The sequence below is a fragment of the Triplophysa rosa genome, linkage group LG11 (genome assembly GCF_024868665.1).
Source record: "Triplophysa rosa linkage group LG11, Trosa_1v2, whole genome shotgun sequence".
NCBI lineage: Eukaryota > Metazoa > Chordata > Actinopteri > Cypriniformes > Nemacheilidae > Triplophysa > Triplophysa rosa.
The window spans coordinates 26,389,164-26,461,252 of record NC_079900.1 but is presented as its reverse complement, the minus strand read 5'-3'; the positions used below and the strand labels follow the sequence as shown (position 1 = coordinate 26,461,252).

At 40.7% G+C, this 72,089-nt stretch overlaps 1 protein-coding gene and 2 long non-coding RNA genes across 4 annotated transcripts in view; 2 read left to right on the top strand and 1 right to left on the bottom strand.

Moving 5' to 3' along the window:
- The window catches only part of LOC130561843 (uncharacterized), a 3,433-nt gene extending 2,840 nt beyond the window's left edge, over window positions 1-593 (top strand). The window contains exon 4 of the long non-coding RNA XR_008963864.1: window positions 1-593. This exon is cut by the window's left edge and continues 78 nt beyond it. This is a non-coding gene — a long non-coding RNA (uncharacterized LOC130561843).
- A 35,657-nt stretch (window positions 594-36,250) lies between these two features.
- LOC130561521 (uncharacterized) lies at window positions 36,251-44,068 on the bottom strand. 2 transcript variants are annotated; one of them, XM_057345919.1, is made up of 5 exons: window positions 43,910-44,068; window positions 38,636-38,976; window positions 38,357-38,421; window positions 37,061-37,415; window positions 36,251-36,657 (listed from the first exon to the last, which is right to left on the bottom strand). In XM_057345919.1, the coding sequence occupies exons 2-5, from the start codon at window positions 38,709-38,711 to the stop codon at window positions 36,398-36,400; spliced, it is 756 nt and encodes a 251-aa protein (XP_057201902.1). In that variant the 5' UTR covers window positions 38,712-38,976; window positions 43,910-44,068; the 3' UTR covers window positions 36,251-36,397. The 2 variants fall into 2 exon arrangements, with proteins under 2 accessions (XP_057201902.1, XP_057201901.1); XM_057345918.1 differs by lacking the exon at window positions 43,910-44,068 and having other exon boundaries at window positions 38,636-41,112.
- A 22,393-nt stretch (window positions 44,069-66,461) lies between these two features.
- Window positions 66,462-68,896, top strand: LOC130561524 (uncharacterized). Its single transcript, XR_008963846.1, has 3 exons — window positions 66,462-66,701; window positions 66,806-66,905; window positions 67,396-68,896. It is a non-coding gene; the product is annotated as an uncharacterized LOC130561524 (long non-coding RNA).
- The last annotated feature ends 3,193 nt before the right edge of the window (window positions 68,897-72,089 follow it).

Below are 72,089 nucleotides of genomic sequence, written 5' to 3'. Positions count from 1 at the left end.
TCCTTGCATTTGACTTCTTCTATTCTTCGAAGACAATGTTCAGTGACAATGTGCAATGTTTGCACAAAGCTTAAATGGTGAAATGTAGTTTTTATTATGTTTAGCCTACATGTTCAGTACATTAACAATTGTGAGGCGTAAAAAGTGTAATTGGTGCAGAGTTGTACAATTGATGTAAGTCCACCAGTTAATGTTGGACATTTTTACTGTTGTTATACCACCTTATTATATTAATATTTCACCTTAATATTTCCACAGTATATTTGTACTGTAACACTGTGTAATTTTGGTGAAAGACTAATGTAATAAAGTAATTATAAAGTAATTATTATATGTATTTATATATGTAATTATTTTAGTTTGCAATGTTTGCACAGCTTAAACGGTCAAATGTAATAGTTATGTTTACATTAACATAATTGTGATACTTGAGTGAAGTATACTGTAAATGTGCATAGAGTTGTACAATTGATGTACTGCAGTTAATTTGGTTGTTACCACCTTTACAGTGTGGCGGTGACCCATTCCCATTACAGTATAGTGTTTTACTGTATTTTCATTAACATTGTGACATTTCGTCAATAAAAATTCAAAGATTAAATATGCTGTTCATTGTTTTTGTATTTCAGTTATGTATGCACAAAGCTTCAAAAATAATAACACCATTATGATAACAAATAAGTGAACAAATATTTAAGTACACTTGAAATTAATACCAAGTTAAGTGAACAAAATAATTTAAGTACATTAAATAAGCGCCAAGTTTGGTGAACTGAAAGATTAAAGTATAGTCTACAAAACCGCCAAGTTAAATAAACTTAAATATGCAAGTTTCGGGAGACTCCATTACTCAATTAAATTGAGGCAACGAGTTTACTCAATCAATTTAGTTCAGTCAACTTATTAGGGTTTTCAGTGTTGATTATACATCACAAAACACCCCTCTTTATTAAAGGTGAAAGTCCACCCAAAAATAAAAATTCTGTCATGAATAACTCATCATCTCGTTGTTCTAAACCTGTATCAATTTCTTTGTTCTGTTGAACGCAAAGAAAGATATTTGGATGAAACTGAAATTTCTGGGGCACCATTAACTACCATATAGAAAAAGTTATTGTATTTTTTTGTTCTGTTAAACACAAAAGAAGATATTTTGAAGAATTTAGGAAAACAAACAGTTCTGGGGCACATTTGACTACCATTGTTTGACTAGAAATCTCTAATATTATATATAGTTGCTAATATTCTTCTGAATATCTTTATTTGTGTTCAACAGCCACGTCAGAATCTGGGCAGAGATACGCATTTTCGCTTGTCCGAGTGCTGCAGGTTTTTGGAAATATATTTCAGCCATTCTTGCCGCTAGTAAAGGATTTGGATGTTAACAGGTTCTCTTTTATATATCAATGTCATTAATTCCACATCCTTTACAAGGCGGAGATCTGAAAGTGTTCAGCTGCGCACAATTTAAAGGTCATTTGAAATGTATATATTTCACATCTGAAAAAGAGGCTTATACACATTTTCTGTGCAATGGATTTAATGGTTATAATGGGAACTGTACTGGCTTTAATGGAAACTATGTCTACTGGTATATATATATATATATATATGGTGATAGATTCTATTGGGGGGATGTTATCTGGCAGATTAATCCTATTGGAAAATAACCAAAACACAACTAAAATAAATTTTGTAATGGTTTCAAATAAAAAAGTTAATGAAACTGTAGAGACCAGTCTCGTATTGCTCGTTCTGGGTTCTAACTTTGATTAAAGTAAATAAAGGTAAACTCAAATTGAAAGCAGACTACAAGTGAGAATAATTTAACACTTAATTTTACACTGTAAGTTGAAATGCAAAAGTTGAAATATAATTAAAGAAAACTCCAGCAACGGTGTTTGTACAACTGATAATGACCTTTATTTAAAGGAAAACTTCAGTTTTTTTCCAGTATTTAATCTGTTAAAGAACAGGAAAATGTACATTTGGTGTTAAAGGGGCTTCTCTTCCACTTCTCTAGCCCCGCCCACTGGTTCGCGAATGACTTTAGCCACACATAGTACACACTCCCGCATTTGTGATGATTGACAAACTGGTAACCATAGCGAAATATTTTTCGGCTAAAGATTCGTTTGTCCGTCAGTTTAAACTAAACTGCAGATATGCGTTGTGTTTATGCTCGGAAGGCTACATAACACAGCGCTCTTTTGCTGTATTGCCACTTTGTTATTAATAAGCGCTTTTATGCTTGTTGTTTGGTCTTAGATCAAAAAGCCTCTGCAATTAGGTCTTAATAAATGGTCTGTTGCAGATTTTAAGAATTTTTAGTCTTATAAAATATATAAACAATTAGCATTTTAAGGTTTGTTTTTGTCTTGTCCTTATTTGCTTATTTTTTTGTGAAGATCTGGCAACCCTGTCACTTAAGCGAAGGGTTCTCGAGAGCGGCTAGCCCCGTGTCATATGTGCAAAAGTGAGGACTTGTTTCACTGTTATTTATATTTAGAGCGACCAAGCAATAAACATGCAACATTGTGCAGCGCCTGGTTGTGGAAGAACACAGTCGCTTCCTTCGGATTCTGATATTAGGAATGTGTGGTTTAAGTACGTTCCTGCTCACGTGGGTGAAACATTGAGCATTTGTTCGCTTCATTTCACTATGGATTCCTTTGTGAACAAGGCGCTGGGTTTGCGGAGAGACTTAAATTAAAAAGCAGTGCTGTGCAGTCAATATTGGATCCGACAGGAATGGCGCAGCAATCTTATGTAAAACATATTTGTACTATGCGTCACTATTGCTTTGTTAGAGATCGCTTGATATGTCCTGATAAATGATAATGTGTAACCTAACGTTACGTGTCTAACCAAATTCACAGAAGGCTCCAACTAAGTTTACTACGCAAACTGCTGTCCAATCATAGCAGTGGGCGTTTACTTCCAAGTCGTCGATGGGGCACGCCCATTAAAACTGAGCGTTTCTCCAGCCGGCCTCAAAACCAGGGTAGAAAATAGCCTATTACTTATTGATTTTGATGTTTTAGAATGTAAAAACCACGCGAACATCATAAGTAGACCTCAGACAACAGTATAAAATAATAAAAATGCCCATTTCAGCACACCTTTGACGTATGCCATTTTATGGAATTTCAGTATTTTAATAAAAATGGGAAATTACTGTCTGCATTATCTCCATAAAAATATTTTTCTTTAATGAAAATTTAAGGACATTTCATTATATAAAAATAAGTGAGAATACTGTTACATTATAATGCTTTATTACGATGTAACAATAGGGGTGTCACATTATAGAGTGTATTGTCACTAAGGATGATGTTTATAATTATCGACATTGTGATATACTGTAAATATTTCAGCACCATCTGGTTGACACTTCAGCGTTGCTGGTGATTTTGCACCCATTTACCATTTTGCCATAAGAGCCACAGTGGTTACAAAAGTATGTTTTCTTCCTTCATTCTGATGAAAATGTCTCCCAGCCACATGGTCTGAGTGTAACGTTTACCTGTCATACATACTTTTCACCTGTTGCCCTCTCTAGATATGCACGTGTCATCTGTATCTCTGTGTTCTCATTCATTTTTTCTTTTAGACAGATTTATGTTGAACATGTGGCAGTGCTCATCACTGCCTGTGCTCTGCCTGTGCCTCTCTTACACCTGTTTCAAACAGCTGCCCTGCGAAGAGTTTATAATCCCTCCAGATTTGTTCTTCAGTGGATACTGGGACGATATCAGTTCTTCAATATCATGTTGACAAAAAAAAAACATGTTGAATAATAAAAATGTACACTAGACTGCTTCCATAGTTTAATATTGTAATGATAAATAGTAATATGACTTTTTAGAACAGAATATGTTCGTTTATGACAACTGTTGTAAGGTGTTAATGTTTTTGTGACTGAGCCAGTGTTTCAGCATTATTATTATTATTATAAAATGTACAGTATATGTTAAATTCACAGATGTTTACTTTAACCAAATTACAAACCACATAGACAGTATATATGGGTAATATTTACTATGTACCTCTGTTAAGCCATTTACTTAATAGGAGCTATCATAAATATCTAGATATGGGATGAAAAATAATAACACGTTTACCTTGGATAAATATAAATATAAAAAAATACATTTTTAATTTTAGTAGACATTTTAGTACAGACTCAAACACCATTCAAGGGTTAAAGGAGTAGTTCACCTCAAAATGAAAATGTAGAAAAATAAAATAAAAAAGAAGATATTTTGAAGACTGTTAGTAACCAAAAATCATTGGTCTCCGTTCACTTGTATTGTATTGACACAAAACCAGTGCAAGTCAATGGGGTGACTTTAACCAGGGGTCTCCAGGTTCGGTCCTGGAGGGCCGGTGTCCTGCAGAGTTTAGCTCCAACCCAAATTAAAACTCTAACAAGAAGCAGCCAATCAAGATCTCACTAGGCACAGCAGAAACTTGCAGGCAGGTTTGTTGAGGTAGGATGGACCTCTGCAGGACACCGGCCCTCCAGGAATAGGTTTGGGGATCCCTGCCTAAGTAAGAATTTTAACATAATTGACACAATGTTATATTTTCAGTGTTGGTCAAATATATAGTTTGTTTCTGTCCTCCAATGTCCTGAGTTACTTTAAAATCACACCGATGCCCAGGCAACTATTGGCATCTGAGCGTGTCAGCTCACATATTGTGCTCAGAGGAAGAGAAAGACCACGGGGGTGTTAAACAAAACTCTAAACAAAACAACCCTTGCTTACACCCACCCACCCACACACACACACACACACAGAGAGAGAGAGAGCATCTGGAATCAGTGTGTTCAATGCTCAGCCATGTGTGACAGTAAGAGATGCTATGAATTCACAGGCACTAAACCCACATGAACAACCCCTGTGCAGAAGCTCCTGTGCAGTCTTTGGAAAGCTTATTTGAAATTGTAGCTTGCCAAATTATTTATACTATGAAGACTTCATAAACAGTCAACTTACTTGATACATGTTAGAAGCAAACAACTGAGCACTGACTACATTAACCTCTTATATAAGCTCCCCTATTTTTACATTTTTTTATTGCAAAAACAAGTTCAGAACATAAATCTTGAGTTTTTTTAGACACAATAAAACACACACATTCCATGGGCCATGTGCATGTTAAGGGGTTAAAGGACAGTTCACCCAAAAATGAAAATTCTGTCATTATTTACTCCCCCTCTTGTCGTTTCAAACCTGTATGGCTTTCTTATTTAGCAAAACAAAAAAGATATTTTAAAGAATGTTGTTAACCGAATAACGGCGGTACCCATTCACTTGCATTGGTTTTGTGTCCATACGATAAAAGTGAATGGGTTCTTGAAATGTTCACATACCAACATTCTTCAAAACGTCTTCTTTTGTGTTCTGCAGAAGAAGAAAAGTCCCACAGGTTTGAAATGACAAGAGGGGGAGTAAATGACAGAATTTTCATTTTCAGAACTATCACATTAAAGTTTATGCTAATCAGCTAAAAAAGCACAACATGTGATATTGAAGTCCCCATGAAATCAATATTTCAACACTATTTATTTTGTTGTGAGCAATTCATCCAAACAAGTCAATCCACAGGAAAATACTACAATACTGAAGTTAGTCACACGGTCCAGTTCATAGAGACGTTTTAGGTGTTTTTAAACCTGTTAAAAACCAATCAGAATGTAATATACAAATAAAGTAGCTCTTTTATTCAAAATGCTAAAAAAAGATTGGTCAATATAATTGAAGTCTATATGTGAAAGTTTAGTGCTTTAGAATAAAAATAGGTGAGGAATTTAATTTGAAGTCCACTCTTTGTAATTTACTTTGTTTACTGTACGTTTTGTTTTTCAGGCTATAGATTTACAATGACAAAATAGCCTAGTTAGACCCCTGGGAAATATGTTGAAGTGAAAAAAAATGCTGGCTTATTATGGCCTTTAAATACATTGAACACATCTCTGTGGAAGCACACGTGAATCCCATTCTCAGTCCTCTTCATAGCATGTTTCATGTCATCATTTGCCTTCACATGTTTGTCCTATAATTGCGTTTTGTTGTTGTTGTTGTTTAAACAGATCTTAAGCAGAATGATTGTTTCTTGCTCTTCAAGAAAAAAAGAAAGAAAGAAAGAAAGAAAGAAAGAAAGAATAGTATGCCTTCCTACTTGATTGTATTTAACTACTGTATATTTACATCACAAGCCCTCCAATGTCTGTATTCTTGTTGATATGTCAAACCACACTTTAAAAATACTGGGTTGTTTTAACCCATGGTTGGGTTAAATATGGAGAACCCCAACCATTGCTTTAACCATAAAAAGGTTAATTTAAGTGTATATAGGGGTTTTGTTTTTTTAAGGCTGTGGTGGTTTGACAAATGCCGAGCCCACCTCCTTAATACTTCAAAATAGTTTTTACATAACATGCATAATCATTCATAGTATTAGGCAATTACTAGGGGCCAGTTGCATAAACTCAACTCAACTCAACTTTATTTATATAGCGCTTTTTACAATTTTTATTGATACAAAGCAGCTGTATATAAGACATATTGACTATAAGCAAAACAATTAAAGTTGTACCTGCAAAAACAAGAAAAAGTTGAAAACACAGAAGACAGACATACCCAAATACAAAACACTCCACACACACAATATGCACACGTACTAACACACATAGACATAGACACACACACACACACACACACACACACGGACGCGCACGCACACACACACACACGTACACAGACAAGTACGCACACACGCTTTGGTTGACTATCCCCGTGGGGACAGTCCATAGGCGTAATGTTTTTATACTGTACAAACTGTATATTCTATCCCCTATCCCTAACCCTATCCCTAAACCTAAAGATCATAGAACACTTTTTGCATTTTTAGATTTGTAAAAAATATTGTTCTGTACAATTTATTAGCTTTTTTGCCCCTGGGGACCTCAATTTTGGTCCCCACGGTGACACGAGTCCCCATGTGTTGTTGTGTATTCAGGTTTAGGTCCCCACCGGGATATACAAACATGAACGCACACACACACACACACACGCACAGTGAGAGCACACATGTAAGATAAAGGAGAGAGAAGCACAGGTCAAATATAACAGACTATAAATTCCTATATGCAATGTTAATTAAGTAAAACTTTAAAATTCTAAAGCAGCCCCCCCGGCCAGGCAGATAGTGCAAAAACAGTATGCAAACGGTGGCGAGGAACCCAAAACTCTAATCGAGAAAAAAAACTTCAGGAGAACCCAGGCCCAACCAGGGGATTCCAGTTCCCCTCTGGCAAAAGCTGCTGCCTCTGCACAAGCTCCAGAGAGCTTGCACAACAAGGCTAAATAAAATAAATAAACTTACTAATAAGGTAAATTATAGTTTAAGATTATCATTAATAATCTAATAGCATTTGAAATTTTGTGATGAAGACGTGTCAGGTGACTGCGTCCTTATTTATCCAGCTCTATCATCTCAGCTCTTGTCAGGTCGCCGCTTCCCATTCTCTGCTCTACCATCAGGTCAGGCCATGAACTGCATCTTGCTCGCTGTGGTAACCTTGGAACAATGAGACAAGACTGGCTGAGAGTAGAGTACTGTTCTGCACTCTTTGATGCAACAAGTACATCAGTTGTGTTTTTGGTTCCGGTTGATCTAACTAATGCAGCCTAAACCCTCACAGGATTTATATTATGGAAGAGTAGTGTATGCAAGATTTAAAAGATGCGTCTTTAGTCTAGATTTAAACTGACAGAGTGTGTCTGCCTCCCGGACAGTGCAAGGAAGACTATTCCAAAGTTTAGGCGCTAGATAGGAAAAGGATCTACCACCTGCACTTGATTTTGAAATTCTAGGTATTACCAACTGACAGGACGCCTGAGAGCGTAATGCACGTGAAGGACTGTAATACAAAAAGAGTTCATTCAAGTATTGAGGAGCTAAACCATGTAGGGCTTTATAGGTAATAAGCAAGATTTTAAAATTAACGCGATGCTTTAGAGGTAACCAGTGCAAGGTTGACAGAACCGGGCTAATATGTTCATACTTTTTTGTACGTGTAAGAACTCAAGCTGCCGCGTATTGCACCAGTTGGAGTTTTTGTAATAAGCCTGCAGGGCAACCACCTAACAGTGCATTACAGTAGTCTAGTCTTGATGTCATGACTGCATGAATTAACTTCTCTGCATCTGACATTGACTGCATATGACGTAGTTTAGATATATTCTTAAGAATGAAAAATGCAATTTTACAGGTGTTGGCGACGTGGCTCTCAAATGACAGATTACTATCGAATAGAACGCCAAGATTCTTTGCTGAAGACGAGGGTTTTATGGAACATCCGTCAATAGTTAAACAGTACTCTTGGTTGTTACTTATAGCAGTTTTCGGTCCAATAAGTAACACTTCTGTTTTGTCCGAGTTCAGTAATAAAAAGTTGTTACTCATCCAGTTTTTTATATCGACTATGCATTCCATTATTCGATGGAACTGCTGTGTTTCATGAGGCTTCGAGGAAATATAAAGTTGAGTATCATCAGCATAACAGTGAAAGCTAACTCACTCATCCAGTTTTTTATATCGACTATGCATTCCATTATTCGATGGAACTGCTGTGTTTCATGAGGCTTCGAGGAAATATAAAGTTGAGTATCATCAGCATAACAGTGAAAGCTAACTCCGTGTCGCTTTATTATATCTCCTAGAGGTAGCATGTATAATGCGAAGAGCAGAGGCCCTAAGACTGAGCCCTGTGGTACCCTGTACTGGACTTGTGATTTGCGTGACACCTCATTGTTTATTGCTACAAATTGAAAACGGTCGGATAAATAAGATTTAAACCATTTCAAAGATATTCCTTTAATGCCGACGTAATTTTCAAGTCTATGTAGGAGTGTGCTGTTGTCAATAATAATAAACATAGCCATGGTTTTAAGACAGCGTCTAAGAAGTAGTCTGACTACACAAAATCTGTTGCACAAAATAAGCTCATAGTAATTTTTAAAACAGTGTAAATTCTGGAAAAAGTAAGACACTGAACAACTTAAAACAAAATGGCCGACAGTAGGTACTAAAGCCAGCTTTTCTTTGCTGAAAATATTTGCATATTAGAGGAATACAATGTGGCCAAATTAACTTAAAATGAACAAATTCAGTGATTACAGTGGAAATAATCATGAAAACAAGGCTTGGACTACAGTACCTGAGAACATTAATAGTGTAAATCGGTCTGTTTCGCAAACCATCTAAGATGTACCCTTATACAGTATATGACCAGCATTTTCATAAAAGACTTCCAGCGAATTTTTTTGGTCTTTGAAAGCTCTTCCTCGTCTTATCGTCCATTTATTAAAATATTCGCTACTTTATAGCACAATACAAAGTCAGGCCATTTCTGAATCTAGAGCAGTTGACAGTTTATTGCAGGGGTAGGGAACCTTGATCCTGGAGGGCCACTGTCCTGCAGTATTTATCTCCAACCTATTCAAACACACCTGAACCAGCTCATTAAAGTCTTCAGGATTACTAGAAACTTCACGACAGGCGTGTGTTTGAGCTGGTTGGAGCTAAACTCTGCAGGAAAGTGGCCCTCCAGGATCAAGGTTCCCCACCTCTGGTTTATTGGTTTCCATGACAACATAGTACATAACGAAATGCTAGCCAGGTGGATAACTTGGTCTTAAATTAGACCAATCTGAGATTTTATGCAACTGACTTAAAAAGTAAACACTAATCTTAACAGAAACAAATTAGACAACTAATTTTTAAGACAAGTCTAAAACAGTTTTATGCAACTGGCCCTAGGTGTTATGAACAGCTATACTTAAGACCGGGATGTTTTGTATTTTTTTAGAATGATCATTGAAAACAGATGCGAAGTCTATAAATCGCAAATTGCGCACAGCTGAAAAGTTTCAGATCTCCGCCTTTTAATGATGTCTAATTAATGTCATTGATATATGAAAGAGCACCTGTCAACGTCCAAATCCTTTACGAGTGGCAAGAATGACTGTAACGATGTTCGGTAGTAAAAGGAAGGAAGAGGACGAGGTTGGCTGGACTGACACAGGCTTTTTATTGTCACTTTAACAAGAGAGGTACACAGTCCAATAAAACACAAAATACGAGCGGCTATTCCTTCAGCACGCTGCAAGCAGATAAGAATCCAGTATAGTCCTCCGAGTGATCTCCACTGGATAAGAAATACTTGTTAGCAGCCCGTGGTCAGTCCATCTCTCTCTCGTCATGTATGTGGCGTTTTGGTCCTTATATGCTGCCTCTCCGCGCCCTTACTGGAACGAGACACAGGTGTTGGTTGTTTGCATTTGCTCCACTTACTCACCGCTCGTCTCCCGGCTCTCTCTCCTGCCGCAGACCTTGCTAAACCACTCCCCCCTCGCCACATACCCCCACCACCCGCCTCATGGCCGGGGAGCCATCCAGCCTGCAGCCCCCTCATTCCTGGAGAGGAAGTCGGCCACAACCATCTGTGCACCCGGCCTGTGGACCACCTGGAACTTAAAAGGCTGCAATGCCAGATACCAACGGGTGATCCTGGCGTTGGTATCTTTCATGCGGTGAAGCCACTGCAGGGGGGCGTGGTCCGAACAGAGGGTGAATTCCCGGCCCAGGAGGTAGTACCTAAGGGTGAGGATGGCCCATCTGATGGCCAAACATTCTTACAGCACCGGCCGCTCCTCACCCCCCCACCTCCTGTGCCAGGACGGCACCCAGCCCCCTGTCCGACGCCTCAGTCTGCAACAAGAAAGGGAGAGAAAAGTCAGGAAGAGCGGTCCGCCACACAGGGCAGCTGTCACTTGGGTAAATGCCTGCTGGCACTGCCCCGTCCACTGGACCGGATCTGATGCTTCCTTTTTAGTAAGATCAGTCAGCGGGCTGGTGAGGTCCGAATAGTTGGGCACAAAGCGCCTGTAATATCCCGCCAGCCCCAGGAACTGTCTTACCTCCTTTTTGGTCTTAGGACTCGGACACGTCGCAACGGCTGTGGTCTTATTAATTTGGGGCCGCACCTGTACGTGTCCCAAGTGGAAGCCCAGATACCTGACCTCCACCCGCCCAACCACACACTTCTTCAGGTTAGGCCGTGAGACCGGCCGCCCTCAGCACTCCCAGGACCGCCCTTAGATGTTGGAGATGCCGCTGACAGTCGTTGCTGTAAATTATAATATCATCTAGATAAGCAGAGGCATATGCCGTCGGAGGTCCATGAGCTGCTGAAAGGTGGCCGGCGCTCCGAACAAGCCAAACGGAAGTGTCACAAATTGGTGTAATCCGAACGGCATGGTGAAGGCTGTTTTTTCCTTAGATACCGGTGATAAGGGGATCTGCCAGTATCCTTTCGTTAAGTCTAGTGTCGAATAAAAACGAGCCGTGCCTAGCCGATCAAGTAATTCGTCGACCCGTGGCATTGGATAGGCATCAAACTTCGATACCGCGTTCACCTTGCGGTAATCCACACAGAACCTGACCGAGCCATCTGTTTTGGGAACCAAAACTATCTGGCTCGCCCAGTCACTGTTGGATTCTTCTATTACCCCCATTTCCAGCATTGCCGCTAATTCCATCTGAACCACATTTTTCTTGTGCTCAGGTAAACGATAGGGCCGGCTGCGAACTACTACGCCGGGCGCCATCTCGATATGGTGCTGAATGAGGTTTGTTCGGCCAGGTAGGGGCGAGAACACATCTGCAAACTCTGCCTGCAACTTGGCCACATCAGTGAGCTGGGAGGGTGAGAGGTGATCTTCCCCTGGAGCCAGAGCGAGGGATCGTGACTGTTGTATCCTCTCCACTGATCACGGTCTTGAGGTGATGATTGAGGTGGTAAATTTGACGCGTCCCGCTCCTATCTGATTGTACTACCTCATAATCGAGATCTCCAACTTGCCATGTGACCATAAACGGCCCTTACCACTTCACTAGTAATCTGGAACTCGATGTTGGGAGTAATACAAGCACTTTTTCTCCCGGTGAAAATTTCCGTAAATTGGTTCCCCTGTTATACAGCCGGCTCTGTTTGTCCCGCCCCAGTGTATGGACTTTTGTTCTCAGGTCCAGGACATGTTGAATTTCGTTTTTGCTGCTGGAGGGTCCGTCCTACGAAGACTCTCTCAGGACGTCCAAAACCCCTCGGGGCTGGCGTCCAAAGAGAAGCTCAAAGGGGGAAAACCCCGTGGAGGCTTGTGGGACCTCTCGCACAGTGAATAAGAGGGGTTCCAGCCATTTATCCCAATTTTTGGCGTCCTCGTGAACAACCTTACGAATCATGGTTTTTAACGTGCGATTAAACCGCTCTACCAGGCTGTCTGTTTGGGGGTGGAACACGCTGTTACGAACCGATTTAATGCCCAATAATTCGTAAAGTTCGCGTATCGTACGTGACATGAACGCCGTGCCTTGGCACCCCAGGCCAATTAGTTCACAGAATCAGCGGGTGTCGGAGGTGCGGATTAACCGCTACCTCTATTCTATTCTTTTCTCCCCTGAATTCGATGACGGCGGGGATTAAAGGATACTTCACCACATCCCCATGTACACACCGTACCTGAACCATGTGGCTATTATCCAATGCCCCAGGCCAAACCAGGCTTTAATGGATAGAGGTTTGGTTACAACCCTGAATCCACCAGAGCCGGGTATGTACCCCCCCTTATACTCACAGGAATTTGGTACCAGCCATTCTGACCGGGTGAAACCTGCGGGGCGTCAGGGACCCGGATCATTGTCCCCACCTCCATCACTGGACACCAATCGACAAAATGGTCTGGATCCCCGCACCGCCAGCAGGCCGGCCCAGGCGTCCCTGCCATCCTGGTGGCGGGAAGTGGAGCACGTGGAGGGAGCGGAGAGATCACAAAGGGGCTTTCGCCCAGCCCCAGCGATCGGAACCGCTGGCGATGTTCCTCCGTGCTTCGGCCGACCCTCTGTAGGATGGCCCTCTTCAGGTCGTTGAAGACCAGGAGGTTCTGGCCGGGCAGCCAATTGCGCTTCCCCCGACAGCAATGGCAGTAGGCGCATCGCCCAGTCCTCCGGGGGCCAGCCGCTGGTCTCCGCAGTCTTCTCGAATAGTTCGAGGAACGCCTCAGGGTCATCCTGCGGCCCCATCTTTGACAACGGCAGGAGCGTGGCATGCGTCGCTGGTACGGACCCGAACCCCCTGGTCCACCCAGCTCCGGAGCCTCTTGCGGTCCTCTTGCTGGGCCTGGAGGATCACCTGGAAGTGGCGCTCCTGGTCAATCCGGAGATCCAGCAATGCCTGGTGTTGCTCACGGTGGAGGACCGCGAGGGACAAGATGATTTCCGCAAATGGCGTGCCCGGTGTTGACTGCATGATGGCGGTGGCCCTCCTGCTTCCTTCCCGGGTTTCGGCACCAGTGTAATGATGTTCGGTAGTAAAAGGAAGGAAGAGGACGAGGTTGGCTGGGCTGACACAGGCTTTTCATTGTCACTTTAACAAGAGAGGTCCACAGTCCAATAAAACACAAAATACGAGCGGCTAGTCCTTCAGCATGCTGCGAGCAGGTAAGAATCCAGTATAGTCCTCCGAGTGATCTCCACCGGGTAAGAAATACTTGTGAGCAGCCCGTGGTCAGTCCCTCTCTCTCGTCATGTATGTTGCGTTTTGGTCCTTATATGCTGCCTCACCGCGCCCTTACTGGAACGAGACACAGGTGTTGGTTGTTTGCATTTGCTCCACTTACTCACCGCTCGTCTCCCGGCTCTCTCTCCTGCCGCAGACCTCACCAAACCACGCCCCCCTCGCCACAATGACTTATGGCACTTTTCCACATCAAAGATATGATTGTTGCCGTAGATTTTTGCGTACGCACACTTTACGATCAAATCTGTGCATACGCATGTTTTATTAAATAGGCCCCAGGTGTGTAGCATGTTAACCTAAAGCAAATGTGCTTTACCAGCAGTCATTTTTGGGGGGAATTAGAAAGTAATATAGATAAGTAAAATACATCTTATTGTTATAATATGAATATATTAAACATGTCACAGTGCTATAATACGACCTGCAGAGTTTAAATACATACAGTACGTGACTGTGTTTCCGCAGGCATGGCTGTGTCCTGTCTTACGAAGCTTCACAGAGATTTAATCATTTTCCAAGTATGGATTTACTTTATTACACATAAGGATTTTAACATCAAATGGTACTACAGTTTGCTGTCATCACGTCAAGAGTAGATGTGATCGAGCCTCAGCAAGTCAGCTTACAGAAGAATGAATGGTCTGTTCCTAATGAATATACATAACACAGTGGATACATTCATTTGGTTTTATTTGTACAGATTGTAATGTAAATAAAAATAACGTAATTATGTAAATATATACTTACACATTTCTGTAATGTAAATATTTGTTTTGTATGTAATATGTATTTTATGTGCACTCATCGATATCTGTATATTATTAATGTGTACTTTGGAAGAGAGAGCTACAATTTTGTTGTATGCAGCTGTGAAATGACAATAAAGATTCTATTATGTATCAAAATGTAATACATTATTGTAAGCTACATAAAAACAGATAANATTGACAGCATATGACGTAGTTTAGATATATTCTTAAGATGGAAAAACGCAATTTTACAGGTGTTGGCGACGTGGCTCTCAAATGACAGATTACTATCGAATAGAACGCCAAGATTCTTTGCTGACGACGAGGGTTTTATGGAACATCCGTCAATAGTTAAACAGTATTCTTGGTTGTTACTTATAGCAGTTTTCGGTCCAATAAGTAACACTTCCGTTTTGTCCGAGTTCAGTAATAAAAAGTTGTTACTCATCCAGTTTTTTATATCGACTATGCATTCCATTATTCGATGGAACTGCTGTGTTTCATGAGGCTTCGAGGAAATATAAAGTTGAGTATCATCAGCATAACAGTGTAAGCTAACTCCGTGTCGCTTTATTATATCTCCTAGAGGTAGCATGTATAATGCGAAGAGCAGAGGCCCTAAGACTGAGCCCTGTGGTACCCTGTACTGGACTTGTGATTTGCGTGACACCTCATTGTTTATTGCTACAAATTGAAAACGGTCGGATAAATAAGATTTAAACCATTTCAAAGATATTCCTTTAATGCCGACGTAATTTTCAAGTCTATGTAGGAGTGTGCTGTTGTCAATAATAATAAACATAGCCATGGTTTTAAGACAGCGTCTAAGAAGTAGTCTGACTACACAAAATCTGTTGCACAAAATAAGCTCATAGTAATTTTTAAAACAGTGTAAATTCTGGAAAAAGTAAGACACTGAACAACTTAAAACAAAATGGCCGACAGTAGGTACTAAAGCCAGCTTTTCTTTGCTGAAAATATTTGCATATTAGAGGAATACAATGTGGCCAAATTAACTTAAAATGAACAAATTCAGTGATTACAGTGAAAATAATCATGAAAACAAGGCTTGGACTACAGTACCTGAGAACATTAATAGTGTAAATCGGTCTGTTTCGCAAACCATCTAAGATGTACCCTTATACAGTATATGACCAGCATTTTCATAAAAGACTTCCAGCGAATTTTTTTGGTCTTTGAAAGCTCTTCCTCGTCTTATCGTCCATTTATTAAAATATTCGCTACTTTATAGCACAATACAAAGTCAGGCCATTTCTGAATCTAGAGCAGTTGACAGTTTATTGCAGGGGTAGGGAACCTTGATCCTGGAGGGCCACTGTCCTGCAGTATTTATCTCCAACCTATTCAAACACACCTGAACCAGCTCATTAAAGTCTTCAGGATTACTAGAAACTTCACGACAGGCGTGTGTTTGAGCTGGTTGGAGCTAAACTCTGCAGGAAAGTGGCCCTCCAGGATCAAGGTTCCCCACCTCTGGTTTATTGGTTTCCATGACAACATAGAACATAACGAAATGCTAGCCAGGTGGATAACTTGGTCTTAAATTAGACCAATCTGAGATTTTATGCAACTGACTTAAAAAGTAAACACTAATCTTAACAGAAACAAATTAGACAACTAATTTTTAAGACAAGTCTAAAACAGTTTTATGCAACTGGCCCTAGGTGTTATGAACAGCTATACTTAAGACCGGGATGTTTTGTATTTTTTTAGAATGATCATTGAAAACAGATGAGAAGTCTATAAATCGCAAATTGCGCACAGCTGAAAAGTTTCAGATCTCCGCCTTTTAATGATGTCTAATTAATGTCATTGATATATGAAAGAGCACCTGTCAACGTCCAAATCCTTTACGAGTGGCAAGAATGACTGTAACGATGTTCGGTAGTAAAAGGAAGGAAGAGGACGAGGTTGGCTGGACTGACACAGGCTTTTTATTGTCACTTTAACAAGAGAGGTACACGGTCCAATAAAACACAAAATACGAGCGGCTATTCCTTCAGCACGCTGCAAGCAGATAAGAATCCAGTATAGTCCTCCGAGTGATCTCCACTGGATAAGAAATACTTGTTAGCAGCCCGTGGTCAGTCCATCTCTCTCTCGTCATGTATGTGGCGTTTTGGTCCTTATATGCTGCCTCTCAGCGCCCTTACTGGAACGAGACACAGGTGTTGGTTGTTTGCATTTGCTCCACTTACTCACCGCTCGTCTCCCGGCTCTCTCTCCTGCCGCAGACCTTGCTAAACCACTCCCCCCTCGCCACATACCCCCACCACCCGCCTCATGGCCGGGGAGCCATCCAGCCTGCAGCCCCCTCATTCCTGGAGAGGAAGTCGGCCACAACCATCTGTGCACCCGGCCTGTGGACCACCTGGAACTTAAAAGGCTGCAATGCCAGATACCAACGGGTGATCCTGGCGTTGGTATCTTTCATGCGGTGAAGCCACTGCAGGGGGGCGTGGTCCGAACAGAGGGTGAATTCCCGGCCCAGGAGGTAGTACCTAAGGGTGAGGATGGCCCATCTGATGGCCAAACATTCTTACAGCACCGGCCGCTCCTCACCCCCCCACCTCCTGTGCCAGGACGGCACCCAGCCCCCTGTCCGACGCCTCAGTCTGCAACAAGAAAGGGAGAGAAAAGTCAGGAAGAGCGGTCCGCCACACAGGGCAGCTGTCACTTGGGTAAATGCCTGCTGGCACTGCCCCGTCCACTGGACCGGATCTGATGCTTCCTTTTTAGTAAGATCAGTCAGCGGGCTGGTGAGGTCCGAATAGTTGGGCACAAAGCGCCTGTAATATCCCGCCAGCCCCAGGAACTGTCTTACCTCCTTTTTGGTCTTAGGACTCGGACACGTCGCAACGGCTGTGGTCTTATTAATTTGGGGCCGCACCTGTACGTGTCCCAAGTGGAAGCCCAGATACCTGACCTCCACCCGCCCAACCACACACTTCTTCAGGTTAGGCCGTGAGACCGGCCGCCCTCAGCACTCCCAGGACCGCCCTTAGATGTTGGAGATGCCGCTGACAGTCGTTGCTGTAAATTATAATATCATCTAGATAAGCAGAGGCATATGCCGTCGGAGGTCCATGAGCTGCTGAAAGGTGGCCGGCGCTCCGAACAAGCCAAACGGAAGTGTCACGAATTGGTGTAATCCGAACGGCATGGTGAAGGCTGTTTTTTCCTTAGATACCGGTGATAAGGGGATCTGCCAGTATCCTTTCGTTAAGTCTAGTGTCGAATAAAAACGAGCCGTGCCTAGCCGATCAAGTAATTCGTCGACCCGTGGCATTGGATAGGCATCAAACTTCGATACCGCGTTCACCTTGCGGTAATCCACACAGAACCTGACCGAGCCATCTGTTTTGGGAACCAAAACTATCTGGCTCGCCCAGTCACTGTTGGATTCTTCTATTACCCCCATTTCCAGCATTGCCGCTAATTCCATCTGAACCACATTTTTCTTGTGCTCAGGTAAACGATAGGGCCGGCTGCGAACTACTACGCCGGGCGCCATCTCGATATGGTGCTGAATGAGGTTTGTTCGGCCAGGTAGGGGCGAGAACACATCTGCAAACTCTGCCTGCAACTTGGCCACATCAGTGAGCTGGGAGGGTGAGAGGTGATCTTCCCCTGGAGCCAGAGCGAGGGATCGTGACTGTTGTATCCTCTCCACTGATCACGGTCTTGAGGTGATGATTGAGGTGGTAAATTTGACGCGTCCCGCTCCTATCTGATTGTACTACCTCATAATCGAGATCTCCAACTTGCCATGTGACCATAAACGGCCCTTACCACTTCACTAGTAATCTGGAACTCGATGTTGGGAGTAATACAAGCACTTTTTCTCCCGGTGAAAATTTCCGTAAATTGGTTCCCCTGTTATACAGCCGGCTCTGTTTGTCCCGCCCCAGTGTATGGACTTTTGTTCTCAGGTCCAGGACATGTTGAATTTCGTTTTTGCTGCTGGAGGGTCCGTCCTACGAAGACTCTCTCAGGACGTCCAAAACCCCTCGGGGCTGGCGTCCAAAGAGAAGCTCAAAGGGGGAAAACCCCGTGGAGGCTTGTGGGACCTCTCGCACAGTGAATAAGAGGGGTTCCAGCCATTTATCCCAATTTTTGGCGTCCTCGTGAACAACCTTACGAATCATGGTTTTTAACGTGCGATTAAACCGCTCTACCAGGCTGTCTGTTTGGGGGTGGAACACGCTGTTACGAACCGATTTAATGCCCAATAATTCGTAAAGTTCGCGTATCGTACGTGACATGAACGCCGTGCCTTGGCACCCCAGGCCAATTAGTTCACAGAATCAGCGGGTGTCGGAGGTGCGGATTAACCGCTACCTCTATTCTATTCTTTTCTCCCCTGAATTCGATGACGGCGGGGATTAAAGGATACTTCACCACATCCCCATGTACACACCGTACCTGAACCATGTGGCTATTATCCAATGCCCCAGGCCAAACCAGGCTTTAATGGATAGAGGTTTGGTTACAACCCTGAATCCACCAGAGCCGGGTATGTACCCCCCCTTATACTCACAGGAATTTGGTACCAGCCATTCTGACCGGGTGAAACCTGCGGGGCGTCAGGGACCCGGATCATTGTCCCCACCTCCATCACTGGACACCAATCGACAAAATGGTCTGGATCCCCGCACCGCCAGCAGGCCGGCCCAGGCGTCCCTGCCATCCTGGTGGCGGGAAGTGGAGCACGTGGAGGGAGCGGAGAGATCACAAAGGGGCTTTCGCCCAGCCCCAGCGATCGGAACCGCTGGCGATGTTCCTCCGTGCTTCGGCCGACCCTCTGTAGGATGGCCCTCTTCAGGTCGTTGAAGACCAGGAGGTTCTGGCCGGGCAGCCAATTGCGCTTCCCCCGACAGCAATGGCAGTAGGCGCATCGCCCAGTCCTCCGGGGGCCAGCCGCTGGTCTCCGCAGTCTTCTCGAATAGTTCGAGGAACGCCTCAGGGTCATCCTGCGGCCCCATCTTTGACAACGGCAGGAGCGTGGCATGCGTCGCTGGTACGGACCCGAACCCCCTGGTCCACCCAGCTCCGGAGCCTCTTGCGGTCCTCTTGCTGGGCCTGGAGGATCACCTGGAAGTGGCGCTCCTGGTCAATCCGGAGATCCAGCAATGCCTGGTGTTGCTCACGGTGGAGGACCGCGAGGGACAAGATGATTTCCGCAAATGGCGTGCCCGGTGTTGACTGCATGATGGCGGTGGCCCTCCTGCTTCCTTCCCGGGTTTCGGCACCAGTGTAATGATGTTCGGTAGTAAAAGGAAGGAAGAGGACGAGGTTGGCTGGGCTGACACAGGCTTTTCATTGTCACTTTAACAAGAGAGGTCCACAGTCCAATAAAACACAAAATACGAGCGGCTAGTCCTTCAGCATGCTGCGAGCAGGTAAGAATCCAGTATAGTCCTCCGAGTGATCTCCACCGGGTAAGAAATACTTGTGAGCAGCCCGTGGTCAGTCCCTCTCTCTCGTCATGTATGTTGCGTTTTGGTCCTTATATGCTGCCTCACCGCGCCCTTACTGGAACGAGACACAGGTGTTGGTTGTTTGCATTTGCTCCACTTACTCACCGCTCGTCTCCCGGCTCTCTCTCCTGCCGCAGACCTCACCAAACCACGCCCCCCTCGCCACAATGACTTATGGCACTTTTCCACATCAAAGATATGATTGTTGCCGTAGATTTTTGCGTACGCACACTTTACGATCAAATCTGTGCATACGCATGTTTTATTAAATAGGCCCCAGGTGTGTAGCATGTTAACCTAAAGCAAATGTGCTTTACCAGCAGTCATTTTTGGGGGGAATTAGAAAGTAATATAGATAAGTAAAATACATCTTATTGTTATAATATGAATATATTAAACATGTCACAGTGCTATAATACGACCTGCAGAGTTTAAATACATACAGTACGTGACTGTGTTTCCACAGGCATGGCTGTGTCCTGTCTTACGAAGCTTCACAGAGATTTAATCATTTTCCAAGTATGGATTTACTTTATTACACATAAGGATTTTAACATCAAATGGTACTACAGTTTGCTGTCATCACGTCAAGAGTAGATGTGATCGAGCCTCAGCAAGTCAGTTTACAGAAGAATGAATGGTCTGTTCCTAATGAATATACATAACACAGTGGATACATTCATTTGGTTTTATTTGTACAGATTGTAATGTAAATAAAAATAACGTAATTATGTAAATATATACTTACACATTTCTGTAATGTAAATATTTGTTTTGTATGTAATATGTATTTTATGTGCACTCATCGATATCTGTATATTATTAATGTGTACTTTGGAAGAGAGAGCTACAATTTTGTTGTATGCAGCTGTGAAATGACAATAAAGATTCTATTATGTATCAAAATGTAATACATTATTGTAAGCTACATAAAAACAGATAAATACGGTTACATTTTCAGGTAAAATGCAAGTACAAAAACTATTAAAATGTGTCAAACAAATGTCTTTGAATTAAACAAGGTTTTATATTGGTTTATACATTATAATAAAATATTTTTTAACGATTAAAAATGAATGGTCTATGGCTATCTATCATGTAAGTACTCGACGTTGCCTTGTTGTTGCGAGTCCATAAGTGTCCCACTCTTAAGTGCCTGAGAGTTGGCAACCCTGCTAATATACTAACAACATAAGAAAGTTATTTAAGTACAAACACTAAAACAAAACAATACAGAAAACCGCAAGCAGATCACTGTCTAATCTGATGCACTGTCTTCAGCAGTGTTGCCAACTATTTTCAATGGAAAGTAGCTAAAGCTTTTTAGCTTCCCGCAAAGTCACTAAATGTCTCCAGATGACATCACGTGCTAATTTGCATATCCAGCGGTCACTTTCATTGAACAGCTAAAGTCCGTCTGTGTTCATGTTTATGTGTCCATACAGTCACCGTGTTTCAAATTATACATGCTTTTTAATGTAAGTGCCAATAAATGATTTTCTCGTGACTAAATTATGTTTTTTTCAACGCTCACGTGTAGGTTGTTGTTAATACGTCATAGGTCAAAGAGCATTTAGATTTTTAGATTCAACTTTATTGTCATTGCACAAGTACAAGGCAACGAAATGTGTCCTCTGCATTTAACCCATCCAGAGAGTAGTGAACACACGCACAGCAAGTGGTGAACACACGTACCCCCGGAGCAGTGGGCAGCTATCACTGCAGCTATCACTGCAGCGCCCGGGGAGCAAGTAGGGGTAAGGTGCCTTGCTCAAGGGCACCTCAGTTGTTACCCGCCGGCCCTAGGAATCGAACCGGCAACCTTCTGGTCACGAGTCCGACTCTCTAACCATTAGGCCACAACTGCCCCATAAAATGTGCAATAATTGCGATGATCCGAAACCATCGCGATGAGGTCAAACAATCGCGATGAGACGATTATTTAATAATAGTGACAGCCCTACCTAGTACGACCTGGAACGCCCACTTCGGCGCGTACACGTCAACTAGTTCCATCACCCTTTCTTCCCTCGATGGTGGGGCAGCTAGAGGATACGTCGATGTCCCCCAGGGGCTCGACCTAGACTCCCGTCCAAAGCACGTAGGCTTTTCGGCATCTGAGGTGTCGAGAGCTTACTCTGCTGCGGGCCAAGCTGTCCAGCATAAGGGTCACATGACCATAAAACATGGTGGACGCAGTATGTCCAGCTGTATCTATCTTGTGATCAAACTAAATACTCTTCGAAGATATGAAGTATGCAATACTACTCTATACGTAGGTACTCAAGATTAATATGAGATTGGCAGAAACCGCGTGTGTTAGGGCCGCTTTAAACTTAGATTTATCAAACCTATGTGTTTCGGCGTTAGCTTGATCCTGCTCGAACAATCACCTTCCTCGCAAGTTGTTATGGAAATGGCAGGACTCGCTACTCGCTTGTCATTGGTTAGCTGTGAAAAAGGTGCTTGACGTAGAGCGTTTTTCCAGAAAAGGTAACTTTTCTCAACTTCAAAAGATGCTCTGAGCTGCAGAAAAAGACGCTTGCGCTGGCGTTTAAAGGCAAAATAGGTGATCCTGTCCATGCTGGTTGGAAATATTTTTACATCCTGATAGCAATCAAGAAGTATAGTGGTCAAATAATATTTTTATAATTATATTTCGTCTGTGAAAGGCGTGTGACCAAACAACGTTCACCCAATCAAAACGTTCTGGCCGAACACTGTGACTGGTCATGTGTACATATTCACAGCCAACGTATTTTGCATACCACTGTGCACCCTGTTCATGCAGACATCATACGTCATCAGCGCACTCACGTCGGCTGTGTCAAGGAGAATACTGGACAATCAGCAACAACCAAACTTTCCTGCGGAACCGACAACAAGTAAATCTACAAAACAAAAGTCAGTTTTTGAAAAAGCAGTGACGAAAAAACATCTGGATCATGAGAGAGGAAAAACTTGAATTAACATCGGTTCAGCTTTTACATGATGGAAACAGCTCTGGCATGCAAAGGATCTGAAAGACGATACCATGGTTGCTCTCTTTCTTTTGGACAGGTATGTACATGCTTCCAGAAGAATTTAATGGATTTAGTTTGTAATTCGTTACGTGGATTTACGCAATACAGTCAAGTGTTTGGATGAGGCGTGGCTTTGGACGGCGAATCGCATAGAGAGTGGGATTATAATTTCAGTGCAAGCAGGCTAAAGTTAGCACCTTTCCAAATCAACCACTCCACCTTGGAGAAAATGCTCAGGACTTTTTTTTAAAACACGGTTTACCCCATAGGATTATAATGCATAACAGACGCTAGCAGCTTCAAACAAGAAGTCAAATGTGAACACAGGCGAACAATGTTTTTTGTTGATGTTAACATGAAGAGTCTAATATCCCTGCTGAAAATAACATCACAGAAATGTCAATGGTTTCTATTAAAATATAACTAAGAACCATTAATACAGTTTTTGTTCATCAATGTCACAGCAGACATTTCAGAATACAGCCAGCCTCCCACAGTTGCAAGCACAACTCTTCAAAACAATGGTAACTGCAGGCCTCAACAAAATAAACCAAACTTCTAAATCCCCAACATAACTGAACACTTAACACTAACACGACTTTCACTTTAAAACTCTTAATAGCACTCACTTTCCTAATTTTGTCTTCTAACGCTGTCTCATGCAAAGAATTATTGGAACTGGAACTCCCATTCAACCATCATGTTGAATGAACTTGTTAAAATGAAGGAGGACATTGTTTAGTTGTTTAGCAAAGTCTAAACATTTTGTTTAACTCCACATACAAAGAGAATTACATACATTGAAATGATAGGTTGAAGAAGTTAATAAAAATAATCGCTTCTGCATAATTAAGGGAGTGGCTACTTAAGTGACAGGTGGAATGCCCCTGCTGTCACTATACAAGCTGTTTGTCTGTGGTCTGTTATCCGTAACGTCACCTCAGTTTATTTCCACGCCCCACCTCTTTGCCCATTTTCAATTACCCACTTTAGGCTTCAAAAATGCTCTTCCGAAACCCACGGGTGACGTCACGGACACTTCATCCATGTTTTAAAAAATCTTACATCAGACAGACATCAAATCCTGGACGACACCAATATTTGGCAACATCGTTTTGCCACATCCTTCCTTGGCTTTCTTTGCCATAACAAATGAGTCAGAGAAACAGTCAGAGAAAAAACAGCATTGAAAAATACAAGAAGCAAATAAACGGTACTGTTTAGTGTGTAAAATAACGGTACTGTTTAGCGTGTTGACAAAATGTTTATGGCCCGGTTTCATAGACAAGGCTTAGCCTAAGCCAGGACTATGCCTTAGTTAATTTAGGCTATTTAAGTCACTTTTATTAAAATGCCTTAGATGAAACAATTACTGAAGTGCATCTCGAGACAAAACAATGGCACTGACATATTTTAAGATATGTCAGGACAAGTTATTTTCAGTTTAGATGGCTCAAAATTCATTTTAGTCTGGGACTAGTTTTAAACCTAGTCTATGAAACCGGGGCTACATGCTCTCCTACTTGTAAGTCGCTTTGGATAAAAGCGTCTGCCAAATGACTAAATGTAAATGTAAATACTGGTGACCATGATGGTGACTTTACATGAAGCAACATCCTAACCTCCGTTCTTTTATCATTGGAGGAATAACATTTCTATACCAATATTTTTAGACCATTAAGCAATGACATAGAGGGGTGATTTCCCGGACAAGGATTATCTTAAACCAGGACTAGACATTATCTTAATTAGGGAATTTAAGTGGTTTTAACAAAAATAAAACATTTCTTTTGTGCATTTTGAGACAACACAAAGGCAATGATGTATTTTAAGATATGTCCGTGCAGGTTGTTTTCCATTTAGACAGCTCTTACATTTATTTTAATCTAGGACTAGTCGAATCCCTGTCTGGGAAACTGCCCCATAAAGTTCATAAAAAGCTCTACAAACATTACTGCAACAATTTTGATTACTCTGAGAAAACTGTTAGCCAATGTTAGCATGTAGCCAATATTCCAGGAATGTTCCTTGTTAGCTGGGATGTTCAGCTTTTGATTTCATCTTTTTATTAATGATTTAATAATAAAAAATGAATAAGAAATTACTGATGCTCATGACAGCAAAAGGCGTCAAACATTTACCATTAACAAAAATAACAGCTGTACACCAATTTGATCATTCAATACACAGTAATATGAAATGACAAAATTTGTAAATAACTGTAAATAACCTTCACATATACACTGAAAACTGTATAAAGGACCTTCCCATAATTCCCATAACGATGGTGTATTTTAGAGTGTATGCAATACCTTATGATAGACGCACCTTCGATTCCATTCAGAAACCTTTTTTCTATCTTTAGTTAAGATACTTTTGAAATTAAATGAATGAATTGAGTTACTAATACATGTTTAAGCTTACAGACTCACAGTATGAGTAACAGAAATAATAGACAAAGTTTCCAGAAAAATGTACGTAACTTTGTATTAACACAGCCGTGATGGTCTGGCTATGCGTGCGCTAGAGTGCAAAGATCAAACGCATCTGTCCACCCATTTGAAGCCATACCCGCTCAAAGTTTTACTTGAATTATGGCTGGCTTCGAGATTTCTACCCCAACAACACCCCTCCCCCCTGAATTGCAGATGCTTTGAAAATGGACTTTTATCGGTTGTCCTACAATCTGGTTTTGGGGTTACCTGTTTTGTCCGTGCAAGACCAACAGGCATGTGACTTTTGAGGCAAGTTAAACTAAAAGTCAAAGCTGTCACTTCCCTTTTCAGCCACTGTCAGAGAAAACACACACATAAAGGAGAGACAGTGAATAAGCAAAAAGGAAGAACAGAAAAAAGCCACTTCACAAATTCACATCTCATGCAGTGGTTACATGTCAGATGTCTTCTGTCTACAGGCAAATGTGAACATTTGCGAAGTTTACAGCAAGCGCTAAGAAACATTACCTGAATGCTTAGAAAAGTTCAAAACCCTGAGTCAGAGGCAAGCTGTTTTAAACAGGCCATGATACGCCACAGCTGCATGATACTGACGCTCACTGAAATTAAAAGAGAGCATGAATAGAAACAGGACTGTGAAATATGACAGCCCAACAGAAAGAGAAGCAGGGGCGAGGAAGGCCATACTGGAACAATCTCATTCTGCGGTCATTAATCGTACCCTGCTGTTCCTGCCTCCCTGGCAGTGTGTGCTGAGGGTACGTCAAACACATTTCCCTTCGCTCCCCAGCAGCGTCACATGTCGTAGCCAGCATCGCTGCAGCACAAAGACTGCTCGCCTCTCAGAGGACACGCACGCACATGCGCTCAGCAACGCATTCAGTGGTCATACTTTTCCCTTTTTCACTTTGCATAGAAAGAGTTTTGAAGATTTTTAAAAGGTTGGCCGTGCCGTTCCCGTTCACCGCGGCTTCCCTGTACACTGAACTGGATGTCTTAACCTTTAAAAGTCAAAAGATTGAATCCTAAAGTGGAAGGTTTGCTTTACTTGTAGCGCATTAAGGACACGGGAAACACACAGCCACAATTCCATGGCATGTGACGTTAAAATGTACAGATATGAACCTTTTTTTGCTGTTAGTAGTGGGGAAAATACACAAGTATTTTACAAGAGTTACGGTGGCAAATCCTTGAGTAAGTCAAATATTCTTTAGTTTCACTTCTGTGCAGCCTTTGAAAAAAAGTCATCTTCCAGATGTACACTTTAATAATAATAAATATGGCCTTTTTAACTGATACCATATGTTTGATACTGCTCATCAAGCCTTATTCGTGAAATACCTGATTTCTAAGTCAATCATTTGTACAACCAATTCTACAGCCACGTCTTTGACATTTACATCAAAATTACATTTTACAAATGATAGACACCAAAATAGATTTGAATCATTATTTCATAAATGAGGTCCAACAAAAATTGGGTATGAGTGAATCTCTAACCCTAATGTTAGGTATATGAATGGCTGCTACGCTGGCTAGTGATTCTTTGAGGTTTTCCTGTGTTTGAGGCAGTGGCCACTGTCTGGGGAACTGAAACAATTGCCTCTACATGTCATCCAAACTGCCCCTGGAGGAAGAACCAGCCCAGCCTCCTTGTGCTGACACGCACCGCCTGGGATTTATCGGCCACAGCTTTTGCTTGTGATCCTGGATGTGTCACTGTTTTCTTTAATCCTGTTGTTTTTCATGACTGACAGCTGTCACCTCAAGTCGTTACTGACAAGTAAACCATTTCCCCAGCACTACACAGGGCATACATCCTGGGCCTCATTTATAAAGTGTGCGTACTCATAGATTTGATAGAAGAGTGTGCGAACGCAAAAATCCATGGCCATGTTAGTATTTATGAAAACGGCCTTTGACGTGGAAAAGTGCTTAGCGCCACGTCAGGATCTGAGCAGACGTATGTGTAATAGAGTGGTAAAGCAGGCAGCAGCCTGAGACCTTTTAAAGACCTTTAGAGAAAATTCAAGTTTTTATAACTCCTTAACTACACCACCCCACAATATGGGGAATCAGCCCCAATTAAGGCACACAGGTTCAATACCAGAGAAAAGATATTTAAGGCAAGAGACGTGGGTATAAATTTATAATATCTTAATTAAGTCCTAATTTAAATATCTAAAAAAAAACATTTAGTACTGTTCCCAATTGAGCTGCTCACATACAAAAACACACACAACTATGACAAAAAAACTTATGATTGGGGGAGGGGAATGGATTAGCTAACCAGTAACACTAGAAAGAAATACCCAAACCAAATCCTTCACACACACGTACACAAATAATAAAAAAGAATAATAAACACAGCACTCAGTATAACCCCAAACTTATAACAAAAGCGTGCAATCCTGCTCCAAATACCCCCCAAATCAACAGAAAGAAAAGAAAACAAAGAACATCACTTATAAAATTTATAAACAAATAACACATACGTTAGAAATTAACTACCAACTCAACGTAATAGAAAAAAAATACAACAGAAACAATGGCCTTACCTCACGAGCTCACCTCATGTTAAACTGCTCATACAACAAAAGAGCAAAGCAAGAAATGCGCCACCATGCGACGTGAGGCAAGGGCAAAACAAACAAACAAAACAAAATAAATAAATGAACACACAAAGCAGCCAATGGTTGCAGAGCGAACAAAAGTTTGTATTAGCAGAAATGCACAGCTAACAGCATCGAAATGTTGGTTTAAGAAGAGCGGGAAGCGGCCGCACAAAGAGCCTGCTTAAAGCGAAGCACAGGGACAGCTTTAAAGGATTTTGTGTTCATAAAGGCAAGAAACACCGGCACAAAGCAACAGCAGAGCAAGCAAGAGCAAAACACAGTAGTCACGTAGCTAGCATTTAGCTCCAAAGGACCATTGAAACCCATCTACGCGGATGTAAACTGTCGAACATAAAACAAAAATCATTAAACATTAAAGAGAAAAAGAACACATTAGTAAAAACTATATCATCTTACATACCAAATGCCGCAACTCACACCATTCCTGGCAGGCACTCAGCCAGCAACATAATACATGAGCCTAACTAAAAACAATAACGAACCATAAGGCCAGTTTCTACGTGGCATTTAATAAACGAGACCCCTTGACTCAATTCAACATAGGTTCATTGGAACTATGTACCTCTGCCTACATTTATGCATAAACCGAAATGCGTAGCTCCAGGTACAAATCGCTGCATCTTTCGGGTGGAATCTCCACTAGAGACGCTTGTTTTTTCTCAGTTCTGATGCGGGTACATTCTAGGTTACAAAGCAGATGATACTGAACATTATTGATGCATATTCTTCAGTTCATGATTGTGTGACTGTGGCGGATAAACATCTGATATCGTTACTGTGAGGATTGATTGTGTTTGGCCGAAGTAAGTCAAGAACTTTAGGGCTACTCAAGCATAGCGACAATAAATGACAGAATGATTAACATACAGTACACTTGTATTTTGTACAGATGCTATTTATTCCAAAAATGTAATTATTCCAAGCGTTCCGAGGCCAAAGAACAAACCCAAAAGCCTATATTCGCCTGCCATAAAACTCTGATTCGGACCGGATGCGCACAGTGACAGAATTCAAACATTGCCCCCGGAACGTCATCTTCGGCAGTGAAATGGCATTGTCTCTCGTGTGTCTTGTGACTGGTTGCGTCGTTACGTTAGCTTACGTTATGCAATGGCATTGCCTGTCCTGCTCCGATTGCGTCACACGCTAACCTTGAGTGTATATTTTTGGATGAAATACGACTGCGTTCCTGCCTGGAGTGCAATCGTCGGTGATTAAAACCTATTGTGCTCACACAACGATATCATATGGCTTTAGAAGTCTCGGAATGCAACGCAACCTGTTTGTAATGCTTTTATAGACAGTTACAAAGTAACAACATAAACAAACGTTACTGCGCATGGCATGCATGCATTCATGGACTGCCCTTAACTTCCCGTACACATTCGCAAATCATAGAGTGCCTGTAGATTATTTCTGATAACAAGCAAAAGAAATCGAGAAGAATTTTTGAATTTAGACTGCGACACCAAGCTCAACCGCTACATGTCAATGTTCCATACTGTTTCTTTAAATGCGTCAAAACTACAGGACCCATTCAACAAATTGTTTATTTGATAAAATGAACATACAACAAAATTCAACAAATCGTTTATTTAATACAATTATCATACAATAACAAAAAAGTAATATTTGCATAATTTAGATAAAATATTTAAAACTTTTTTTACTTTGTGCACATGTCTGCTTCATAACTTTTAATAAACCCACATCAGATGAGAAAACATGCGTCTCTAGTGGACCATCCACTCAAAAGATGCAGCGATTCGTACCTGGAGCTACGTATATCAGGTAATTAAGAAATGTACTGTACTTGTAAATGTCTTTCCAATGAGCCTGGGTTGACTCAATTTGACAAGTGATTTTTAAGCTGCTGCACACATATTCAGTAACTTGGGCAAGGATTGAGAAGTGGGTCACTTCATATCTTTCTGAAGGTTTTAAAAGATTACATTTTAGGGCTAGATTTGAGAAAAAGAACAGTGTAATGAGAGATTGGCCACTTGTTAAAAAGTGGATGAATTGAAACATTTAACATGGCCACTGTCTATTTCTAAAATGTGCATATTACCTGGATCAGTAGAAAACATTTTAAGCCTCATTAAGCTAAAAAATTGAACAGTAAAAACGGTTTACTAAAAAACGGTTACTATGGTATTCCTTGTGGTTGCTGGGTCCCACCTCCAAGCCTTTATGATATGCTGGTCATTCAGCTCAAAGCTCAAATAAGTCAAAATTCTGAGCAATAATAGTAGATGATACTTGCAAACAACTACTGCTGCTACTAATATAATAATAATAGTCAAACAGTAATGCATACAAATACAAATGAAAAGCAAAAATAAAGAAGTGTGTGTGTGTGTTTTAGACATGTAGATTTTTATAGACATGTTCCTTTTAAAATACATACACTGAAAAAAAGTCTATAAAAACAGGGCACAAATGTACTGTGTTTATTTGACGGAATTTTCCATATATATTTTTTTACAGCTGTTTCACCTGTATTTTGCACTGCACTGAGAAATTGCCTTTTTAGTTATCTCAGAAGACATGAATCTTGTTAGATTTAGATTTTTTTTATTGTAGACCGTTCGAACTCTGGTGCGATTGCTCTGTTAGTGCGGTTTATTTGTGTAAGTGTGATTGCTGCCACCCAAACTCTGGTGCGGTTTGATTGAAATATGAATGCAACACGGACCAAAGGCATCGAACCGAACCAAAAACAGGAAGTGATAACTATATATGACCCGAAAATCAAGTGAATTGGAATTTGGAACTAAGGAATTCCTGGCGCTGTTTTGATTGCTTTAAACAATTCATGAGGTCTTCGCAAGTTACCGGCTTGCTAAAAATACCCTCAAATGTGCAGGCATAGACTGATAACCCAGCACACAGCATTGTTTTGGATGTCCGGTAAGTTACGTTTTAAAATAAAAATCATCAAAGCTGTACAATCACGCTGTGACTTTACACGTAAGCTGTTAGGTTCGGTATCTTTAGGTCTGAAGTGAACCAGGACAAAATTTTTTTTGGTCCAGACCAAAATAACCAAGAGAACCGAACTACAAATATGAACGCACCCTAAAATTACTGGAGTCTTATTATTCTCAAAAGAAACATGTGCAAGATAATTCAGGAAAATTCTCAGCTTTATTAATCAGCTTTGCATTTAATTTAATTTGTGTCGCCAGTAGAAATAAATGAGATATGAATGTGATATCATTTATGCAAGTGAAATTCAGATCAATAATGTACACCACTAAAGAAGGTGCTTCACGATGCCATAGAAAAACGATTTTTGGCTGAATGGTTCCAAGAAGAACCTGGAGCATCAAAAAAAAAAAAACTTTGCACAAATGATTCCTCGCCATGTTGTCATTTCATTGACATTTTAAAATCACATTAAATGGAGAACTGAAACAAGTTGAAAGTAAAAAAAAACAGTCCCCATTAATGATGATTATTAAATATTTCCTGCTAAAGGTGAAACTCCACTTTGACACTGAAAATGGCCTTTCAACATGTGTTCAGTTCCTTATACCGGGGAAATAAAGGCAAGCTGTAAGGGAGTGCTGAATATTCATTTCTCTATTCAAATTTTACTCTGTTTCTCACAGTCTTTGGCGTTCTGCGAATTCCCATAACCCCAATTCTGGTGAACACTCCCACGTATGACACTACAAATTAATCAAGAACCCCCCAAAAACCCTTCAGCCACTAGATCACAATGAACTTCACCCCCACAAGCACATAGCCCGCCTTTGCTGGCAATTAAAACCCAGAGCGAGTTTGGTGCTCGCGTGTGTGTGTGTGGGGGGGGTGGCTGTTAAAGGGAAATGCATATTAAATACCATAATCTTAAGATAAACATTTCTGTGTTTATAAGACTCTAATTGTTTGTGAGCACTGAAGGACTTGTGTGTATGGACATACATGTGTCACTATGTGTGTATGTGTGGTTGCAGCCAGCATGTTATTGTTGGCACTGGGAGTGGGCTGGATCAGCTGTGTGGTGTTGAGTCCGTATGTGGAAGTTGTGTGTGGGAAACCGGTCCTCTTCTCTTCTCATACATTGTTCCGCTGCTCCTACAAACCGTTAATTCCACAAAAGATGCTCAGGCCATTGTGGGTAAGACAGCTGAGGAGAGGATGGAGGGGGTCGGGGGGTTGTTAGCCTGAACTAGATCAGCATTTGCTTCTCACCCCCTCTCGTCCTCTCGCACCGGCCGCCACTCAGGCCCTCTCCAGTGGATTTTACTTGGCTGGGATTTTTTGATAATTGATGTGAGCACACTAGAGGCTCAGGCAACTGAAAAACTCTTAGACGATGTTATATGTTCATTGCACTCCTGATGGTGACGAGGTTGCTAACTTTGACTATTGTAATGCAAAGGACAATTATTTCTTTAAACAGGGCAAAGGAAGGGAAGAACTCCACAGTGAGATGGATAGAGTTTATTGATGAATGCAATTTCCTTGTCTGTCATTCCCTCAGACAGCACAGCAATGCTGTGATACTCATATTAAATTAATATATACTCATATATTGCTTATTTCACTGCAGTCAGTGATACTCTGCACATTGTAATATTGTCAGTAACACTAATATTATTAACCATGATGACTAATATCACGTTGAGACTCTGCACATTTTATATAAACCAGTAATATAATATTATGAACCGTGATGACTGTTGTCGCATTGATACTTTGCACACTACAAACCAGCGTCAGTAACACTACATTATTAACCGACTGATAACGCATTGATTCTGCGCAGACTTACTTGACAGATCTGAACTTCAGCCAATCTTACTTTATTAACTGAAATGACTACTATCACGCTGACGCTCTGCAAATTATAATATTGTAAATAAAACCAGTGTCAGTAAGACATATTATTATCCGCGGCGACTAATATCGCATTGATACTTCGCCCTTTTCAATACTGTAATTTACCCATAAGCACTTACTGTCATATTAACTCTGAATCTTAAATGTAAATGTAAGTCTCAAAAATATGCATTCATTGAAGAATATGCTGCATAGAGAATAACCTGCAATAATACCATGTATTTGAATAAATTTTATTTATATGTAATGTGTTTGTTTTAATTATCTATTATTATTATTATTTTATTTTAATTATAATGTATGCAAAGCTGCTTTTTGCAACAATGAGAATTGTGAAAAAGCTCTATATGAATAAAATAAAACTGAATTGAAATGAACTAAATCAATATACTCTATTAAAAAGCAGTTTAAGTCACACTATTTGTATAGCGCTTTTCACAATACATAGTGTGTAAAGCTGCTTCACAGAAGCTGCATGTTTCTACAGTTCAAAACCAAATTACTTTAGTAGCAATAGAAATCCTAATGATACACAATAATACAATTTATGTAAAATTGGGTAGTTTTTATAATAATATCAATATTCATATTTATACTGACATCCTCACAGGGTCTGGAGTTGTCTGAAGTCATCATAACAACAAACCTAGGTATCCTGAACACTTCACATTCATACTTTTTTTGTCTATGAAAGTAAACAGTTTACGTAATCTCAAAAATTGACTTTTTTTGGGTAGTCTCTACAATTAACAATTTACTTCATTTTACAAGACAAACTCAATTAAGGTCAATAGAACTTTGAATAAAGCTAAACTAGCAACTCTGTTCAATTTATTATTAAAACACAGACCTAATCAGTCAATAAGGCAGCAACAACCCATTTTTGTTTTATTAATACATTTAACACGTGTGGGTGGTTTGCCAGACAGGTCCTAGTTAAATTAGGGCATTTGTGCAGTTTTTACAAACATGCCTTGCAAAACAACATTACTTGTGTGCCTTCTGAGATAAAACAATGGCACTGATGTATTTTAAGATGGGTCAATGAAAGCTATTTTCATTTTAGACAGATCTAACATTTATTTTAGTCTAGGACTAGTCTTAAACCATGTACAGGAAACCACCCCTAATAGTTTTTTATTAAAACTTATTGATAAAGGATTTAATAAAATACCTAGAACTTATAGAATACTATTTATTATATATTATTATTAATGCCATATTTAGATATTGTTTGATTTCTATAAAACGTTAGTTCCAGTCCTTGATTCTGACCTGATATGACTGTAACACAAGTTACTGTACAAAATTAACTGTGTGGGTGTGTGTCTGTGGCCCGAATAATGTCAGAAAGGCTATTCCAGAGTTTAGGCCAATTGTGAAAAAGTTCTTCCCCCTTTAGCGGCCCTTGCCCTTAGGTACTAACCCAACCCCCCCAGTGCAGATTAAGCATCTGTCGGTTTTTGTCTCCGACAAAAGAGGCTGTGGCATTCCATGGCAGCAAAACCCTGCTCGCTGTCACATGGTGCAGATTAGCCAAAGTAAGACCTCAATAGAATGCTCACTCTACCCCCCCCCCAAAATATCACACACCCATCGCACGTTAAAGCGGACATAACACACCATCAAATCCATGACTGAACTAGGCCTTATTTATACAGCAACATGACAAATCTTTCTCGAGCAAGTCCTGTGCAGCCCTGCCAATGGCTTCTGTAACCCGAAGAAAACACGACGATGGGCGTGCTCTTGCTCTGGTTAATGTGTGCACACGCTCTTCCGGGAGGAGTGCCCATACAAAGAAATCCGCCCCTAATGACATCATACAGGGCCATACTCAAAAAAATTTAAACTTGCACGAACCCTGAAGGAGAAATACTCTGTCATACGTCCAAATCGTTTTTGTTAACCTTTGGCCATGTCAAGAATGAGAATTCAACTCTTAAACAGTGCAAATATGTCAGAATGCATGTAATAGCTTTAGACCTCCCCTTTAAACAAGGCAGAAAAATGAGTCTGGCTGTGTTGAATGTTCCAAGTCTAGACACTAACATTAGGCTGTTATCAGTGGGCATTTTGATTATTTGTTTAATTGTGTCCCATCTGTTCCTCACAGGCAGGATGGAGGAGACAACATCAACAACAAAAACTTCTGTCATTTTCATAATGCAGTTATTTATAGTACATTGCGGGCAGTCGTGGCCTAATGGTTAGAGACTCAGACTTGTAACCCAAACGTTGCCGGGTTCGAGCCACAGTACCTGCAGGGATTGTAGATGGGGGGAGTGAATGATCAACGCTCTCCTCCACCTTCAATACCACGGCTGAGGTGAGACCCTTGAGCAAGGCACCGTTCCCCCAACTGCTGCCGGGCGCCGCAGCAATGCTCACTGCTCTGGGTGTTTGTTCACAGTGTGTGTTACTCACTGCTGTGTGTGTGCACTTGGATGGGTTAAATGCAGTGCACAAATTCAGAGTATAGAACACCATACTTGGCCTCACATCACTTCACAGTAAAGCAATGGTCATTGATATCATCCTTTACAGAAATACTAGATGAGCCCCTTATATCAACAATGCAAAACTGTGAAAAGTGCTATAAATAATATTTCTACTCTGTTCTGCAGTGCAGTCATGGGATTCATTTCTCCCTTTTTAGGCTGGCCAGGTCTGAAGTATTTCTTCAGCACTTTTAGTTTCAAAAGACACGACGTGAACCTGCACATTTTCCACAAGCTCTACTGAGGGGAGCACAGTGACGTCCGTAAATGACTCCACTTACACACATCCACATCCATGCCTTCTCCTGGGTACTCGCTGTCACCACAGACAGTCTTGCTCTCCACTTTAGCAGAACCTGCACATTTTCCACAAGCTCTACTGAGGGGAGCACAGTGACGTCCGTAAATGACTCCACTCACACACATCCACATCCATGCCTTCTCCTGGGAATTCGCTGTCACCACAGACAGTCTTGCTCTCCACTTTAGCAGAACTATTCTCAAAACCCCTTTATAAGTCATACTTATGTGCTTGTGCAGTGAGAGGCGTAAAAAGTCAGTCAGGGCTAATATAGGTAGATGGATAGCAGTAATGCACTTTGGATCGGGATTAGTGTGCGTGTGTGGACAAGAGTATGGGCTTTCAGAATTTTCTCACATTTACTTTGTTTCTTGTCTGTAGTGCGGCTTTGAACAGACAAGAGCTAATGATCACCTCTTTTTCAGCTCACACATTTCTCCCTCTCAAAACACCAGCTTTACCAACCAGTCCACAGAAAATAGTCGCATACATTGTATGTTTCAGACACACAGTAATCCTAATATATATTATATATGAGATTGTAAAACCTAGGACACAGATGACTAACATGAGAACCATACAAGGGGCACTATCAGCAGCACCTTACCAAAAGGCATCTTTCACCCAGGATAATGGATGTGATGAAAGTGGGATCAGATACACAACTGTCATAACTGTGCGTGAACAGAGATAGCGGAGACTCAATTGCGGGAATGAATAGGTCTTTATTGAAAAGTTTCCACAAGAATCCACCAAGAGACACAGGCCTCGGAACCACGTGAGTCTGCGGGGAGAGGACTCGACACGACGGCACTCACGGAAGAATCTGAAGTAGACCCAGTCCGGGAGATTCTGTCCCACGAAGGGGGGAACGCACGGCGGGGACATCCCTCGACCCGCCGGCCGATTCTTGCAGAGAGAGGTGGTCGCTGGTGAAGAGATGCCGGAGTGTAGAGAGCAGGACGGTCCAGGACGCCAATGGGAACTATGGGAAAACAGAGCTTGAGAACAAGAGAACTAGGCACTGGAGACTTGGACTATAGGAATAATACCAGAGAGTTAACTAGAAGACAAACCCCGAACTTAGAGGGGAAAACAAGAAAACTAGAATCTTACTATGACTAGACAAGACTAGGAAAGGTCAGGGAATGACTGCAACAAACAACGGTCTGACACAAGATGAGAGGGATTAAATAGAGAAAACCTAAAAGGCGGGAATAACCTGCAGGTGGAACATAATGAGGGACCAGGGGAAGCTACTGATCAGGAACGAGCTACGTGTTCGACAAAACAAAACACACACCCACACAAAACACAAAGCCACGACAAGACTGACATCACAACAGTACCCCCCCAGTGGCGCCACCGGGCGCTTGGGGGGGGCTCACCTCGTCTCCGGTGGACGTCCACAATCAGCGACCGGTCCAGAATGTCGCGAGACAGCACCCAGCTCCAGTGACAAAATCTAAGGCGATGTGTGACCAAGGGCGGGAAGGGATGGGAAGTGGGTGGAGCAGACCAGCAGGGGGCGGTGGGAGGGCTTACAATGAGCGCAGACAGGGTAAGCCAACACGAACTGTCTAACATCTGCAGCCATGGAGGGCCACCAAAACCGCTGGCAGATGGAAGCCAGGGTTCCCCGGATTCCTGGATGGCCAACAAACTTAGATGAATGACCCCACTGCAGTACTTAGGGGCACAGCGTGGCCGGAACAAACAACCTGCCCACTGGACACACGGGTTCTGGAAAACAAAGCACAGGAGCAGAGACAAAACGGGACTTGAGGTTATCAAAGGCTACCTGAGCTTGGGAATTCCACCTGAACTAAAAATTGGTGGAGGTAAATGCGGTGAGCGGAATGGCAATTTGGTCGAAACCCCGCATAAATCGCTGGTAAAATTTGGCGAAACCCAGGAACCGCTGTAGAGCTTTATGAGAATCGGGAACTGGCCAACCGGTGATGGCTGTGATCTTAGCAGGATCAGGGTCGATGCCTCTGGGAGAAACGATATGACCAAGGAACGAAACTGTGACAGCGTGGAATTTGCACTTCTCCGACTTAACAAAAAGCTGATTTTCTAATAACCGCTGGAGAACCTCCCTGACGTGTCGGGCGTGTTCCAGTAGAGAAGGGGAAAATAAGAATGTCATCCAGGTACACAAATACAAACCGATTAATCATGTCTCCCAACACGGCATTGACGAGGCCCTGGAAGACGGCAGGAGCATTGGTCAAACCAAACGGGAGAACCAAATACTTGTAGTGTCCCGAGAGTGTATTAAATGCCGTCTTCCACTCGTCCCCCTCTTGGATACGAACCAGGTGATAGGCATTGCGTAGGTCTAGCTTGGTAAAGACCCGGGCTCCCTGCAAAAGTTAGAAGGCAGTTGACATGAGAGGCAAGGGGTATTTATTTTTAACAGTAATCTCATTCAAACCTCGATAATCAATACATGGGCACAGGGAACCGTCCTTCTTCTGGACAAAGAAGAAGCCCGCACCTGCCGGTGAGGAGGAGTGGCAAATGAGCCCAGCTTGTAAACACTCGTGAATGTACTTGTTCATGGCCTCTCTTTCAGGACTGGACAATGAATAGAGACGCCCCTTGGGCGGAGAAGTCTAGGGAGGAGGTCTATGGCGCAGTCGTAGGGGCATTGCGGAGGGAGAGAGGTGGCTCATGACCTGCTGAACACCGTGCGCAGATCGTGGTACTCCTCCGGGACCCCAGTCAAATTGGCGGCTTCGACCTGCAACACAGAAGGCACAGAGACAGGAGAAGGTACAGAACCCAGACAAGACGCATGACAAGAAGAGCTCCAGGCCAAAATAGAATTCTTAACCCAATCAATGTGAGGATTGTGCTGTGACAACCAAGGATGCCCTAATATGGGGAGTATTGGGGGAATCGAAGATGTACAGCTCAATACACTCACAATGATTCCCAGAAAGAAAGAGTCTTACGTGAGGGGTGACGTGAGTTATGGTAGCAAAGGGAAGACCCGCTAGCGTCTGGACCGAGATGGGCTTGGCGGGGCATTTAACTGGATACTTCCACCGGCTCGCTGTGGCTGCATCAAGGAATCTTCCCTCGAGGAAACTTCCCTCAGCACCTGAGTTGAGAAGTGCTTGCCTGGTGTGGCTGTGACCAGCGAACAAAATCCGGAATGGCAGTAGGGTGCGGGAGACAGGAGAGGTAATAGGAATAGCGCCCACCTGAGATCTTTTAACGGGCACTGTCCAACCTGATGCACAGATTTCCCACAGTAGAAGCAAAGTCCTCCTAGCAGACGCTGCTGCTTCTGCTGCGGAGACAAACATGAGCATCTGTTGTGGAAAAATATCAGTCTTGTAGTTCAAAAAATCTCTCAGACAAAGAAGGTCCGGGTGCCAAGGAGTTAACTTTATTTGCTCGAGCCAAACAAAGTGAGATGTTCCAAGTCATCTAAAAACCAAGTGTTTTCCAGTCTACAGTTATAGTAAAATTTCTGAAAGGTGGTCTCTTCTGAAACCAATCAGGTATTTTCCTGTTATCTCTTATTTTTATTAACCAATTGTTAATTGCCTGCCACCAATAAGTCCCAGGTAACAAGGTACGTATCTAATGGTGGTACGCTGGTTATTACATCATTTTTAAAATAATTTGCATACAATGGTTACTACACAAGACCACCAAACAAGCCATGGTCTCCATACGAGACGGCGTGGCGTACGTGCGTAATCATGGTTACTTTTAAACAGTGGAAAATCCCCAGGTTTCAGAGAGAGCACAACAGGCTTCAAACTTTAGGCCTCTAAAAAACATCACTGGATTTTACCTTGTTACACTGTGCTCAAATGTGCTTTAAACATGCTTAAAGTGACATTAAGTGCATTTATATGAACAATCATTGGTTACAGGTACAGATTGTGTCATTAAATCATCAATTCTTCTTCAAATAATCAAATTATCATCATAAACCTACTTATATGTAATTATTCTTATTGAATATGATTTCAGATCAACCCAACTATGTACTAATGTTCCTATGAATACTTCTCAATACTTTTTAGGTATTTTATCAAGTGCATTTATAACTGTGGTGAAAAACAGTGCTCAATACATGTAAAAAACATCTATATGTGCCCAGAAATTACACAATATATTCTATATGTGCCCAGAAATTACACAATACATCCTAGTTGCATCGGTTCATCGTCGGTGCCTGCTCCGACTGTTCTCTGAGGAGTGTTGGCATCCCGGACACGCCAGGAGGGCGGTGAGGGTTGGCGGCGCCGGCGGTTGTTAATCCGACTCTCGACCCGAAGACACAAGTTGGTGAGAGCGTCCAGATCCCGAGGTAGCTTCCCGATTAAATAGAGAAAACCTAAAAGGCGGGAATAACCTGCAGGAGGAACATAATGAGGGACTAGGGGAAGCTGCTGATCAGGAACAAGCTACAGGGGTGAGAGTGATGAGGTGATGGGAAACCGGTGAGGGGAAAGTCTGGTAGGGAGACACAGGGGTGGGGTGAGTGACGCAGACACCGAACACGTGTGGAGCTGTCAATTGGCACTCCACGAATTCGACAAAACACACACCCACACAAAGACACAAAGCAACGACAAGACTGAGATCACGACACACAACTCATGAGATGTCTCCCTGATAATAGCAAGGAAAGGTAAGTATAAATATGCTATGTATTTCTATAATCATAGATACTCCAAACACAGAGGATGCCTACCCAACGAACCCAGTGAAACCTCAGACCTCCTTTCCTCTATTCGTATTCTTGACTGCTTCCCCCTGTCATGCATAAAGCTTGGGAAATGTCCTATTGGGCAATTAAACTGTGCTGAAATAGTGGGATTATAACACCTAGTCCTATTAAGCGAATCTGAGATTTTAAAACCTAGTAAACAACTGACTAAAATGACCTGACTTGAATTTAAACTTCCAAGAAAGTTGGAAACCTTGTACAGAAACAGACCCATAGCATCAAAACAAACTACACAACAAACTTGCAAATGTTTGCCATTTCAATGTCACACATACAGCAGATGAGAGGCCTGCTATATGCCACAAACACTAGTGTGGGGTAAAGTCGGTGCTTGGCATGTTATCAAACAAGTACCTGACCTGGTGCACTTACCATTTGCGCCAATACAATTGAAGTGCTCCCTAGAGCCACCATTCTACGCAGTTTCCACTGCCAATGAACAACTACCAAAATTACTTCACCAACTATACAGTCACAAGCTTTATGATATCTGCACATGACATTAGTAACTTATTTATCATAGTGTCAATGGGTCGGGTCACTCTGGCATGTGCAGCACTCCCCAACAACCCCACCCCCAGCGTTTGGGAATTCTTGCTGTTAATCCTCGCAATATATTAGTATGCTGCTCCGCACATTCTGTGTTGGGCTCTCACTGTAAATCTGCCCTTGAAACCACCAAACAACCATAACCTAGAAATGTATCTAGTAAATATGCATTTCCAGAAAAAATAACTTTTTTATTATTATTGAAAAATAATAAAAAATATTTTTCTTTTCCATTAGCCCCCCCCCAACCCCCCCCCCCACAAAGAAACAACCCCAGGCAATAAAGAAATAATTCAAGAAAACACTTGAGAGCTGAATTTCCCCTTTAATGCTGTTTGGAAGTTGATTGGAAAGGCACAAATCTTCATTCACCTGTCATGAAGCACATTCATAAAACATCTCAGGAAACCTCTTTTCAAAGACAGATACGGGAAAATCTGTCATTTACAATGGCCACAGGAATGTCCAAAACCACATATTATACACATTAAATCTATATTTACTGAACTTTTCTCACGTGCCTTGGAAAACCTGACGTGACCGAGCGATGAATTGCTGCAGTTCTCTTTTCCCTGAGGGAAAGAAAGGAATGAGATGTCATCTGTCAGGGAAGTGAAAGCTGTCAGCACTGTGTTCATAGGAGCGTAGTGTCAGGAACGGTGGAGACAGAACCCAAGTGCAGGCAGTTGAAGGGTTAACAAAAATACTTTTATTAATAACAGAAATAAAAAACCCACAATGGGGAATACGGTACCAAACAAAACAAGTAAACAAACTAAAATACTTCCCACAAGGGGGATAAAACAAACACGATGAATAATCCAAAATAATACTAATGCTCAACACTAATGGGAACTGGCGGGAAGATGATGGGACAGGTGAGGTGAAACACTAACGAAGAAACAAGGGGGCGGAGCTAACGAAAGACAGGAGGACACGCAGAGAAATGTCAAAACAAACCGCCACGTGTCTCCACACAAGACGAAACACACACACAAGACATGGTACTGTCACGACCCTGTCCACAAGGCACGAAAACTCAGAATAGGGAGGACAGGATCCTGACACGTAGGGTGATGTCAGAGGAGCATTCTTCAGTGACTACAGTGTAATTGGAAGTCTAAAGCATTGACGTTTGGCATTAGACGAATTGTTAAATTGCTCAAGAGGCACTGAGTACTTACTGTATTCAATGCAGATAATTTTATTTAGGTACAGATTCAATCATTAATTCTGTGAAAAGAAACTTCAAATTGGACCTTCGCAGAAGAAAACAGATTTATTTCCTCCTATAATCTCCCACTGAGAATCTCCTGAGCGAAGAAAAAGCACCCTCTGTGCAATAACATTTGAGTTATTGGTAGTTTTTGAAACGTATTGTTCTCACTTGGGAACATTGAATCAGGCTTTTGTATGTCTGTTTTCTTTATGTCTATATTCTAACTGTCGACATCAATCCCTGATTTTTGGCCAGTCTCATTATTTATGGACCAGCTCCTAGCTGAGGTGCGAGCTGCTGTTCTCCAAGGCTAAAAACATCCTTCGCCATCCATGCGTTGCGCAATGATCCATGCATTCAAATTACCAGCCAATTTCCTATTTAACTGGAAACTGAACATGCCCAAAAACATTGAACCCAGAATTGACATATTGAAAGTCCTACACTCAGATAATGTTCAAAGAATAGGATTTGGATGGTGTTTTGGGTCCAATATGCAGGCTGATTATACAGTAGGATCAATTCTGAGGGCTGATTGAAAAGCAAAACCAAGAGTTAGTGGACTGATACTGTCAGGATATAAATCCTGTTAAACCTGTTCTCTCCCACACAGCAGATTGCATGAAACTGTTGCCCGACTGCACATGGACCAATTTAACATTCACACTAAAGTCAGTTGTGTACAAATATTGAACTATACTCTGCTTGCATAAAGAGTACTTTTCCGCATGTATTTGTTCAAAAGGCCAACAGAATGAAGTGATATAAGAGATTCTGTCATTTCTAAAGCAACAACAGTAATTTCTGTTAAACACACATGTGAGCACACCTTTAGACTATTAAAATTGTAGACCATTTGGCAGTAGCTGCTGAAAATAGTTTTTTAATTCCATGCCACCAAAATCTGACCTGTTCCGAAATGTTCATCTGCTCTAAAAAACAACAACCAAATAAACAAAAAAGTGTCAAAATGTGTCAACAAAAAAGTGTCAAAGTGGGCAGCCCTCACTTAACACCCCGGGAAACCCCCACTAGGCCCGCACAGGCCCTTAGTGCTGGCCCTGCACAGGTAGCCCTCACTTAGCCCCCAGGAGGCCCGCGCTGGCCCGGCACAGGCAGCCCTCACTTAGCCCCCAGGAGGCCCGCGCTGGCCCGGCACAGGCAGCCCTCACTTAGCCCCCAGGAAGCCCTCATTGGGCCCACACAGGGCCCACACTATTAATCTACAGCAGAGGTGTCCACAGTCCTGCAGAGTTCAGCTTCAACCATAATCAAACACACCTGAAACAGCTAATCAAGATCTTACTAGGAAGACTAGAAACCTTCAAGCAGGTGTGCTGAGGCAGGTTGGAGCTAAACTGTGAGGACAACGGCCCTCCAGGACAGAGTTTGGACACCCCTGATATACAACAATAAATCTGTTTCACGGTAAATACTTTTTGGCTGCTATAACAATAAGTCTTTGGGGAATAAAGTTATTATACATCTGAAATGGATGCAGTCACCACATAACTAATGTCTGTTTTGTCAAAAGTGTACAGTCAAAGGGATTTCAAACCAATGGATTTATTAAACACGAAATGGAAAACATCAGGTTAATACAGCTCATTCGACACTGGACAACAAATTAAAATGGACAACAAATTATCTAAACAAATATAAAAATAATACAAATTTACATAAAAGTAAAAAATACCAAATTATTACTTTCACCTATTCATTGGCACAGCTCACTCTTCCCCCAAAGTCTCTCAACTAGTCAGCAGATGTGGTAGCGCTCCTTTCATCCACCTGCTCGGTCTCTTGCAACCACACCACACCTGCCACTCTCAACTTCAGAATCAAGAGGACTTGGTTGAAAGGAGCATTTTCTTACAGCCTCTGAAAAGCAAATAGGCCTATATGAAACAACACAGTCATATATATATATATATATATATATATATATATATATATATATATGCTATTTGTAATACATAGCTTACCTTTTACAACCCTCCTTAGACTCAGGTTCAGAAAAGGTTTATTTTGGTTTGAGCCATTCCCGTTCAATTAAGTGGCTAAAGAATGGCCAATCAGGGTTGTTAGTATTCTTTAAAAAGCAGTCAAACAGTGCGTGGGAAAGGTTGCCTACACAAAACCTGAATGGGCCCAAAGGTACAAAAGTTGCTCTGGGCCCGAACGGGCTGGCCCGCGGTGAGCCCGAAGCTGTGGACCCTGACTGGGCAAGCCCTCACTGGACCTGTTTAGGTTTGGTGTGGCCTGGCCCTAGCCCACTGTGCCCACAAAAAGCCAGCATGGCCCCAGCAGAGGCATGTTTGCGGGGATTCAGTTTAACTTGAGCGGTGCATGTACCATTTCTCACACCCACAGCGTCACCTGCAGAATGGTTAAATGTCTTCCCAGACATTATGAGAATCTAATCAAATAATGAAAGAAAGAAGCATGGCTTACAATCCTTTGTTTTATACTTTGGAAACAAAGGTTAGCTTGTCTGCTAAGTGCTATAAGGGGCAATGCTGATGACTTCAATTGTAGCGACTGAATTCTCATGGTGTTGTTTCACTTGCACACCAAAGCTGCACCTAACAGATAAGGCAGAGCCCTATCAAACTGTAAGGGAAACCCTCTAGACACCAGCAGGACAAAGACACTGTTCAGTGGGCAAAAGTGGACTTGTGGGATATGGTGTCTTTCCCATAGCAAACAAAAGCATTCGAGAACTAGAGCTAAATGTGCATGGATCAGTTACAACTGTAATGAGCACCTTAATATGCCAAATTAGCCAGCAATAACCTATTAGCACACCAAAAAAAGAATAAACAGATTGTTTTGCATGTGAGAAAATCAGTCATTTTCCCAGAGTGCAATAAGAGTACAGAAAGCTGTGTCCATGTACCGTAAGCAACAATGACAGACCTCAATAAGCTCTTGAGAACATTGGCCATTTTGTTCTCTTTGCTTTTTAAGGGCCCAGTGTGGAAGCAATGCATAACAAAATGCAGGCCGTCCGTAATCACCCCACATCAGAGAGACAGATCTAAACTCCTCCCTGTTCACTGAGCATATATGCTGAGGAGATAGCACCTCACAATCTGTTCTGTTAACATACAACCATGCAAACATGGAGCTCAACAAACATATTTGCTGGGATTTCTCCGCCGTGCACGGAGCATATGCTGTCAGAAGAAAGCAACGTTTTGAACCCTAAAGGCTTTTTTGGGAATGATAAACTTTGCACATGTTAGTAACTGTAACATATGGAATGCGTTTGCAGTACATTTACCTGACAGCTGTCTGTAAGAATGGATATAAGAAGATAAACACAACGTTCTGCTTTGCCTGTTATTAAATACAGCATTGCGGTAACCATGGTGATATCTGCTTTAGGTGAAGATTGATCTTTGTCAACAATTCCTCATGATCTAACCTGTCTATCTGTCTTCCTGTTCATACTTGACACACTTTCAATTACTCTCTCTCTCTCTCTCTCTCTCTCTCTCTCTCTCTCTCTCTCTCTCTCTCTCTCTCTCTCTCTCTCTCTCTCTCTTTCAAAGACAGGCAAAAGCAGGTAGGGCAGTTTCAGATTTCAAGACCGAGCCTCACCTCTCACTTCCTGTTGCACGTACACTTGTTGGCACTCAAAAAAATTCCCTGCACTGTGTGAAACACATCAATCAGGGTCTAAACCAATAAGGCACTTGCATACACACCCAACTGACAAGATACAAGTGCACTGAACTACATAGTGAAACATTGCGATGCAAAATTCTTTAGGCTCTCTCTAAGACCTAGCAAAACTAAAGGTTGGTGCCATTTCTCGCTTGTGACAGCCTTAGATCATAGCTAATGTGCTGCACGTACTGTACATTCCTTCAAATTTGCCATTGCCCTTTGCAATTGGAATGACTCAGAATTTCTGCTTAATAGTGTGTTTGCATAGATGCATTACAACCAGAAACAAATGAGGCTTCAAAAAGAGCTAATGATGTCACTGAATTAAAGACCTTTGCAAGATAACACCATGCATGCCATGCTGAATGCTCAAATGTATATGCTTCTTTGGATCACAACATTCTTTCGAAACTCTGACATTTGAGTCAGGGCCACCATTGTGCCCATGTTATGGCAGCCTAATCCGTGCAGCACCAAACAAGTCAGGGAGAAGTGTCCTCCGCTCTCAGAGCCGTTCAGTGGAAAACATTATGTCCATGGCATAACATGTGGTTATACTTAAGCATGCAAAAAGAACAGTTTAAGAAATGCACTTTTGTAGAGATGTGATATTTAAGGTCCTGTATTTGGGGCTACTCCAGCTCTGTTTGTGGCATTCTGTGGACTTTGTAAACCACACTGTTAGGTGTGTGAGGTGGAGAACTGCCTCTCCAACATCACTGTGCCAGGGAAACAGAACAGGATGTGCTGTGTGATCGGAACAGCCTGTTTAACCATACATATGTAGTCAAACAACAAGACCGTTCAAGCAGCAGAATACATACGCAGAGCAATGCTTTATGCTTTCGTAGTACCGATAAAAGGCAAAAAAGGCTTCACATGCATTAATTTTGCTAGTGTTTATATTAAGTGCAGGTCATTTGAACCGTTCATTTAATTTCAGTCGCGGTTTTTGACAATTTTGAAAAGCTGCTTTTACCGAAAATACACTTTATACCGAAAATACACTTTAACACACACAAAAATTGAAAATAAATAATATAAAAATACATTTGCAATAATATCATAAGACTTCAGATTACTAACTGTGAAAATGACCAAACCGATGCATTCATTAGCAATGCTACCCCAACGGCAAGCCGGTGGCAAGGAAGCAAAACTTTAACATTAGAAAAGTGAAGGAAGAAACTTGGGAATAACCAGACTGAACAGGGAGGGCCAGTTCTCCCCAAGCTCATTAATATAACACTGGTGATAAATACTGTTTATAGAAGTTTATAGACCGTTTCATCGACCCCCAGTTAACTTCCGGTTTGTGTTTGGCTAGTGTCTAATAATATAACTATTTATATTTAATTTAATTTATATGAATATTAATTAGTATTATTATTTTATTGTATAATAATTGTATTAAATAAAACCATTTGTTGAATTTTGTTGTAGCTATGTTCATTTAAACAAACCGTATGGTACATTGACATCTGAGCTTGGTATCGCAGCTTAAATTCAAAATATTGGAGAGACAAGTTAAGCCAAGTAATGTTTCTTTTGATTGTTATCAGAAATAATCTACAGGCACTCTATTGTTTGTGAATGTGTACAGGAAGTTAAGTTGGGGTTACAAAAGTGCGCATGCGGAGTAACGTTTGTTTATGTTGTTGAAATGAAACCGTCTACAGATAAAGCTACAGTAGCGTAAGCAACCACCTAATGCAACAATCCCTAAAACACCCTAACTACCATTTAACAGCACATTTGCAAATGTGTATTGTTCTGCATTTTTCAGTGTGCTTACAGTGTGAGTGATCGTGTCATTTTGGTGACAGAGAACAAAGGCCTCCGATATATAACTTTTCTTCTTAAATGTAATAGCATTTTATATGCACAGAGTAAAATCTGAAAGCACAAACTTTCTTGTCAAAGTCCTCAAACACGTTTTTATCATTATTAAAATGGTCTCTTTGGATGTATTTCTTGCTGGCTTTGCAGCGGAGGAACAGGAGAAGCCAAAACCCCTCTCAAGAGCCACACAGAACAGTGGGTCTGTGACTATCTGACATGGCAGCCATCCAGCGATCACTTCTGCCCGGCACATGTTGACATATGCACTGTAACGAATTTCTGTCATATGAAAAGTATTTTACTGTAATGTGACAGTAAAAACTGTAAAACATTATTCGACTATAATACTGTAAATAGCAAGGGGTTGTGGGTGATATTAGGGCTGCAGCTATCGATTATTTTAGTAATCGAGTATTCTACTGATTTTCCATCGATTAATCGGGTATTCGGATAATAAGTACTTTTTCTTTATTAAAGAGCAATACTAAATATACAAGAGAAAATAAGACAGGTCTCTTAAAATGAACAACTAATTTGTTTCCTTTTTAGAAAAATTAACAAATTTATTGCTGAAATTGCATACAATAATATCTGTGAAAACTAAACCCATTTAGTACATTCCATTGCCATATTACATGCAAAATGCAACATAGGCCTAATACAAATGTATAAATAAGAAACATTAATAAAAATATAAAGAATAATTTCAAAGGTAAACAACTAACTTCAGCTTATCCATGATGCATTTATTTTATCTAACTTAGTTTTAGTTTCTTTTTTTACTATTAAATAGTCATATATTTGTCCACATAAACATACCGAGTTAACCGGACTTTTATTTTGGCAGGTCGTAAAATGTTCTGAAATAAACTCTCAGAGCAACTCTGGAGATGAAGTTCATGTGTTCATGGGTAAATATATGACATTCTCGGATGGGTTGAGTTGTTACAGAAAACGCTTAAATGAATTAAATCGTTTAAGTGGTGTCCTTCTGTTTAATATGAAAAAATCAGTTCAAATATTTTACGCTCCTGTTACATTTTTTCTTTTGAGTTGATTAAAGGGATTATGTTTTTTATCCTCTACTTAAAAATAGAATTTCATTGCACTTAATTCTTTTTGTTTTAAGAATAATGTTGTGTTAAACATGCTGAGTGGAGATATGTGCGATTTAGGATTGGCCACAAAAAAAGAAAAGAAAAAAGAAACAATCAAATGCACGCATCTCGGCAGCACATGATGAAAAACCTTGCATGGTGACACCTAACAAATATCCAAACAAATGTACACAAAAGATTTTTGGAGTCATCTTTAACTCGTCCTGAATGACACAATGCAGTCGCCATGCATTCAGGAAATGAGTTGAAGCAGAAAAGAATATGTTAAGCTAGCGTGCTTCGGTTTCACCTTAAATAAGAAACGTGTGAAGTCTTTAATGAAGTTGGCAGAGCTTCTCTGTATTTTTCAGTGCTCTGCTCCACTGCACACATACCTAAACTGAAAGCTTGACTGCGCAGGTATGAAACACAACACCATCAACATGTTTATCTCCTTCAGAAGATGATGTGGTTCCATCCCATAATGCCTAGGCCCCTATGATATCTCCAGGAGAGCGTCGGTATAAACGTGTCCTCCGTTTGAACCACAGTCTTCTACCTGACAAATCACAGTGAGGGAAAACAGCCCTCATGGCTACAGGACAGTAAAACACAGCCACCGACAAGACACTGTTTGTTTAAGGCTGACATTTGACACCTTATACGCAGAAAGATTGCATTTTTCTCCCCTTTTTCATTCTTTATTTTGCATGCATTCCTTTCTTCGTTTGCTGAAAAGATTTACAAAGACAGATGAAATGAACACTGGCACCTTTGTGTCTGAGGGTTGTTGTGTAAAGTGCTGACAGGTGATTGACAGTTTAAGTGAGTGTACAGTACAGTACAGTAAGCTTGAGATAATCCGCCGTCAGCAGCACAGGATTTCTCCCATAAATCACAACTTTGTTCTACAAGTACAATGTTTTATGCATATTCAAAATCTTATTTTAAAACATGATGAAAACATCGCTTGACTAAGCCAACCTGTTGCTAACAGGGAACACATATTCACATATAATACATGATGCATTCCACCAAATGTGTGATGATGAAGCAATGTAATATAGGAAAAGCTGTGACATCATCAAGGCATCAATGCTATTGACCCACAAAGGACATCATAATGTACCTAACATACAGACGTGCTCAAATTTATTGGTACTCTTACAGCTCATTGAAATAATGCTTCATTCCTCCTGAAGAGTGATGAAATTAAAAACTATTGTATCACGTATACTTGCATACCTTTGGTATGTCATAGAATAAAGCAAAGAACCTGTGGAAAGAGATGAATTATTGCTTATTCTGCAAAGATATTCTAAAATGGCCTGGACACATTTGTTGGTACCCCTTAGAAAAGATAATACATCATTGGATTATAGTGATATTTCAAACTAATTAGTTTCTTTAATTAGTATCACACATGTATCCAATCTTGTAATCAGTCATTCAGCCTATTTAAACAGAGAAAAGTAGTCACTGTGCTGTTTGGTATCATTGTGTGCACCACACTGAACATGGACCAGAGAAAGCAAAGGATGGAGTTGTCTTAGCAGCTCAGAAAGAAAATAATAGACAAGCATGGTAAACGTAAAGGTAAAGGTAAAGGCTACAAGACCATCTCCCAGCAGCTCGATGTTCCTATGACAACATATTATTAAGAAGTTTAAGGTCCATGGATTTGTAGCCAACCTCCCTGGGTGTGGCCGCAAGAGGAAAATCCACCCCAGATTGAACGAAAGGATAGTGTGAATGGTAGAAAAAGAACCAAGGATAACTGCCAAAGTGACACAAGGTGAAGGTACGTCAGTTTCTGATCACACCCTCCGTCGCTTTTTGACCATGAAAGAAGACTCAGGAGGACTCCACTTTTGAAAGAAAAACATAAAAAAGCCAGACTGGAATTTGCTAAAATTCATATTGACAAGCCACAATCCTTCTGGGAGAATGTCCTTTGGACAGATGAGTCAAAACTGGAGCTTTTTGGCAAGTCACATCAGCTCTATGTTCACAGACGAAAAAGTCATAGAAATGAACACCATAGCTACAGTAACACATGGAGGAGGCTCGGTTATGTTTTGGGGCTGCATCTGGCACAGGGTGCCTTGAATCTGTGCAGGCCACAATGAAATCTCAAGACTATCAAGGCATTCTGGAGCGAAACGTACTGCCCAGTGTCAGAAAGCTCTGTTTCAGTTGCAGGTCATCGGTCCTCCAACAGGATAATGACCCAAAACACACAGCTAAAATCACCCAAGAATGGATAAGAACAAAACATGTCACTATTCTGAAGTGGCCTTCTATGAGTCCTGATCTGAATCCTATGGAACATCTATGGAAAGAGCTGAAACTTGCAGTCTGGAGAAGTCACCCATCAAACCTGAGACGGCTGGAGCAGTTTGCTCAGGAAGAGTGGGCCAAACTACCTGTTAACAGGTGCAGAAGTCTCATTGAGTGCTACAGAAAACCTTTGCTTGCAGTGATCGCCTCTAAAGGTTGTGCAACAAAATATTAGGTTAGGGTCCCATCATTTTTGTCCATGACATTTTCATTTGATTTATTATATACAATATTATGTTGAATAAAAAATCAAAAGCCAAGTCTGATTTCTATTAAATATGGAATAAACAATGGTGGATGCCAATTACTTTTGTCAGTTTCAAGTTATTTCAGAGAAAATTGTGCATTCTTCGTTTTTTTGTGGAGGGGTACCAACAACTTTGAGCACGTCTGTAACAGCATGATTGTCTGTGTCCTATATTGCAGTCACAAAGTGTGTCTTCATGCACAAAACTATATCCAAAATCATTAAACCAGGAACCTGCTATGTTCATTTCATGAATAACTTATTCAACAGAACTTTTTGACTGACTATTATATTGGGCATATACAGATTGATTTTGTAATGTCAGTGTGTTCTCAAAGCTGAATCTGTTTCCTTTCGAGATTTTTCTTCGGCCACTTAATTTTTTTTCTTTTTCTAACCCCATCAAAATCCTTTGGTGTAACTTCAACCACACAAAGAAACAAGGTGATGGGCTGAAATATCTCTCATTTTGCACTCTTTAAAATGTGCCATCCTCAATGCCATCTGGTCGGTCAAAAGATAGAAGGGCACGAAACTGGGGACAGCAACAGATTCAAACTGGGCTAGTTTTTTGCAATCGCAAGATGGAAAACAAGTGAAATGCAGAACAAATGACTCATGAATGCTGTCAAGGCTTATCATTCTATCTATTGTCTTTCAGCTCATTCTCAGAGCATTGACAGTGAGACAGAGCCGGTGCATGCATCAGATGACAAGCATGTTGCCAGTGGACTGAATGGAGGAATGTACTGTGGGCGGCTGCACAGGCGGCAGGTGAGGGAAAGACAGGGTGACTACGTGCTCGCCAAGGAGTCGTCGAGATTATAAAGACCTCACAAGGGACTGTTTACACATCAGATTAGGTACTATAGTCCAATATTTATTGCCTCAGTGAGATTTGTCCCAAAATGTCATGGGATACACCATGAGAATTTGGGTAAATTGCTAAAAGAAATTGCAATGCTTCTTCTACATTGAAATGAGATGAAATCGATGGCCTGTTTAGCTATGCAATGTATTTAGGAAATCATTTTCAGTTTCTTTTCCAGTTCACATTAGAATTTCTAATGATGCAGAAATTATGTTCAAACTGACATTTACACATCTTTGTGCCCCTTGAGATGTGAAAGAACTATTTTTACAAGCACATACACCCACATGCTGTAGATCCCATGCCTTTTATTTTCATGCCATCATCAGATTGCCCGTCTCACTCCTTGGTGACATCACTGTTTCCAAAGCCAGTATATCATTACCCACAAACCTTTGCGACAGTAGGATTACCTGGGTGGGAACTTTGTGTAGAGTTGGAACTCTGTGTAGACATGCCCTAATGCGGGCCTTAATGCCATTCTAGCCCACTTGGCAAGTACATATGCACCCAAAAAACCCTTTCATTCCTGTCACATCAAAAAGACAAAATTCAAACCGGCACAAAACATGCTCTACCACAGAGGCAATATTGCATATCAACCAGAGAATTTCAAACACCTAAAACCACAGTCACATTCTGTAATGTAAGCTAGATAAAGATACTGTTCAGTATCACATGTATACTGATTTAGAGATACACACACACACACACACACAGGAGTCATTTTCCACCTCAGACAGGCTTTTATCAGCGTGTCTTATAAGACACAGATCAAACACATTTATCTCGCCATACATTTCCGTCCTTCTCTGTTCTTATCACCAGTTCAGAATGATGGCACTGGCTGTGTGAAGTCTTCCTGACTGAATCTTAATGTGTTGCATTCTTTGGTTACTAAACCGGTAGTTGTGTATTTTGTTCAGTGTTGCCAAACAGTTCTTGTCAGGACAAGGTGGATGACATCATTTATGACTACATAGCAAGTGGAAACGAAATGCCATCAATGGCAAAACTGAAGAGTAAGGTCACTAAAAAAAGCTAACCAATACCCCCAACCCAATAAAAAAGTTTCTAGATTGTGAAGGTGAGGGCATGTCACGCAACATGCCAATGTCGAGTGTCATGCCAACTATGCCAAGTGTTTTTTCATCCCTATTAAAAACAAGCTCACATGTTAAATGAATGTATGAATTTTGGACACTTGCAGAGACTGAGGATTGACTCAATTTAATAAACTGTCAGAACAACTAAACTGAAGGATTGGAGAGAGAAATCTGACTAAACTAATGTGTAATACATTCATTCTAATTCCGAATAGACTTCAAAATCCTACTAATAACTTATAAAGCATTAAATGCACATAGTGCCCGAGTATCGTTGTGAACTACTGTCAGATTACAATCCATTGTGCACGCTACAGTCGCAAAACTCTGTTAATAGTTCCCAGTATATCACAGTCTTCTAAAGATGATGGATCCCATACTTGGCTCCTAAACTCTGGAATAGCCCCCCCCCCAGCATTGTTCAGGATTCATATACACTCATCTCTTTAATCAAGCATTTATCTAAATTACTGTTTAAACAATTCTATGCCGCAATATAGTTAGCTTTTCGGAACCGAAAACACATCCATCATACTACAACTCTCTTACACAGCGCTAATATCAGTTTGTCTGTCATGTCTCATCCTCTGGGTTTTCACAAGTTATTTTTCTACTTCTCAGCATGTCTACTTAATTCTGTAAACATATCTTATCCTACAAGTAGTATTCATAAGTAATTCATAATAGCATTCAGAGAGAGAGATTGAGAGAGAGAGAGAGAGAGAGAGAGAGAGAGAAAGAAAGAGTATTTAGGGCTTAAGTGTGTTTGCAGACTGGGCTGCGGTGTTGCCAAAGAATGAAACAAAACATGAAAAACGAGAAACCTCACCTGTGACATGGCTCTTTACCCTGAGAAAAACATCCATACAAACTTCCTCTCATGCCTTAAGCAAACATATATTGATCTTGGGTGTAGAAACCTCTACACAGTTCAAAGTGTATGTGTGTATTTGTCTTAACGTGTGTGTGCATTGGAATGAGTGAGTTAGCACACTCATAAAGAACTGATAGATTGTTACTGTGTGTGTGAGTGCGTGCGTGCGTGCGTGCGAGAGAGAGAGAGAGAGAGAGAGAGAGAGAGAGAGAGAGAGAGAGAGAGAGAGAGAGAGAGAGCGATGAGGAGAGAGTGAGAGAGAGAGAGAGAGAGAGAGAGAGAGAGAGAGAGAGAGAGAGAGAGAGAGAGAGATATGTATTATGCATTTTATGCATCGTGCTTAATATACAGATTATACCGTTTGTACGGTATAAAACCATTATGTCTATGTAGAGTCCCTGTAAAGCACATATACAAGTATTTGTGTGTGAGCAAATCCAGGTGCAAGGGTTCTGAAGAGGTGAAATTAGGGTCAGATTATCTCAGGCATTAGGCGTAAAATGGTTGCATGGCGGGCGGCTCAACAACGGTGGGTGGCGGTGGTGTTAGCCTGTGACAGCCTCCAGCAAACACCACCTGATCACTTTGGCAAGAGCCTTCATCCACACACAAGATTAACATAAGAAAAAAACTCTTCTTTTCTTGGCCAACCTGGAAAGAAGCATGCTCTGCATTAACGCAGACATGAATGCTTGTTCAATATATTTTAAGTGTGTGGTCCCATTAATGCTAAGCGCAAACCTTAAAGGGGGGATTGAACAGTGTTTCATGCATTCTGACTTCTTTACAATGTTAAACGTGCCGTCTTCTCAAGCTTAACATGGTCACCTTGTCAAAAAACGAGTTGGATGCATGATGTAGTATTTCTGTGCTCTACTCCCTTGGGGGGCAAGGTTCGTATAGGTTTCGGAAAGTGTGGCCGTGTGCACGTCTTCTTCCGTGTTCGCATGCACTCTCTTCCGATGAGCTCCGTGTGTGTGCGAGCCCTCGACCTCTTGTCCGCGCGTGTAGTTAGCTCCATGTAGTGTATTTAACTGTCACAAAGAAGCGTTCGTAATACAGCAACACATTGTCGAGAAAGGGCAAACAGCATATATCTGCTCTTTAATGTAGTATGGTAGTGTTGTGATTTTGTCCGATGATGTTGCGGTTATAAATCAGGATTTTAGCAGCAGTTAAAATGACTGCTGGTGGCGTTCAGTTGTAAAATACAGTATAATGTGACAGATCAGAGAGTAGAAGAAAAACAGATATCAAGTGCTAACACAACGCAAACACGTGATAACATCACAAATATGCTAATTAGTTTGTGACGTCACCAGCGCCACAAGTCTGTCAAAATCCTGAGGGAAACACTGCAGCGTTTTTCATCCTTGATAGCACACGCACATCTGGCAGACATCTATTTGATGTCTGCATTTTCATCTGCAAGACATCTGGCAGATGCTGTTTGCTCATCTGCCCTACATCTCTGAGACGTCTTCTGTCAGATGTCACATAGACCTCTAGAAGATGTCTGTAAGATGTGTATGATTTAGAATGGATGTACAACAGCTCTTTCTAAGATGTTTAGCAGATGTTTTTACACAGCAGATGTTTTCCAGATCTCCAGATCTTTAGCAGACATCTTACAGATGTACCTGTGCTATCTTTTTTACACGCGACACGTGAATGGCCCTAACATTTATATGATAATACAGATGTCAAACATTAAACATTTAAGTTAGCTGCTTACATTGTGCTGGCTCTTTCACTCTTTCATTATCGGCTTCTGTCAATAGCAAATCCCACCTTCTTTCATTAGATTGGACAGTAATCCTCACCTTCCTTCATATGTTTGGCCACCTCAATCAGATTGACGAGTTCATTCAGAGTCCATAATTTAAACGTCATTCCGTTTCGACACAGCAAGATAAGCAAAGTAATGCTGTACATAATACATTATACAATAATAATAGTGCAAATGATTATATGTATATGAAGTGAAAATTCTTGACTTTCTTTATCCTCCCATATTGTACGGACAGCCGATTTGGCTCCCTTTTCCGGGGATCATGTTTGGACATGTTTTTATGAGGTTTTGACACGTATCTTATGCATGAATAAATAAATATGGGTTTAAAAAAAATAATGATTAAATAAAGCAATGATTAAAAAAATAAAGCAGCGAATAAATACTGTAAGTGATTAAATAAAGAAAGAATTGGTTAAATAAGTGATTAAGTAAGTAAATAAATGATTGAATAAGTAAGTAAATAAATGATTGAATAAGTAAGTAATTAAATAAAGCATTCGATATGTATATATATATATATATATATATANGCTCAAAATTATATATCTTGTGTGATATATATATATATACACTCACCTAAAGGATTATTAGGAACACCATACTAATACGGTGTTTGACCCCCTTTCGCCTTCAGAACTGCCTTAATTCTACGTGGCATTGATTCAACAAGGTGCTGAAAGCATTCTTTAGAAATGTTGGCCCATATTGATAGGATAGCATCTTGCAGTTGATGGAGATTTGTGGGATGCACATCCAGGGCACGAAGCTCCCGTTCCACCACATCCCAAAGATGTTCTATCGGGTTGAGATCTGGTGACTGTGGGGGCCATTCTAGTACAGTGAACTCATTGTCATGTTCAAGAAACCAATTTGAAATGATTCGAGCTTTGTGACATGGTGCATTATCCTGCTGGAAGTAGCCATTAGAGGATGGGTACATGGTGGTCATAAAGGGATGGACATGGTCAGAAACAATGCTCAGGAAGGCCGTGGCATTTAAACGATGCCCAATTGGCACTAAGGGGCCTAAAGTGTGCCAAGAAAACATCCCCCACACCATTACACCACCACCACCAGCCTGCACAGTGGTAACAAGGCATGATGGATCCATGTTCTCATTCTGTTTACGCCAAATTCTGACTCTACCATTTGAATGTCTCAACAGAAATCGAGACTCATCAGACCAGGCAACATTTTTCCAGTCTTCAACTGTCCAATTTTGGTGAGCTCGTGCAAATTGTAGCCTCTTTTTCCTATTTGTAGTGGAGATGAGTGGTACCCGGTGGGGTCTTCTGCTGTTGTAGCCCATCTGCCTCAAGGTTGTGCGTGTTGTGGCTTCACAAATGCTTTGCTGCATACCTCGGTTGTAACGAGTGGTTATTTCAGTCAAAGTTGCTCTTCTATCAGCTTGAATCAGTCGGCCCATTCTCCTCTGACCTCTAGCATCAACAAGGCATTTTCGCCCACAGGACTGCCGCATACTGGATGTTTTTCCCTTTTCACACCATTCTTTGTAAACCCTAGAAATGGTTGTGCGTGAAAATCCCAGTAACTGAGCAGATTGTGAAATACTCAGACCGGCCCGTCTGGCACCAACAACCATGCCACGCTCAAAATTGCTTAAATCACCTTTCTTTCCCATTCTGACATTCAGTTTGGAGTTCAGGAGATTGTCTTGACCAGGACCACACCCCTAAATGCATTGAAGCAACTGCCATGTGATTGGTTGATTAGATAATTGCATTAATGAGAAATTGAACAGGTGTTCCTAATAATCCTTTAGGTGAGTGTCATACCTAAAGGATTATTAGGAACACCATACTAATACGGTGTTTGACCCCCTTTCGCCTTCAGAACTGCCTTAATTCTACGTGGCATTGATTCAACAAGGTGCTGAAAGCATTCTTTAGAAATGTTGGCCCATATTGATAGGATAGCATCTTGCAGTTGATGGAGATTTGTGGGATGCACATCCAGGGCACGAAGCTCCCGTTCCACCACATCCCAAAGATGTTCTATCGGGTTGAGATCTGGTGACTGTGGGGGCCATTCTAGTACAGTGAACTCATTGTCATGTTCAAGAAACCAATTTGAAATGATTCGAGCTTTGTGACATGGTGCATTATCCTGCTGGAAGTAGCCATTAGAGGATGGGTACATGGTGGTCATAAAGGGATGGACATGGTCAGAAACAATGCTCAGGTAGGCCGTGGCATTTAAACGATGCCCAATTGGCACTAAGGGGCCTAAAGTGTGCCAAGAAAACATCCCCCACACCATTACACCACCACCACCAGCCTGCACAGTGGTAACAAGGCATGATGGATCCATGTTCTCATTCTGTTTACGCCAAATTCTGACTCTACCATTTGAATGTCTCAACAGAAATCGAGACTCATCAGACCAGGCAACATTTTTCCAGTCTTCAACTGTCCAATTTTGGTGAGCTCGTGCAAATTGTAGCCTCTTTTTCCTATTTGTAGTGGAGATGAGTGGTACCCGGTGGGGTCTTCTGCTGTTGTAGCCCATCTGCCTCAAGGTTGTGCGTGTTGTGGCTTCACAAATGCTTTGCTGCATACCTCGGTTGTAACGAGTGGTTATTTCAGTCAAAGTTGCTCTTCTATCAGCTTGAATCAGTCGGCCCATTCTCCTCTGACCTCTAGCATCAACAAGGCATTTTCGCCCACAGGACTGCCGCATACTGGATGTTTTTCCCTTTTCACACCATTCTTTGTAAACCCTAGAAATGGTTGTGCGTGAAAATCCCAGTAACTGAGCAGATTGTGAAATACTCAGACCGGCCCGTCTGGCACCAACAACCATGCCACGCTCAAAATTGCTTAAATCACCTTTCTTTCCCATTCTGACATTCAGTTTGGAGTTCAGGAGATTGTCTTGACCAGGACCACACCCCTAAATGCATTGAAGCAACTGCCATGTGATTGGTTGATTAGATAATTGCATTAATGAGAAATTGAACAGGTGTTCCTAATAATCCTTTAGGTGAGTGTATATATATATACAGTATATATACTGTATAGGATGTGATAAAACTTACGTTTTCCAGAGAGCAAAGACAGCATTCCCGACATTATACTGAGAAGCCTCTGTTTCAGGGAGACATTCCTGAGCTGCAAAGACGCCGACTCGTAAATTGTTGTGACAGCGTGCATTTGTAACGGGGTGTATTTCAACTTGTTTACGTCCGGCTCTGTGACAGCGTTGGACGTTTTCATCCTCCATGATTTGTTTTATGATTTGTCAGCTATAAACCAGTGCTTCGGAAGTCATAATTTAGTTCACACTTCTCTAATAACCTGATGTGTGAATATAATTACTATGATACCCTATTTGTCTTAATGAACAGATTTACCTTAAGAGCAAATGATTAAATCCTAATACCAAACTACGATATACAACGTGGATGCAACATCTCTTACACTAACAACAATTTTGCTCAAGACTTTTTGACTTACATATCCAAAAAACATTTTTACACATCTTAAACGCATATGTTAAAATGATAAAAATGTTTACCAAAGAAAAACTATTTTAGTCGGTACGAAGTTGTCAGGCTTTACACTTATGTTTTATATAAGGTTTTGAAACGCTGTTCTAATATTTATGGCTTTCTGCGTATTCACGGCTTTGAGTCATCCACACATGTTGGTTTCATACATGTCTCACTAAAGCTAACCGGCGAGATGTTGTTTCGTCCTCAATACCAGGAGCGTCTCAAAAGCGAAGCGGCTGAATTCGTGAGACCACGTGATTTGCTTGTCCGACGTTGTATTTCTGAATTTTTCGTGTTTTAGGGGTTATACCATGGGAAAGTAAAAAAAAATAGTTAGGTTTGTGCAGTTTTTTGTAGTGCTCATTGCCATGTCATTCTTTGTTCCCTTATGTTTTACTACACTTAAAAAAACATTATTTTACCACAAAATAACCAAACCAAATAAGGTTTTGTTTGAGGATAAACCTCACGTCGTGCATTTCGGGTCTCCTTCCAAGGATGCGATGTGAAATACGTCAAAAATAGGCTAGCTGCGCATTAAAGATCGGGCAACACACTCAGTTTCTGCCAATCTCATATTAATCTTGAGTGCCTATACAGTAGTATTGCATACGTCGTATCTTCGAAGAGTATTTAGTTTGATCAAATTTACAAAAAACAGATACAGCTGTACGATTATTTCCGGAAAAACACGAGCTGCTAGAGGTGGGACTAGTGGGGAGAGTGGGATGGAACCACAGCACGAGCACACAACACATCATCACATTAATCCCTTCGTGTTTTGTACATTATGCACGTACACGCCGATTGCCAACAAAACACAGACGTATGACTTAGTTTGACTTGCCGCGTGCAGTTCATGTCCGGCATCTTTTAGCACTGGGACCATCTATCAGTTTCAAAGGATCTCTAAATCCAGTGTTATATGCACCGTTTATATAACATCCATCACTGAAATGAACAAACAGACACACCTAAACTTCACTAGCGCAAGAGGAACAAGCTGCAGCGCAGCCCATCTTGACGCAGCACGCACAATCTTGATGGTAAGCGGGTCTCGCTCGTCGGTTGGCTCTTTCACCTTTGCCTTGCCGTGCTTTTCTGGGAGAATGGACAATAAAAGGAATAGGATCCCTGTGACGACACAGGGATCCAGAATTAGAAAAAACTTTCTGAAACAAGTTGGAGTCCTGGTGGAGTGTATCAAGTAGAGAAATACTATGTCATACGTCCAACTCGTTTTTTAACAAGTTGACCATGTTAAGCATGAGAAGCCAGCGCATTTAACAGTGTAAAGAAGTCAGAATGCATGACATAGCATGATAGCTCCGCTTTAAGCATGATAGCTCCGCTTTAAGCATTAGTCTACATTTCAATTGCTAGCCAGTAAACGTAGGTCAGCTTCTTCATTTTCAAACATAATTTACAGACAGCGATAACATCAACATGTCTTTCGATTTCATTATTTTTTTATTTTCATTTGAATATATTTATGTTTGTTTACTTTTTCACTTCTCAGCTGTAATTAGTTTAACATAGTTATTTTATTTCGTACAAAACAGTCTTGCAATATAATCTTTTGACCTGTTCATTGTTTTGAGTTTATGTTCAATCGTCATGTATCATTGTCTCATTTTTCGCAGGAGATCTCGTTTGTTATTAGTTTGTTTGTGGCCATGTTCTTGGGTTCTTGTATGTTTGCTTTGATTTAATAAAAAACAGATTTTACATCCAAAATCTACTTCTTAATTTTCCCATTTTATTACATATCTATTCATTTTGCTATTCGTGTATGTGATATTTATTCTTGTACATTGTCACCAGTTTTTCACAAAATGTGTATTCAGGCCGTGTGATTTGAAACTAAATACTAAAATAGATACTAAACACAGCATTTAGGTTAGTTTTTCCTTGAAAAAGAAAGTGAAGTTGATCTGGCAAAAAACCTGTCGTACATACATGGAATAGTTGAAACATTTAAGTCTTACTATTATTTGCTATTACTATTGCTATTGCTATTGCTATTACTATTGATATTATTTGCTTGCATTATACGCATATGAAAACTGCTACATGTAATTAGGTTACAGGAATTATGTCAGCTTTTTATCGCTGCGTGTGATTCCCTTTTTCCGTGAAAGTATGAATATTAATTGTTCTGTATTATTAGTATGCATGAGCAAGCACAATGTATGCTGTAGTACAAGCAGTATTGAGCAAGTGGCCTCTAAAATATACTGTCATTTAAAAGTAATTAGTTAAATGACAATATCGCTGGCCGTTTCTCAATACCAAGTTCGCAGAACAGAAAGTTGCGTCCTTCCAAGATCGGACTTGGCAAGTTCGACTTAGAAGAATGAACTCCCGTAGACGCAAGGAGCCAAGTCCAGTTGTTTTACAAATGGAACAGCAGCATACTTGATAGCGCAGCTCAGCACCTCATGCTTCAATCAGTGTCATTGTATATCTTTTCGTTTTTATTTTTAATGTACATATTAAATGTAATTAGCAAAACGTGTGTAATACGATATTAGACAGCTGCCTCTTTTGTATTTTAAAACTATTAAACATTAATATGTGGTTCAGGCAATATTTGCCTACTCTGATTAGATTAATTTCGTTTTGAAATAAAATTGAATATCAAACAATGGACTCTTCTCGTTTTCAATTCAAATAAAAAAGCAGGAAAGACGGTGGTGGGAAAGTGTTGGACATTACGAGGAAAAATTAGACACTAAAGTGAAATAAGTAAAAGAATCAATTAATCAATAAAAATGGAACCACTACAGCAACGCTATTGGCAGCAGTATATTTCAGGAGCACTTGCCGAGGTAGAGCTGGCCTCGGCAGGTACATAAGCGCTGACTACCTGGGATCTCCCACCTCCGAAATCGTCTAAAGAAATTTTCAAATAGTGGCTAACCTTATAGTTCAACGCCAGATTAGAATTTTCTCACTCCTCAAAAACTACATTTCGTGATATAATAACAATAGTATTTCCAAATGTATTACTTACAGATGTGCGTTCTCTCTTCCGCCATTACGGAACGTCAGTTGGAGCGAACTGAATTCTGGGTTATGGCCGATATCAAGTCCGCACAAGTCACCTCCCTATGCAACCTCGATAAAAGGGGCGGAGCACGAACACATCCTGGGATTTGAACTGTACTTGGCTAGATGTGAACTTTGATTTGGAACAGTACCTGGGCTGCTTCTGATGACGTTTCACAAGTCTACAAGGACACAAGTACAGACAAGGACGCATATTGAGAAACGGCCGCTGTCTTTGAATTGTAATGCGTTACACTACGTTTGCATTACTTTTGAGTTACTTTTATCAAAATGACTACCTTGCTGAAAAAACACCACAGAAATTCTAATGGATCCAACACCATTTGGAACCATTTAGTGTGTTATTTAAGTATGATTTAATGGTCTCATCAATCCAACACATACCAGTAGACTCAGAGAGACATTTCCATTACAACCAATAAAATTGAATCCAATAGAATTTATGTGATGATTTCTATTGCTTTTTCAGCAGGGTAGGCATTCTTAAATGCTATAATATAGTTTATTGCTTAGGGTGGGTTGCACCAACAAGGATTAGGGCTGTCACGATTATTAAATAACCGTCTCATCGCGATTGTTTGACCTCATCGCGATGGTTTCAGATCATCGCAATTATTGCACATCTCTATAGAAGACACTAGGGGGAGCTGTAGTGTATCTGCATATTGCATATTTTAGTGTATATATATTGTTACTAAAGCATGGTAATACTTGTAAAATGTACCACCACAACCACAATCACTTAAAAAAAAAAACTAAAACATATACAGATTACATGCAGTACAATTTAATATTATTTAAGCAAATCTCAGTGTGAAAACCAGTCTACCAAAATTTCATTAACACACAAGTAAAATTTTATTGTAGTCTTGCAAGTGAGAAAAGAACAGACTAGAAGCTTTTCTATGACTGATAGCATTTCACTCCTGATCAATTTACTTTATTTACAAGTATTTGGTGGTTGTATTATTGACAGGTAAAAGCCTAAACCTTAAATATATGATGACCCAATTTTTTCCGATGTATTTCCAAGAAAAAAACATAGTCTTGTATTCAGAACAATATGGTCGTTTCAATCGCTGAATCAAAAATGTATGAAAATTAAATGTCAAAGCTCAAAAACAGACAATTAATCGTCAAAGCCCTAAAACAGACAATTAATCGCCATAATCGCAATGATTTATTAGGCAATTAATCATCAATCAAATTTCATAATCGTGAAAGCCCTAACGATTAAAGTAAACAAAGTTTAGAGCTAATCTAGGGTTTGTTGATCCTAGTTGTATTTTAATTCGAGTTGTGTTGCAACACTTCAAATCGTGAATTAAACCATTAACCTGTATTTTAACGTCATCTGCGATTAATTTTGTATCATGGATTTGCCGTTGCAACTAAACAGCAACAGTGTTGATGGTGTCATGTCAAAAGGAAATAAATAGCTTGTAAATGTAAAAAAATATATATTGCTATTTAAACCTCTCTCTGGATAGATCGTTAGTCAGGCTGATCATCCATAAACATATTTCACAAGCCATAAAAGACACCTGTTGTATTAACTGACAGCGTACATTGCGAAGTACAGATCATGTGATTAAAATCAACAAGTTGAGCCGCGTCACTGCCCTGCAGCTCACGACTTTATCAGACATAAGAGTAGAGTACGGGAATCAGGAGCGAGCAGACCTCTTCGGTCGGTACATCTCCTAAAGGCCTCCTCGGTCACGTTCCATGGCCATTTGCAGCTGCGCCGACAGCAAAGATCCGCCCGTTCGTGATTCTCGTAGAACGGATCAGACTACAATTTAGACAGGGCGCACAGAATAGATACAGCGCCTTTGGTCACTTGTGTCGGTAAAACAACTTTCCTCTTCTCAGTATATCGGTCTTTTTCTTGTTTAATCCAACACATTCTCACTCCCAACTCATCACATATTGATGCTCGGTCAGCACCCCTCGGTGTCACTTTTGATCGCACAGGGTACACCTTTGGTGTCGTTTTTCGACGTGCAGGGCACAGGAATTGTACCGTCATTATGAAATTGTATCTTAGATATAATTTGCAATGATGATGTATCGGGGTTTAATTTAAGTTTAAAGGTCAGGATAATTGCATTTACATGACGCTGTTCAGGCAGTTTGAGCAAGTAATTTAATTTTTTTATCATAATAAAAAACACAAGATACAAGCAGTCACAACGTCATTCAAAAATACAGATATTCTAAGGGTACCAACGTGAAACGATCGATTTATAAGAGGAACAGATGCGAAAGCAATCACCGTCCACCGTAAATATCAGATCCGGTGAACAACAAACGTTCAAAAATTGCCTTCAGAAGAAGAGCTACGTCAGCATCGATGGCATTGGCTCTCCCGTGTCTCGTGACCGATTGCGTCATTTCATTGTCTTTGAACGTGAAACGGTATTGGCTCCGCGATCGACTGCATCTAGCTAATGTTCCGGTTTATCTTTTTAAAAGGAGCCTGTCGGTACACGATCAGTCCGCGCATGCGCATAATGACGTAGTAGAAAACACACATGCGCAAATGATAATTCTGTTTTGCGACGATTTACAACACTGCACGATCTGTTCCACGCTTGCGCACCTTTGTACCGCGACTTTCACTACTGTCCACCTCTGGTCTCATGTCATTGTGTGTGCAAACTATGCGTTCTTTCAAGTCATTTCCACTGTCATTTTGAAATACTCTGTAACGTTACCCCAGACTTGTTTGTAGTTCTTTCTTCATGTAGGTGCAGATAGTCTAGGCAGAAATGCATATTATGTTCCTTATTGTCTTCTGTAAACACCATTGAAGGGATTATTGTCCTCATTTAGATTATATAGATAGATATATTAGCCTATATAGACCCATACTAATACAAAATTACTCAATTTAAAGTTAACTAATATTAGCAGCTTTTAATAAATAAAACGACACAAACCGTCTTTGACAATACTACGGACCTCAGATCGAAAAACAACAAGTTAAGTAGGCCTAATGCCATACAGCAGGGGTCTTCAAAAACTACTTTTCTTTGAGGGCCAGATTCCAAAAGTATAAATAGGATGCGGGCCAGTTTTTTTTTACCATATTCTCATTTCTTCTGTTATTTTGTTTTTCTGTTATTTATTGCATTTTGTTCCTTTTATACTGTTTTTGTTGCTGTTACTTATAGGCCATGATTAAAACATGCACACAAATATTGCATCCAGTAGTTGTGCCTTTTCATGATATTAAATTAGAAGGGATTTTGTCTTTTTAATTGTATTTTATATTCCTTAATGTGTTACTTTACCCAAAAATTGCTACTAATTTACTCACCCACAGTCCTCCAGTACATCCAAGATGTGGGTGGCATTGTTTTTTCAAGAAGATATTTATGAAGATATTTGGTTGAATTAATTAAAGTTAAATCAATAAAAGTAAAAACCGCATTTGGCCCGTGGGCCGCCAGTTGACTAGGCTAGCCCTGCCATACAGCAATGAATCGCAAAGGGGAGTATGGAGGAAAATGAAGGTTTGCAGTGACAGAAAGACTCATACTTTATTCCACATGTAACCAAAATCGTGTATGTTCATGTAACAACTCCTTTATTATTTTGGATTGGCAACCACGTAAACACATCATAATGCATAGCGTAAGCTACATTTAAAAACATCAAAATAGACCCGCCGTGAACTGTTAAATGAAAAACACAATGTAGCCTACACAAATATGCCGCCAGTTGTGCCACCTGGCCGTCAAGTGTTTCATCGCATGTGTAACCTAGGTTACTATAGCCCATATTAAACTTAAACAGAGAAAAGAAATTCGATGCGCATGTAAACATTTTATTTGATTTATTTTCATGTTTAAAAGTTAAATGTTGCTTAAAAGAAAATCCGTAGTAAATGTCACAAATTGAATAAATAATTAAATTAAACTATTAGGAATAGCTCCGCCCTTAGTGGGTTGCATCATCTCTAGCGCTGAGTAGAGGTAAACAGTCTCTCATCACGGAGCAGGTAAAAATGGCCGTTTGAGCAGTGATTCATGTAAATAGCAGTTCTAAAGTCAAGAAAGTAAGTGAGAAATACCAGATTAATTATTGGAATTCATACTTTGAAGCTTCGTTAACAATAAAGAGTTGTTTAAATAGTTCTAATCGTGTTGTATTGACTTCAAGGATTAAATGAGAAATTGAGCTGATTCATCCGACGAAAACTGCATAAAACAGATTCCTTGATACATCGAGATTATTTCTGATCGTTATCGATTTATTCTTGGTAAGTGATCTCATAAAACACCATATTTAGTTATGATTTGTGAATTTTTTAGTCTTTGCGGGGTCAAGAGTTCTTAAATGATACTGTGATGTATGTTTTGTGAAATATGTTGAGAAATGAGTTTATAGGTGAATTTTATCGCCAAAAGTTTGATGCTGATATGCTGTTTAAAAGCGTTAATGCTTGTTGCTAATTTTGTGAGTGTGATGAGTGTAACATAACTCACATGGAGTTTTGCTAGCCATGCAGGCTCATGTGCTATGAGCTACGAGCTAATCGAGTGCACATACGTCAGTCAACGACGTTATTATTCATTAATATAGTTATATTTCTGTTAAGAAATGAAAAAAAAATGGGAAATAAGTGCTGGGAAATGTGTTTGATGCATTTTAAAGCATTTGTTGTGTTGAAGATGATAATTTGAAATGTAAATGTATTCACATGGAAATTAATTGTAATTAATTGTGATTTTCTGCCTTGTCTTTGCAAGGTTGGGTTTTTTTGTTTTTGTTTTTGTTTTGTTCCCTCTTTTCTTTTCCCATCTGGTTGTTTCCGGTCCTTCTACATCTCCCTTTGAAATTGAATGAGAAGGTTCTTGGAGTTCTGAGTTAAAACTGTTTCTGCCATCAACGAGGAATGTTCAACATTGGTGGAAACTGGCGAGCCAACCTGGTTTTCTTGAGCTTGGATAACAGTTTATGTTCATCGAAATGGTAGGATCACACGTATTCAACTGTGAATAAGAACTGAGTTGCATATCTGCGTTCTTTAGCCGGAACGCTAAAACAGGGATACGAGGGACACTGAACTGAGCTAAAGTTGCTTGAGTCACTTCTATCAAAGACAATTACCTGAAAAGGACTCCGATTGGTGTGTCATTATACAACTTGCCTGAAATTTATTATTCAAATTGCTGTTATTCTATTTATTTTCTTTGCTTTTCATCCTTTATTTAAATTGTTCTGAAAGGTAAACACAAAGGGTTATTTTGTGTCTTGTACTGTTTTGTTGCTGTCATTTGTTTTTTTCTGTTGTTGGCTTTCCCAACGGAAGCAAGTTAAGGCAAACAAAGAATATTGATCTTCTCAACTAAGGTTTTGTCTCCTGTCATCATTTCCCTCGTCTTGCTGCAACGCTGGCTCAAGAGCGAATATTGTCTTCTGATTTAGTCCAAAGCGCTAGAAAGTGGTCTATGCACGTGTGTTACACATGCGTGATAGTGATGTTTCGTTCGTGAACGAATCGTTCTTTTTGAACGAATCTTTAAAGTGAACGAATCGTTCTCGTTCCCGAAATGCAATGACTCATATTTCTCGTTCACTGAAATCTCTCCCTCGAGCACAGAGCATCTTGGCTTAAAAGAGTGTCTAAAGCATGAGCCAATGGCGTTCGAGGGTGAGCTTTGACAAAGCATATGATTGGTTGAATGTACTGAACGAATACGCCCTTCACTGAACGAGCCTGTGTTTGAGTCTGAATGAGTCTGATTCTCGTTCGTGAACGAAATGAACAATCAGTCATCTCGTTCATCTCGTTCGTAAGTGAACGAAAGGACCCGCTGATTCTCGTTCATGAACGAGCTGTTACTTCTGCCTCGTAAACGAAATGAAAGATGAGGTCTCTTGTTCAACAAGTACAGAAACGGACACAATGTCCGAAAATAATCCTTACGAAAATAATTCAGTTATGCAAGATGATGGTTAAATGTAACAAGGAAAAATGAACATTGTCATTTTTATTGCATGGAAAATGTCAAGCCCTTTTTACTCAGTTATTGTACTGCAAGCACAGGTGTTTTGTGTGCATTTTGTATCATTTATTGTTCTTTCAAATAAAAACGACTTCATTACGTTTAATTCATGTCATGCACTTCTCTAAAAACTGTAAAACAAAAAAGTATTGGTTAGCTCTCATTCGCGTCACGTCAGCAAATAGCATTCCAGTTCCGGCTATGAAGGGACGTGTAATTGGTTAGATCTTCCACTGAACGAATACGCCCACACTGACCAAGTCGCTGTTGAGTCTGAACGAGAGAGAGATCTCGTTCGTGAATGAATTGAACGAACTGGTACATGTCGTTCATGAACGAAATGAACGAATTGAACGAGAGTGTACACTGTAGGTCGGTCATTTAGCATGTGAGTCTCGTTCAGCAATCAGCAGAAAGTGGATGCAAAGCGCAGTTACAGGTAGGCTACTTGCACGCTTGTTTATTTAAAATACACAAACTTCACGTTTAACATAATCCCAGATTTATGAATATGTAAATGACCAAACAATTAACTTTTTAATTATGCAGAAAAACCTTGTGCGTTGGTCATCTGAACATCTTATTTAGACTTATTTTTATTTATTTAATGAGTAGATCAGAGACACACATTTTAATAAAGCCTGTAATCAGTTTATACGTCCATTAATACGTTCGTTGACATAACACAACTCATTTTCGCCACCTGCTGGCGTATTATAGAAATGGTCACTGAACGAATCAGTGAACGAATCTGAACGAATCATTTTGGTGAACGAACTGAAAAAGAACGAATCACGCAAATGAATCATAATTCCCATCACTAATGCATGATACCAATAGTGTAGGGAAACCGTGACGTGTTTACTACGTAATTACGCGCATGCGCAGAACGGATCGTGCAGGCATCCCTGAAGTTATCGTTCGGCTTCGGTGCAAAAAGGTCTCCGACACGAGTTGTTTGTAATACTTCTACTCTGCTTTTGGTCAGTTTGTGCAATAAATACCTTTGACTGCTTTTATTCGCGTGTTATATAGTTGAGAAGTGGTTAAGGTGGGGGTGGGGTTAGGTGCTACAAAATATTAAAACCATAAATAATTATGAAATGCTAAGAATTGCACGTGTCTCTGTCTGGAGCATTTAGGGAACAGCAACACATTTCCCCGCTCTTCAAAGGGGTAACCTGCGCATTCAAAAGTGACGCCGAGGGGCGCTGACCGGGTTGTTTAATCACAGACGTTGTCCTTATACTATGTATTGGATCTATGGATAAGAAGCAGGGCTTTTTGAACTTGAAGTTCACAGCCGACAAGCTAGTTTATAGGGCCGCCTTGTGCTGAGGTGTTTTATTTATGTTACTGATCATTTCAATGTAAATTGTATTAGATATTTGTTTTTTTTATTATTTAAACCTCCTCAGTAGCAAGTTTTAAATTAATCCCTAACTAAGAGATAAATCAGAGTTTAAAATAATGGCGCAACAGGATTCAAGTTAATTTAGAGTTACTGTAAAATTAAAACCCGGATCAAATGATAGCTTAAATATAATTACTGTATGCTTACTTTTAAACAAGGTTTAAAGTTTGGTGCAACAACATTTTTAAATAAACCCTGATTTAATCTAGATTTAAGACTAATCCTTGTTGGTGCAACCCAGCCTTAATGTATTGTTTATTGTTTTATAGCATAATGATTGTGCTCAAAAAGTTGTGGGTTTGATTCCCAGGGAACTCATTTAAAAAATGTACAGTATAGATTGAATGCACTGTAAGTCGCTTTGGATAAAAGGGTCTGCCAAATGCATATGCTCATCAATGTCACTTTTTACTCGGCAGTCCAATCACAGCGCAGGATGGCTGGGACAAATACCACATCAACCAATACACTCAATGCATGGAGTGCTGCCTACGTATTTCCGGTAAAATCTCAGTGAGCGGCAAAGCTTCCGGGTTGTAATGTAGATTAGTGAAATACATCGTATTGTTAAAATACTGTATATTAAACATGTAATGGTGCTATAATACAAAACTTTAGTTTAGTCATGACCTGCAGCGTTTAAATACAAACGTGACTGTGGTTCCGTCAGGCATGGCTGTGTCCCGTTTTATGAAGCTTCACAGAGATTTAATTATGTTCCGAGCATGGATTTACTTTATTACACGTAAGGATTTAAACCTTAACTGGTACTACAGTTTGTTGTCATCACGTTAAGAGTGCTATGTGATTGAGCCACAGCACGTCAGCTACTGAAGATCATATGGTCTATTGGTGAAAGTATGGAGGACCGAGAAGGCCGATTAGCAATAAAACGAAGAATCAATTGATCAATTAAATAATTAAAACATAAAAATGTTAACAAATAAATAACTTTTCAAATTGAGAAATTAATAGACTTATTTAAAATGGTTTATTTAATTTGTGTTTTAAAATGTAGTCTAATTGAACAATAAAACGTTAAATAAAAAAAATAATTTTAAATGTATAAATAAATATATACATTTAAAACTGTTTATTTAATTCATGCTTTAAAACGTAAAAAATCTCAGTCTGTTGCTGTAATGTGCCCAAGTCTGATAGTTCCGAAACCAGTCTCCTAAAGAAAAAAATTGTGGAGATCCAAGCCCAAGTTACTGCTTTAAAGCAGTCTCCTGATCAAAGGACCCCAAAGAGTCATTCTGAAAGGGCTGAGTTGACCGCTTTAAAAAAGATGGTGGAAGAATTATGCACCCAAGTAGCTGTAGTGAAAGCATCGGTCACCCAGGGACTGAAACAGAACCAAGAAGAGTCTGAAATAGCTATGCTGCAACGTCAGGTTGCGGAGCTGAAAACTCAAAGAGCCGCTCATAAGGCACCTCGAACTTCTAACACGCAGAAACTACTTGAAACAGAAACAGATAGGAGTCCCAGGACAGGCCAGATGAGAATTAACAGACCTCGACCCTAGTACTGTTTTCGGTGCAGAGAGGATGGACACCTGACCAATGACTGCGAGAATGCTGCGAATCCTTCCAAAGTTGAGGAGAAGCGACTTCAGTTAAGAGAGCAACAAAGCCAATGGGACTCTCTGCATGGAAGGCCTACCCAGCCTTTAAACTAAAAGGGGTCTCTGTAGAGGGGCATATGGAGACCAGGCGTTCAGACTGTCGCCCTGGATGTTACAAACAGATACCTGCAGTGAGCAGCCAAGGTACACTGCCATTGAAACGTTTACCAAAGGGGCTTGTGGGAATTAAATGCACAGCCAAGGTCACGATTGGAGAGAGAGAGGTCGATTGCCTTTTAGACACAGGGTCACAAGTGACCACAATTCCTCAGTCATTTTATGAATTAAATCTGTCAGACTCTCCCTTGAAGCCGTTGGAAAACTTGTTAGAGGTAGAAGGAGCTAACGGACAGGCTGTGCCGTATCTGTGGTACATCGAGTTAACCCTGAAAT

Coding starts and splice junctions, on each gene's coding strand:
- LOC130561521 (XM_057345919.1), bottom strand. CDS start 38,711: ATGCCCCGCCAAGCCCATCTCGGTCCAGACGCTAGCGGGTCTTCCCTT. Junction 38,422..38,635: donor TAACTCACGTCACCCCTCAC/GTAAGACTCTTT, acceptor TCTGTGTTGCAG/GTCGAAGCCGCCAATTTGAC. Junction 37,416..38,356: donor CTGCGCACGGTGTTCAGCAG/GTCATGAGCCAC, acceptor TTTGTTTTCCAG/AACCCGTGTGTCCAGTGGGC.